At 45.7% G+C, this 72089-nt stretch overlaps 2 protein-coding genes across 2 annotated transcripts; both read left to right on the top strand.

Moving 5' to 3' along the window:
• Positions 1-29194: 29194 nt before the first annotated feature.
• Positions 29195-32063, top strand: LOC310866361 (fibronectin type III domain-containing protein 7-like; the record flags this gene model as incomplete). Its single annotated transcript, XM_083775970.1, has 8 exons — positions 29195-29333; positions 29449-29709; positions 29801-30061; positions 30510-30770; positions 30910-31050; positions 31153-31214; positions 31336-31568; positions 31997-32063. 8 exons carry the CDS (start codon positions 29195-29197, stop codon positions 32022-32024), a joined length of 1386 nt encoding a protein of 461 aa, XP_083632096.1. The 3' UTR covers positions 32025-32063.
• LOC310866360 (H(+)/Cl(-) exchange transporter 4-like) lies at positions 32040-48535 on the top strand (the record flags this gene model as incomplete). Its single annotated transcript, XM_083775969.1, has 12 exons — positions 32040-32063; positions 32785-32865; positions 33370-33441; positions 37226-37348; positions 38382-38442; positions 39406-39476; positions 42284-42420; positions 42511-42630; positions 43178-43409; positions 44629-44816; positions 48189-48346; positions 48498-48535. 12 exons carry the CDS (start codon positions 32040-32042, stop codon positions 48533-48535), a joined length of 1305 nt encoding a protein of 434 aa, XP_083632095.1.
• Between the last annotated feature and the right edge of the window lie 23554 nt (positions 48536-72089).

The raw sequence follows: 72089 nt of genomic DNA, 5'->3' as shown, positions 1-72089 counted from the left end.
CCTCCAGGTAGGATTGCATCCAGCTCACTGATGTGCTATCAAAACCAATAGCTTTAAGCTTGTTAACCAGTATGGAGTGGTTCACGGTGTCAAAAGCCTTTTGGAGGTCCAGCATGACCATGCCGCAGTATTTTCCAGCGTCCACCTCGTGTTTGATGTGGTCGCTCAAATAGAGGAGGCATGTGTCAGTGGAGTGGGATGTTCTGAAACCAGATTGGAACTCGTACAGCAATTTATTAGTGGCAAGATACTTTTCAACCTGTTCATAGACTATTTTTTCCATCACTTTCGAGATGGAGCTTAGAATAGAAATAGGGCGGTAGTTGCCGGGTTCTAATTTACTCCCTTTTTTGAACAAGGGGGTTACTTTGGCCATCAAGTGATGTATGCGGTCTGCAGATTGTGTGTATGGTCCTGAATAATTATGTTACATTTCAGCAATGAGAAATTCAGATCCTTCCTTCTTAGGATATCATCTTAAAGTGTACATTTTATCCTCAATAACAACACTCCCCCCACCTATCTCTCTCCCCAGCCCCGTGTGCCCCAGTGAGTGTTAGTGCCAGTCTGGTTTGTTCCAACTCAGCCAATGTGAACTGGCAAAGAAGTCCCAGTGCCACATCTTACAATGTGACTGCAGTGGGTCAGGATGGACACATACATGGCTGCTCCACCAACAGTACCAGCTGTCAGATACCCAACATGCACTGTGGCCAGAACTATACCATCACAGTGACACCATATGCTGACTCATGTGCTGGGAATCCCAGCATTCCTCTTCACTTCAGTGCAGGTACACAGGGAGAACAAAATATGTACTAACTAGAAAGGTGTAATTTTGGGAAATTGAAAGTGTGGTTGCATTGACACAAGTCACGAGGAATCCACTGGGAACTGAATTCTGTCTTACCATTATATATTTAATACATAATATAATATTATATATTGCGATATCATGTGAAGCATGACAACAGTGACAACAGTCAGTGTGTGAAACATGAAAAAGAATTCCGGACCGAGAACAATAGTGTTTCCTCTAGCAACCACACTAATGCGACTAAAGACTATGTACTAATATGAACAGTCTCCAACAGACTAATTTGATAGACTAATTAAGATGCTCAGCATACGTTTTGTACTTTTGTTTGATCAATTGAAGCACAAATTAAAGAGAATAATCATTCTTTCTCTCCACTTCTTCCCTCCATCTCTCCAGGTCCCTGCGCCCCCAGTAATGTTTCTGTTTCTGCATCATGTGGGGCTAGCACAGTGTCCTGGTCCCCTGTTTCAGGGGCCAACATGCACATAGCAACAGCAACGGACACGAATGATGGACACGAACACACCTGTAACTCAAGCACTGCAAACACCTGCTCTTTCACTGATTTACACTGTGGTGGAAACTACTCTGTCAGTGTTGTAGCTGTTGACAGAGGTTGTCACAGTGAACCAAGTTCAGCTGTGGAACTGAAATCAGGTGAGAAGATGTTCACGAAAAACACTAATGCTGCTTTTGACCTGTTAGGTTTATTCATGTTCTCTTCCGAAAGATTTATTTGGAATGAATGGATTCGAACCTAGGTTGGACTTAGTGACTTGATTGCTAAATGAATAAACAAATACATAATATAGTAGAACATTTTACTTGAAAACGTTTCTGAAAGTGTGTGATTTCCTTTCGAAATTCATTTAATTCCTTGAACATCATTATGATATAACAACATGTCAACATTGTGTTTTGCCTTTGTCTCTTCTCAGTTCCGTGTGCCCCAGTGAATGTTAATGCCAGTCTGGCGTGTCCCAACTCAGCCCATGTGACCTGGGTAGGAAGCTCCAGTGCCACATCTTACAATGTGACGGCAGTGGCTCAGGATGGACACATACATTACTGCTCCACTAACAGTACCGGCTGTCAGATACCCAACAACATGCACTGTGGCCAGAACTATACCATCACAGTGACACCATATACTGACTCATGTGCTGGGAATCCCAGCACTCATCATCACTTCATTGCAGGTATTCAGAGAGAACAAGATTTAAAATCTTAAAGCTATGCATCTGAACAGTCTTCAACAGACTTTTAGAACATTTTTTTTAATCAGTTTTTTCTCTCCACTTCTTCCCTCCATCTCTCCAGGTCCCTGCCCCCCCAGTAATGTTCATGTTTCTACAGAATGTGGGTTTAGCACAGTGTCCTGGTCCAATGTTTCAGGAGCAGATATGTACATAGCAACAGCAGCAGCACATAATGGACACGAACACACCTGTAACTCAAGCGTTGGAACCTCCTGCTCTTTCACTGATCTACACTGTGGTGAAAATTACTCTGTCAGTGTTGTAGCTGTTGACAGAGGTTGTCACACAGAACCAAGTTCAGCTGTGGAACTAAAAACAGGTTAGAAGATGTTCACCACAAAACACTGCAGTGCTGCTTTTTACCTGTTGGGTCGTTTTAATTAGGTGTCGATTACATTATATTAAATGGCTTCAAATCTAGATATAGATGAATGCATGAAATTAAATGATTAAGTGGAGGAAGTCAAAAATAAATTAACTACCACACAATGTAAATTCATTTAAAATTACGTTTCCACTCAGAAAACAATCTTTTATTTTATAACACATTGCCATGTTTCCCTTTAATAATTTGCAGGTTCAAATCTTAATTTACAATTGTCTTAATGGTAGTCTGGAGCCCTGCTACATTTATTTTCTTGTTACTTCATTATTAATGCTGCTGTACAATGTTTAACTCTGTATCCGTCCTCTCTTTGCAGTGCCATGTGTTCCTACCAGCGTCTCAGTAGCACCTGACTGTATCAGGAACACTGCTGTTGTGTCCTGGTCTGCCAGCAAGGGGGCAGTACAGTACTCTGTGTCTGCCTGGAGTAGTCAAGGCCATGCCTCGAATACCACCTGCATGTCCTCTGATCTCAACTGTACTCTTACAAACATCACCTGTGGCTCCAACTACACTGTAGATGTAAAGGCTATTGATGGAAACTGCTCCAGTGACCCGAGTCAGACCCTGACATTCAGCTCAGGTAAGACATGGAGAACATATACTGTATGTATGCACAACAAAGGCCAAAGGCAACGTAATGATGCTTTTGGATAGTCTCCACTTAAGAAAGATTTAAGTCGAATCAATGGAAGTGAATGAATGAATGAATAATTATGTTACATTTCAGCAATGAGAAATTCAGATCCTTCCTCCTTAGGATATCATCTTAAAGTGTACATTTTATCCTCAATAACAACACTCCCCCCACCTATCTCTCTCCCCAGCCCCGTGTGCCCCAGTGAGTGTTAGTGCCAGTCTGGTTTGTTCCAACTCAGCCAATGTGAACTGGCAAAGAAGTCCCAGTGCCACATCTTACAATGTGACTGCAGTGGGTCAGGATGGACACATACATGGCTGCTCCACCAACAGTACCAGCTGTCAGATACCCAACATGCACTGTGGCCAGAATTGACACCATATGCTGACTCATGTGCTGGGAATCCCAGCATTCCTCTTCACTTCAGTGCAGGTACACAGGGAGAACAAAATATGTACTAACTAGAAAGGTGTAATTTTGGGAAATTGAAAGTGTGGTTGCATTGACACAAGTCACGAGGAATCCACTGGGAACTGAATTCTGTCTTACCATTATATATTTAATACATAATATAATATTATATATTGCGATATCATGTGAAGCATGACAACAGTGACAACAGTCAGTGTGTGAAACATGAAAAAGAATTCCGGACCGAGAACAATAGTGTGTTTCCTCTAGCAACCACACTAATGCGACTAAAGACTATGTACTAATATGAACAGTCTCCAACAGACTAATTTGATAGACTAATTAAGATGCTCAGCATACGTTTTGTACTTTTGTTTGATCAATTGAAGCACAAATTAAAGAGAATAATCATTCTTTCTCTCCACTTCTTCCCTCCATCTCTCCAGGTCCCTGCGCCCCCAGTAATGTTTCTGTTTCTGCATCATGTGGGGCTAGCACAGTGTCCTGGTCCCCTGTTTCAGGGGCCAACATGCACATAGCAACAGCAACGGACACGAACACACCTGTAACTCAAGCACTGCAAACACCTGCTCTTTCACTGATTTACACTGTGGTGGAAACTACTCTGTCAGTGTTGTAGCTGTTGACAGAGGTTGTCACAGTGAACCAAGTTCAGCTGTGGAACTGAAATCAGGTGAGAAGATGTTCACGAAAAACACTAATGCTGCTTTTGACCTGTTAGGTTTATTCATGTTCTCTTCCGAAAGATTTATTTGGAATGAATGGATTCGAACCTAGGTTGGACTTAGTGACTTGATTGCTAAATGAATAAACAAATACATAATATAGTAGAACATTTTACTTGAAAACGTTTCTGAAAGTGTGTGATTTCCTTTCGAAATTAATTTAATTCCTTGAACATCATTATGATATAACAACATGTCAACATTGTGTTTTGCCTTTGTCTCTTCTCAGTTCCGTGTGCCCCAGTGAATGTTAATGCCAGTCTGGCGTGTCCCAACTCAGCCCATGTGACCTGGGTAGGAAGCTCCAGTGCCACATCTTACAATGTGACGGCAGTGGCTCAGGATGGACACATACATTACTGCTCCACTAACAGTACCGGCTGTCAGATACCCAACAACATGCACTGTGGCCAGAACTATACCATCACAGTGACACCATATACTGACTCATGTGCTGGGAATCCCAGCACTCATCATCACTTCATTGCAGGTATTCAGAGAGAACAAGATTTAAAATCTTAAAGCTATGCATCTGAACAGTCTTCAACAGACTTTTAGAACATTGTTTTTAATCAGTTTTTTCTCTCCACTTCTTCCCTCCATCTCTCCAGGTCCCTGCCCCCCCAGTAATGTTCATGTTTCTACAGAATGTGGGTTTAGCACAGTGTCCTGGTCCAATGTTTCAGGAGCAGATATGTACATAGCAACAGCAGCAGCACATAATGGACACGAACACACCTGTAACTCAAGCGTTGGAACCTCCTGCTCTTTCACTGATCTACACTGTGGTGAAAATTACTCTGTCAGTGTTGTAGCTGTTGACAGAGGTTGTCACACAGAACCAAGTTCAGCTGTGGAACTAAAAACAGGTTAGAAGATGTTCACCACAAAACACTGCAGTGCTGCTTTTTACCTGTTGGGTCGTTTTAATTAGGTGTCGATTACATTATATTAAATGGCTTCAAATCTAGATATAGATGAATGCATGAAATTAAATGATTAAGTGGAGGAAGTCAAAAATAAATTAACTACCACACAATGTAAATTCATTTAAAATTACGTTTCCACTCAGAAAACAATCTTTTATTTTATAACACATTGCCATGTTTCCCTTTAATAATTTGCAGGTTCAAATCTTAATTTACAATTGTCTTAATGGTAGTCTGGAGCCCTGCTACATTTATTTTCTTGTTACTTCATTATTAATGCTGCTGTACAATGTTTAACTCTGTATCCGTCCTCTCTTTGCAGTGCCATGTGTTCCTACCAGCGTCTCAGTAGCACCTGACTGTATCAGGAACACTGCTGTTGTGTCCTGGTCTGCCAGCAAGGGGGCAGTACAGTACTCTGTGTCTGCCTGGAGTAGTCAAGGCCATGCCTCGAATACCACCTGCATGTCCTCTGATCTCAACTGTACTCTTACAAACATCACCTGTGGCTCCAACTACACTGTAGATGTAAAGGCTATTGATGGAAACTGCTCCAGTGACCCGAGTCAGACCCTGACATTCAGCTCAGGTAAGACATGGAGAACATATACTGTATGTATGCACAACAAAGGCCAAAGGCAACGTAATGCTGCTTTTGGATAGTCTCCACTTAAGAAAGATTTAAGTCGAATCAATGGAAGTGAATGAATGAATGAATACTTATGTTACATTTCAGCAATGAGAAATTCAGATCCTTCCTCCTTAGGATATCATCTTAAAGTGTACATTTTATCCTCAATAACAACACTCCCCCCACCTATCTCTCTCCCCAGCCCTGTGTGCCCCAGTGAGTGTTAGTGCCAGTCTGGTTTGTTCCAACTCAGCCAATGTGAACTGGCAAAGAAGTCCCAGTGCCACATCTTACAATGTGACTGCAGTGGGTCAGGATGGACACATACATGGCTGCTCCACCAACAGTACCAGCTGTCAGATACCCAACATGCACTGTGGCCAGAATTGACACCATATGCTGACTCATGTGCTGGGAATCCCAGCATTCCTCTTCACTTCAGTGCAGGTACACAGGGAGAACAAAATATGTACTAACTAGAAAGGTGTAATTTTGGGAAATTGAAAGTGTGGTTGCATTGACACAAGTCACGAGGAATCCACTGGGAACTGAATTCTGTCTTACCATTATATATTTAATACATAATATAATATTATATATTGCGATATCATGTGAAGCATGACAACAGTGACAACAGTCAGTGTGTGAAACATGAAAAAGAATTCCGGACCGAGAACAATAGTGTTTCCTCTAGCAACCACACTAATGCGACTAAAGACTATGTACTAATATGAACAGTCTCCAACAGACTAATTTGATAGACTAATTAAGATGCTCAGCATACGTTTTGTACTTTTGTTTGATCAATTGAAGCACAAATTAAAGAGAATAATCATTCTTTCTCTCCACTTCTTCCCTCCATCTCTCCAGGTCCCTGCGCCCCCAGTAATGTTTCTGTTTCTGCATCATGTGGGGCTAGCACAGTGTCCTGGTCCCCTGTTTCAGGGGCCAACATGCACATAGCAACAGCAACGGACACGAACACACCTGTAACTCAAGCACTGCAAACACCTGCTCTTTCACTGATTTACACTGTGGTGGAAACTACTCTGTCAGTGTTGTAGCTGTTGACAGAGGTTGTCACAGTGAACCAAGTTCAGCTGTGGAACTGAAATCAGGTGAGAAGATGTTCACGAAAAACACTAATGCTGCTTTTGACCTGTTAGGTTTATTCATGTTCTCTTCCGAAAGATTTATTTGGAATGAATGGATTCGAACCTAGGTTGGACTTAGTGACTTGATTGCTAAATGAATAAACAAATACATAATATAGTAGAACATTTTACTTGAAAACGTTTCTGAAAGTGTGTGATTTCCTTTCGAAATTCATTTAATTCCTTGAACATCATTATGATATAACAACATGTCAACATTGTGTTTTGCCTTTGTCTCTTCTCAGTTCCGTGTGCCCCAGTGAATGTTAATGCCAGTCTGGCGTGTCCCAACTCAGCCCATGTGACCTGGGTAGGAAGCTCCAGTGCCACATCTTACAATGTGACGGCAGTGGCTCAGGATGGACACATACATTACTGCTCCACTAACAGTACCGGCTGTCAGATACCCAACAACATGCACTGTGGCCAGAACTATACCATCACAGTGACACCATATACTGACTCATGTGCTGGGAATCCCAGCACTCATCATCACTTCATTGCAGGTATTCAGAGAGAACAAGATTTAAAATCTTAAAGCTATGCATCTGAACAGTCTTCAACAGACTTTTAGAACATTTTTTTTAATCAGTTTTTTCTCTCCACTTCTTCCCTCCATCTCTCCAGGTCCCTGCCCCCCCAGTAATGTTCATGTTTCTACAGAATGTGGGTTTAGCACAGTGTCCTGGTCCAATGTTTCAGGAGCAGATATGTACATAGCAACAGCAGCAGCACATAATGGACACGAACACACCTGTAACTCAAGCGTTGGAACCTCCTGCTCTTTCACTGATCTACACTGTGGTGAAAATTACTCTGTCAGTGTTGTAGCTGTTGACAGAGGTTGTCACACAGAACCAAGTTCAGCTGTGGAACTAAAAACAGGTTAGAAGATGTTCACCACAAAACACTGCAGTGCTGCTTTTTACCTGTTGGGTCGTTTTAATTAGGTGTCGATTACATTATATTAAATGGCTTCAAATCTAGATATAGATGAATGCATGAAATTAAATGATTAAGTGGAGGAAGTCAAAAATAAATTAACTACCACACAATGTAAATTCATTTAAAATTACGTTTCCACTCAGAAAACAATCTTTTATTTTATAACACATTGCCATGTTTCCCTTTAATAATTTGCAGGTTCAAATCTTAATTTACAATTGTCTTAATGGTAGTCTGGAGCCCTGCTACATTTATTTTCTTGTTACTTCATTATTAATGCTGCTGTACAATGTTTAACTCTGTATCCGTCCTCTCTTTGCAGTGCCATGTGTTCCTACCAGCGTCTCAGTAGCACCTGACTGTATCAGGAACACTGCTGTTGTGTCCTGGTCTGCCAGCAAGGGGGCAGTACAGTACTCTGTGTCTGCCTGGAGTAGTCAAGGCCATGCCTCGAATACCACCTGCATGTCCTCTGATCTCAACTGTACTCTTACAAACATCACCTGTGGCTCCAACTACACTGTAGATGTAAAGGCTATTGATGGAAACTGCTCCAGTGACCCGAGTCAGACCCTGACATTCAGCTCAGGTAAGACATGGAGAACATATACTGTATGTATGCACAACAAAGGCCAAAGGCAACGTAATGATGCTTTTGGATAGTCTCCACTTAAGAAAGATTTAAGTCGAATCAATGGAAGTGAATGAATGAATGAATAATTATGTTACATTTCAGCAATGAGAAATTCAGATCCTTCCTCCTTAGGATATCATCTTAAAGTGTACATTTTATCCTCAATAACAACACTCCCCCCACCTATCTCTCTCCCCAGCCCCGTGTGCCCCAGTGAGTGTTAGTGCCAGTCTGGTTTGTTCCAACTCAGCCAATGTGAACTGGCAAAGAAGTCCCAGTGCCACATCTTACAATGTGACAGCAGTGGGTCAGGATGGACACATACATGGCTGCTCCACCAACAGTACCAGCTGTCAGATACCCAACATGCACTGTGGCCAGAATTGACACCATATGCTGACTCATGTGCTGGGAATCCCAGCATTCCTCTTCACTTCAGTGCAGGTACACAGGGAGAACAAAATATGTACTAACTAGAAAGGTGTAATTTTGGGAAATTGAAAGTGTGGTTGCATTGACACAAGTCACGAGGAATCCACTGGGAACTGAATTCTGTCTTACCATTATATATTTAATACATAATATAATATTATATATTGCGATATCATGTGAAGCATGACAACAGTGACAACAGTCAGTGTGTGAAACATGAAAAAGAATTCCGGACCGAGAACAATAGTGTGTTTCCTCTAGCAACCACACTAATGCGACTAAAGACTATGTACTAATATGAACAGTCTCCAACAGACTAATTTGATAGACTAATTAAGATGCTCAGCATACGTTTTGTACTTTTGTTTGATCAATTGAAGCACAAATTAAAGAGAATAATCATTCTTTCTCTCCACTTCTTCCCTCCATCTCTCCAGGTCCCTGCGCCCCCAGTAATGTTTCTGTTTCTGCATCATGTGGGGCTAGCACAGTGTCCTGGTCCCCTGTTTCAGGGGCCAACATGCACATAGCAACAGCAACGGACACGAACACACCTGTAACTCAAGCACTGCAAACACCTGCTCTTTCACTGATTTACACTGTGGTGGAAACTACTCTGTCAGTGTTGTAGCTGTTGACAGAGGTTGTCACAGTGAACCAAGTTCAGCTGTGGAACTGAAATCAGGTGAGAAGATGTTCACGAAAAACACTAATGCTGCTTTTGACCTGTTAGGTTTATTCATGTTCTCTTCCGAAAGATTTATTTGGAATGAATGGATTCGAACCTAGGTTGGACTTAGTGACTTGATTGCTAAATGAATAAACAAATACATAATATAGTAGAACATTTTACTTGAAAACGTTTCTGAAAGTGTGTGATTTCCTTTCGAAATTCATTTAATTCCTTGAACATCATTATGATATAACAACATGTCAACATTGTGTTTTGCCTTTGTCTCTTCTCAGTTCCGTGTGCCCCAGTGAATGTTAATGCCAGTCTGGCGTGTCCCAACTCAGCCCATGTGACCTGGGTAGGAAGCTCCAGTGCCACATCTTACAATGTGACGGCAGTGGCTCAGGATGGACACATACATTACTGCTCCACTAACAGTACCGGCTGTCAGATACCCAACAACATGCACTGTGGCCAGAACTATACCATCACAGTGACACCATATACTGACTCATGTGCTGGGAATCCCAGCACTCATCATCACTTCATTGCAGGTATTCAGAGAGAACAAGATTTAAAATCTTAAAGCTATGCATCTGAACAGTCTTCAACAGACTTTTAGAACATTTTTTTTAATCAGTTTTTTCTCTCCACTTCTTCCCTCCATCTCTCCAGGTCCCTGCCCCCCCAGTAATGTTCATGTTTCTACAGAATGTGGGTTTAGCACAGTGTCCTGGTCCAATGTTTCAGGAGCAGATATGTACATAGCAACAGCAGCAGCACATAATGGACACGAACACACCTGTAACTCAAGCGTTGGAACCTCCTGCTCTTTCACTGATCTACACTGTGGTGAAAATTACTCTGTCAGTGTTGTAGCTGTTGACAGAGGTTGTCACACAGAACCAAGTTCAGCTGTGGAACTAAAAACAGGTTAGAAGATGTTCACCACAAAACACTGCAGTGCTGCTTTTTACCTGTTGGGTCGTTTTAATTAGGTGTCGATTACATTATATTAAATGGCTTCAAATCTAGATATAGATGAATGCATGAAATTAAATGATTAAGTGGAGGAAGTCAAAAATAAATTAACTACCACACAATGTAAATTCATTTAAAATTACGTTTCCACTCAGAAAACAATCTTTTATTTTATAACACATTGCCATGTTTCCCTTTAATAATTTGCAGGTTCAAATCTTAATTTACAATTGTCTTAATGGTAGTCTGGAGCCCTGCTACATTTATTTTCTTGTTACTTCATTATTAATGCTGCTGTACAATGTTTAACTCTGTATCCGTCCTCTCTTTGCAGTGCCATGTGTTCCTACCAGCGTCTCAGTAGCACCTGACTGTATCAGGAACACTGCTGTTGTGTCCTGGTCTGCCAGCAAGGGGGCAGTACAGTACTCTGTGTCTGCCTGGAGTAGTCAAGGCCATGCCTCGAATACCACCTGCATGTCCTCTGATCTCAACTGTACTCTTACAAACATCACCTGTGGCTCCAACTACACTGTAGATGTAAAGGCTATTGATGGAAACTGCTCCAGTGACCCGAGTCAGACCCTGACATTCAGCTCAGGTAAGACATGGAGAACATATACTGTATGTATGCACAACAAAGGCCAAAGGCAACGTAATGCTGCTTTTGGATAGTCTCCACTTAAGAAAGATTTAAGTCGAATCAATGGAAGTGAATGAATGAATGAATAATTATGTTACATTTCAGCAATGAGAAATTCAGATCCTTCCTCCTTAGGATATCATCTTAAAGTGTACATTTTATCCTCAATAACAACACTCCCCCCACCTATCTCTCTCCCCAGCCCTGTGTGCCCCAGTGAGTGTTAGTGCCAGTCTGGTTTGTTCCAACTCAGCCAATGTGAACTGGCAAAGAAGTCCCAGTGCCACATCTTACAATGTGACTGCAGTGGGTCAGGATGGACACATACATGGCTGCTCCACCCACAGTACCAGCTGTCAGATACCCAACATGCACTGTGGCCAGAATTGACACCATATGCTGACTCATGTGCTGGGAATCCCAGCATTCCTCTTCACTTCAGTGCAGGTACACAGGGAGAACAAAATATGTACTAACTAGAAAGGTGTAATTTTGGGAAATTGAAAGTGTGGTTGCATTGACACAAGTCACGAGGAATCCACTGGGAACTGAATTCTGTCTTACCATTATATATTTAATACATAATATAATATTATATATTGCGATATCATGTGAAGCATGACAACAGTGACAACAGTCAGTGTGTGAAACATGAAAAAGAATTCCGGACCGAGAACAATAGTGTTTCCTCTAGCAACCACACTAATGCGACTAAAGACTATGTACTAATATGAACAGTCTCCAACAGACTAATTTGATAGACTAATTAAGATGCTCAGCATACGTTTTGTACTTTTGTTTGATCAATTGAAGCACAAATTAAAGAGAATAATCATTCTTTCTCTCCACTTCTTCCCTCCATCTCTCCAGGTCCCTGCGCCCCCAGTAATGTTTCTGTTTCTGCATCATGTGGGGCTAGCACAGTGTCCTGGTCCCCTGTTTCAGGGGCCAACATGCACATAGCAACAGCAACGGACACGAACACACCTGTAACTCAAGCACTGCAAACACCTGCTCTTTCACTGATTTACACTGTGGTGGAAACTACTCTGTCAGTGTTGTAGCTGTTGACAGAGGTTGTCACAGTGAACCAAGTTCAGCTGTGGAACTGAAATCAGGTGAGAAGATGTTCACGAAAAACACTAATGCTGCTTTTGACCTGTTAGGTTTATTCATGTTCTCTTCCGAAAGATTTATTTGGAATGAATGGATTCGAACCTAGGTTGGACTTAGTGACTTGATTGCTAAATGAATAAACAAATACATAATATAGTAGAACATTTTACTTGAAAACGTTTCTGAAAGTGTGTGATTTCCTTTCGAAATTCATTTAATTCCTTGAACATCATTATGATATAACAACATGTCAACATTGTGTTTTGCCTTTGTCTCTTCTCAGTTCCGTGTGCCCCAGTGAATGTTAATGCCAGTCTGGCGTGTCCCAACTCAGCCCATGTGACCTGGGTAGGAAGCTCCAGTGCCACATCTTACAATGTGACGGCAGTGGCTCAGGATGGACACATACATTACTGCTCCACTAACAGTACCGGCTGTCAGATACCCAACAACATGCACTGTGGCCAGAACTATACCATCACAGTGACACCATATACTGACTCATGTGCTGGGAATCCCAGCACTCATCATCACTTCATTGCAGGTATTCAGAGAGAACAAGATTTAAAATCTTAAAGCTATGCATCTGAACAGTCTTCAACAGACTTTTAGAACATTTTTTTTAATCAGTTTTTTCTCTCCACTTCTTCCCTCCATCTCTCCAGGTCCCTGCCCCCCCAGTAATGTTCATGTTTCTACAGAATGTGGGTTTAGCACAGTGTCCTGGTCCAATGTTTCAGGAGCAGATATGTACATAGCAACAGCAGCAGCACATAATGGACACGAACACACCTGTAACTCAAGCGTTGGAACCTCCTGCTCTTTCACTGATCTACACTGTGGTGAAAATTACTCTGTCAGTGTTGTAGCTGTTGACAGAGGTTGTCACACAGAACCAAGTTCAGCTGTGGAACTAAAAACAGGTTAGAAGATGTTCACCACAAAACACTGCAGTGCTGCTTTTTACCTGTTGGGTCGTTTTAATTAGGTGTCGATTACATTATATTAAATGGCTTCAAATCTAGATATAGATGAATGCATGAAATTAAATGATTAAGTGGAGGAAGTCAAAAATAAATTAACTACCACACAATGTAAATTCATTTAAAATTACGTTTCCACTCAGAAAACAATCTTTTATTTTATAACACATTGCCATGTTTCCCTTTAATAATTTGCAGGTTCAAATCTTAATTTACAATTGTCTTAATGGTAGTCTGGAGCCCTGCTACATTTATTTTCTTGTTACTTCATTATTAATGCTGCTGTACAATGTTTAACTCTGTATCCGTCCTCTCTTTGCAGTGCCATGTGTTCCTACCAGCGTCTCAGTAGCACCTGACTGTATCAGGAACACTGCTGTTGTGTCCTGGTCTGCCAGCAAGGGGGCAGTACAGTACTCTGTGTCTGCCTGGAGTAGTCAAGGCCATGCCTCGAATACCACCTGCATGTCCTCTGATCTCAACTGTACTCTTACAAACATCACCTGTGGCTCCAACTACACTGTAGATGTAAAGGCTATTGATGGAAACTGCTCCAGTGACCCGAGTCAGACCCTGACATTCAGCTCAGGTAAGACATGGAGAACATATACTGTATGTATGCACAACAAAGGCCAAAGGCAACGTAATGATGCTTTTGGATAGTCTCCACTTAAGAAAGATTTAAGTCGAATCAATGGAAGTGAATGAATGAATGAATAATTATGTTACATTTCAGCAATGAGAAATTCAGATCCTTCCTCCTTAGGATATCATCTTAAAGTGTACATTTTATCCTCAATAACAACACTCCCCCCACCTATCTCTCTCCCCAGCCCCGTGTGCCCCAGTGAGTGTTAGTGCCAGTCTGGTTTGTTCCAACTCAGCCAATGTGAACTGGCAAAGAAGTCCCAGTGCCACATCTTACAATGTGACAGCAGTGGGTCAGGATGGACACATACATGGCTGCTCCACCAACAGTACCAGCTGTCAGATACCCAACATGCACTGTGGCCAGAATTGACACCATATGCTGACTCATGTGCTGGGAATCCCAGCATTCCTCTTCACTTCAGTGCAGGTACACAGGGAGAACAAAATATGTACTAACTAGAAAGGTGTAATTTTGGGAAATTGAAAGTGTGGTTGCATTGACACAAGTCACGAGGAATCCACTGGGAACTGAATTCTGTCTTACCATTATATATTTAATACATAATATAATATTATATATTGCGATATCATGTGAAGCATGACAACAGTGACAACAGTCAGTGTGTGAAACATGAAAAAGAATTCCGGACCGAGAACAATAGTGTTTCCTCTAGCAACCACACTAATGCGACTAAAGACTATGTACTAATATGAACAGTCTCCAACAGACTAATTTGATAGACTAATTAAGATGCTCAGCATACGTTTTGTACTTTTGTTTGATCAATTGAAGCACAAATTAAAGAGAATAATCATTCTTTCTCTCCACTTCTTCCCTCCATCTCTCCAGGTCCCTGCGCCCCCAGTAATGTTTCTGTTTCTGCATCATGTGGGGCTAGCACAGTGTCCTGGTCCCCTGTTTCAGGGGCCAACATGCACATAGCAACAGCAACGGACACGAACACACCTGTAACTCAAGCACTGCAAACACCTGCTCTTTCACTGATTTACACTGTGGTGGAAACTACTCTGTCAGTGTTGTAGCTGTTGACAGAGGTTGTCACAGTGAACCAAGTTCAGCTGTGGAACTGAAATCAGGTGAGAAGATGTTCACGAAAAACACTAATGCTGCTTTTGACCTGTTAGGTTTATTCATGTTCTCTTCCGAAAGATTTATTTGGAATGAATGGATTCGAACCTAGGTTGGACTTAGTGACTTGATTGCTAAATGAATAAACAAATACATAATATAGTAGAACATTTTACTTGAAAACGTTTCTGAAAGTGTGTGATTTCCTTTCGAAATTAATTTAATTCCTTGAACATCATTATGATATAACAACATGTCAACATTGTGTTTTGCCTTTGTCTCTTCTCAGTTCCGTGTGCCCCAGTGAATGTTAATGCCAGTCTGGCGTGTCCCAACTCAGCCCATGTGACCTGGGTAGGAAGCTCCAGTGCCACATCTTACAATGTGACGGCAGTGGCTCAGGATGGACACATACATTACTGCTCCACTAACAGTACCGGCTGTCAGATACCCAACAACATGCACTGTGGCCAGAACTATACCATCACAGTGACACCATATACTGACTCATGTGCTGGGAATCCCAGCACTCATCATCACTTCATTGCAGGTATTCAGAGAGAACAAGATTTAAAATCTTAAAGCTATGCATCTGAACAGTCTTCAACAGACTTTTAGAACATTGTTTTTAATCAGTTTTTTCTCTCCACTTCTTCCCTCCATCTCTCCAGGTCCCTGCCCCCCCAGTAATGTTCATGTTTCTACAGAATGTGGCTTTAGCACAGTGTCCTGGTCCAATGTTTCAGGAGCAGATATGTACATAGCAACAGCAGCAGCACATAATGGACACGAACACACCTGTAACTCAAGCGTTGGAACCTCCTGCTCTTTCACTGATCTACACTGTGGTGAAAATTACTCTGTCAGTGTTGTAGCTGTTGACAGAGGTTGTCACACAGAACCAAGTTCAGCTGTGGAACTAAAAACAGGTTAGAAGATGTTCACCACAAAACACTGCAGTGCTGCTTTTTACCTGTTGGGTCGTTTTAATTAGGTGTCGATTACATTATATTAAATGGCTTCAAATCTAGATATAGATGAATGCATGAAATTAAATGATTAAGTGGAGGAAGTCAAAAATAAATTAACTACCACACAATGTAAATTCATTTAAAATTATGTTTCCACTCAGAAAACAATCTTTTATTTTATAACACATTGCCATGTTTCCCCTTAATAATTTGCAGGTTCAAATCTTAATTTACAATTGTCTTAATGGTAGTCTGGAGCCCTGCTACATTTATTTTCTTGTTACTTCATTATTAATGCTGCTGTACAATGTTTAACTCTGTATCCGTCCTCTCTTTGCAGTGCCATGTGTTCCTAACAACGTCTCAGTAGCACCTGACTGTATCAGGAACACTGCTGTTGTGTCCTGGTCTGCCAGCAAGGGGGCAGTACAGCACTCTGTGTCTGCCTGGAGTAGTCAAGGCCATGCCTCGAATACCACCTGCATGTCCTCTGATCTCAACTGTACTCTTACAAACATCACCTGTGGCTCCAACTACACTGTAGATGTAAAGGCTATTGATGGAAACTGCTCCAGTGACCCGAGTCAGACCCTGACATTCAGCTCAGGTAAGACATGGAGAACATATACTGTATGTATGCACAACAAAGGCCAAAGGCAACGTAATGCTGCTTTTGGATAGTCTCCACTTAAGAAAGATTTAAGTCGAATCAATGGAAGTGAATGAATGAATGAATAATTATGTTACATTTCAGCAATGAGAAATTCAGATCCTTCCTCCTTAGGATATCATCTTAAAGTGTACATTTTATCCTCAATAACAACACTCCCCCCACCTATCTCTCTCCCCAGCCCTGTGTGCCCCAGTGAGTGTTAGTGCCAGTCTGGTTTGTTCCAACTCAGCCAATGTGAACTGGCAAAGAAGTCCCAGTGCCACATCTTACAATGTGACAGCAGTGGGTCAGGATGGACACATACATGGCTACTCCACCAACAGTACCAGCTGTCAGATACCCAACATGCACTGTGGCCAGAACTATACCATCACAGTGACACCATATACTGACTCATGTGCTGGGAATCCCAGCATTCCTCTTCACTTCAGTGCAGGTACACAGGGAGAACAAAATATGTACTAACTAGAAAGGTGTAATTTTGGGAAATTGAAAGTGTGGTTGCATTGACACAAGTCACGAGGAATCCACTGGGAACTGAATTCTGTCTTACCATTATATATTTAATACATAATATAATATTATATATTGTGATATCATGTGAAGCATGACAACAGTGACAACAGTCAGTGTGTGATACATGAAAAATAATTTCGGACCGAGAACAATAGTGTGTTTCCTCTAGCAACCACACTAATGCGACTAAAGACTATGTATGTACTAATATGAACAGTCTCCAACAGACTAATTTGATAGACTAATTAAGATGCTCAGCATACGTTTTGTACTTTTGTTTGATCAATTGAAGCACAAATGAAAGAGAATAATCATTCTTTCTCTCCACTTCTTCCCTCCATCTCTCCAGGTCCCTGCGCCCCCAGTAATGTTTCTGTTTCTGAAGAATGTGGGGCTAGCACAGTGTCCTGGTCCCCTGTTTCAGGGGCCAACATGCACATAGCAACAGCAACGGACACGAATGATGGACACGAACACACCTGTAACTCAAGCACTGCAAACACCTGCTCTTTCACTGATTTACACTGTGGTGGAAACTACTCTGTCAGTGTTGTAGCTGTTGACAGAGGTTGTCACAGTGAACCAAGTTCAGCTGTGGAACTTGAAACAGGTGAGACACTCACCAAAGACACTGATATTTAGCATATATCTCTGGGAGATTACTTGGGCTACAATCTAGACATGGATGAGTGTAAGAAACGAGTAAAGGGGGAGGAATGAATCATTTAGCCACCCCACAATGCAATCTCATGAGAACTAAAAATAAACAACATACTGTACGTATAGCATGTCCACTCATCATAATACTGATTTTAGATCTTAATTGTTACAATTAGTTACATTTCTTTCTTGTTCCGATCAGTTCTAATCATTTACTATACAGAATATCTTTGAGCCCAGTTATATTGTGTAATGTTTAACGCTGTATTCCATCGTCTCTTTGCAGTGCCATGTGTTCCTAACAACGTCTCAGTAGCACCTGACTGTATCAGGAACACTGCTGTTGTGTCCTGGTCTGCCAGCAAGGGGGCAGTACAGTACTCTGTGTCTGCCTGGAGTAGTCAAGGCCATGCCTCGAATACCACCTGCATGTCCTCTGATCTCAACTGTACTCTTACAAACATCACCTGTGGCTCCAACTACACTGTAGATGTAAAGGCTATTGATGGAAACTGCTCCAGTGACCCGAGTCAGACCCTGACATTCAGCTCAGGTAAGACATGGAGAACATATACTGTATGTATGCACAACAAAGGCCAAAGGCAACGTAATGCTGCTTTTGGATAGTCTCCACTTAAGAAAGATTTAAGTCGAATCAATGGAAGTGAATGAATGAATGAATAATTATGTTACATTTCAGCAATGAGAAATTCAGATCCTTCCTCCTTAGGATATCATCTTAAAGTGTACATTTTATCCTCAATAACAACACTCCCCCCACCTATCTCTCTCCCCAGCCCTGTGTGCCCCAGTGAGTGTTAGTGCCAGTCTGGTTTGTTCCAACTCAGCCAATGTGAACTGGCAAAGAAGTCCCAGTGCCACATCTTACAATGTGACAGCAGTGGGTCAGGATGGACACATACATGGCTGCTCCACCAACAGTACCAGCTGTCAGATACCCAACATGCACTGTGGCCAGAATTGACACCATATGCTGACTCATGTGCTGGGAATCCCAGCATTCCTCTTCACTTCAGTGCAGGTACACAGGGAGAACAAAATATGTACTAACTAGAAAGGTGTAATTTTGGGAAATTGAAAGTGTGGTTGCATTGACACAAGTCACGAGGAATCCACTGGGAACTGAATTCTGTCTTACCATTATATATTTAATACATAATATAATATTATATATTGCGATATCATGTGAAGCATGACAACAGTCAGTGTGTGAAACATGAAAAATAATTTCTATGTACTAATATGAACAGTCTCCAACACTAATTTGATAGACTAATTAAGATGCTCAGCATACGTTTTGTACTTTTGTTTGATCAATTGAAGCACAAATTAAAGAGAATAATCGTTCTTTCTCTCCACTTCTTCCCTCCATCTCTCCAGGTCCCTGCGCCCCCAGTAATGTTTCTGTTTCTGCATCATGTGGGGCTAGCACAGTGTCCTGGTCCCCTGTTTCAGGGGCCAACATGCACATAGCAACAGCAACGGACACGAATGATGGACACGAACACACCTGTAACTCAAGCACTGCAAACACCTGCTCTTTCACTGATCTACACTGTGGTGGAAACTACTCTGTCAGTGTTGTAGCTGTTGACAGAGGTTGTCACAGTGAACCAAGTTCAGCTGTGGAACTGAAATCAGGTGAGAAGATGTTCACGAAAAACACTAATGCTGCTTTTGACCTGTTAGGTTCATTCATGTTCTCTTCCGAAAGATTTATTTGGAATGAATGGATTCGAACCTAGGTTGGACTTAGTGACTTGATTGCTAAATTAATAAACAAATACATATTATAGTAGAACATTTGACTTGAAAACGTTTCTGAAAGTGTGTGATTTCCTTTCGAAATTCATTTAATTCCTTGAACATCATTATGATATAACAACATGTCAACATTGTGTTTTGCCTTTGTCTCTTTTCAGTTCCGTGTGCCCCAGTGAGTGTTAGTGCCAGTCTGGTTTGTTCCAACTCAGCCAATGTGAACTGGCAAAGAAGTCCCAGTGCCACATCTTACAATGTGACAGCAGTGGGTCAGGATGGACACATACATGGCTGCTCCACCAACAGTACCAGCTGTCAGATACCCAACATGCACTGTGGCCAGAACTATACCATCACAGTGACACCATATACTGACTCATGTGCTGGGAATCCCAGCATTCCTCTTCACTTCAGTGCAGGTACACAGGGAGAACAAAATATGTACTAACTTGAAAGGTGCAATTTTGGGAAATTGAAAGTGTGGTTGCATTGACACAAGTCACCAGGAATATATAATATTATATATATTATATTATATTATATATTGCAATATCGTGTGAAGCATGAAAAAGAATCTCGGACCGAGAACAATATTGTGTTGCCTATAGCAACCACACTAATGCGACTAAAGACTATGTACTAATATGAACAGTCTCCAACAGACTAATTTGCTAGACTAATTAAGATGCTCAGCATACGTTTTGTACTTTTGTTTGATCAATTGAAGCACAAATGAAAGAGAATAATCATTCTTTCTCTCCACTTCTTCCCTCCATCTCTCCAGGTCCCTGCGCCCCCAGTAATGTTTCTGTTTCTGCATCATGTGGGGCTAGCACAGTGTCCTGGTCCCCTGTTTCAGGGGCCAACATGCACATAGCAACAGCAACGGACACGAATGATGGACACGAACACACCTGTAACTCAAGCACTGCAAACACCTGCTCTTTCACTGATCTACACTGTGGTGGAAACTACTCTGTCAGTGTTGTAGCTGTTGACAGAGGTTGTCACAGTGAACCAAGTTCAGCTGTGGAACTTGAAACAGGTGAGACACTCACCAAAGACACTGATATTTAGCATATATCTCTGGGAGATTACTTGGGCTACAATCTAGACATGGATGAGTGTAAGAAACGAGTAAAGGGGGAGGAATGAATCATTTAGCCACCCCACAATGCAATCTCATGAGAACTAAAAATAAACAACATACTGTACGTATAGCATGTCCACTCATCATAATACTGATTTTAGATCTTAATTGTTACAATTAGTTACATTTCTTTCTTGTTCCGATCAGTTCTAATCATTTACTATACAGAATATCTTTGAGCCCAGTTATATTGTGTAATGTTTAACGCTGTATTCCATCGTCTCTTTGCAGTGCCATGTGTTCCTACCAGCGTCTCAGTAGCTCCTGACTGTATCAGGAACACTGCTGTTGTGTCCTGGTCTGCCAGCAGGGGGGCAGTACAGTACTCTGTGTCTGCCTGGAGTAGTCAAGGCCATGCCTCGAATACCACCTGCATGTCCTCTGATCTCAACTGTACTCTTACAAACATCACCTGTGGCTCCAACTACACTGTAGATGTAAACTGCTCCAGTGACCCGACATTCAGCTCAGGTATGACATGGAGAACATATACTGTATGTATGCACAACAAAGGCCAAAGGCAACGTAATGCTGCTTTTGGATCATCTTCGCTTAAGAAAGATTTAAGTCGAATCAATGGAAGTGAATGAATGAATAATTATGTTACATTTCAGCAATGAGAAATTCAGATCCTTCTTAGGATATCATCTTAAAGTGTACATTTTATCCTCAATAACAACACTCCCCCCCACCTATCTCTCTCCCCAGCCCCGTGTGCCCCAGTGAGTGTTAGTGCCAGTCTGGTTTGTTCCAACTCAGCCAATGTGAACTGGCAAAGAAGTCCCAGTGCCACATCTTACAATGTGACTGCAGTGGGTCAGGATGGACACATACATGTGTCCACCAACAGTACCAGCTGTCAGATACCCAACATGCACTGTGGCCAGAACTATACCATCACAGTGACACCATATGCTGACTCATGTGCTGGGAATCCCAGCATTCCTCTTCACTTCAGTGCAGGTACACAGGGAGAACAAAATATGTACTAACTAGAAAGGTGTAATTTTGGGAAATTGAAAGTGTGGTTGCATTGACACAAGTCACGAGGAATCCACTGGGAACTGAATTCTGTCTTACCATTATATATTTAATACATAATATAATATTATATATTGCGATATCATGTGAAGCATGACAACAGTGACAACAGTCAGTGTGTGAAACATGAAAAAGAATTCCGGACCGAGAACAATAGTGTGTTTCCTCTAGCAACCACACTAATGCGACTAAAGACTATGTACTAATATGAACAGTCTCCAACAGACTAATTTGATAGACTAATTAAGATGCTCAGCATACGTTTTGTACTTTTGTTTGATCAATTGAAGCACAAATTAAAGAGAATAATCATTCTTTCTCTCCACTTCTTCCCTCCATCTCTCCAGGTCCCTGCGCCCCCAGTAATGTTTCTGTTTCTGCATCATGTGGGGCTAGCACAGTGTCCTGGTCCCCTGTTTCAGGGGCCAACATGCACATAGCAACAGCAACGGACACGAACACACCTGTAACTCAAGCACTGCAAACACCTGCTCTTTCACTGATCTACACTGTGGTGGAAACTACTCTGTCAGTGTTGTAGCTGTTGACAGAGGTTGTCACAGTGAACCAAGTTCAGCTGTGGAACTGAAATCAGGTGAGAAGTTGTTCACGAAAAACACAAATGCTGCTTTTGACCTGTTAGGTTTATTCATGTTCTCTTCCGAAAGATTTATTTGGAATGAATGGATTCGAACCTAGGTTGGACTTAGTGACTTGATTGCTAAATGAATAAACAAATACATAATATAGTAGAACATTTTACTTGAAAACGTTTCTGAAAGTGTGTGATTTCCTTTCGAAATTAATTTAATTCCTTGAACATCATTATGATATAACAACATGTCAACATTGTGTTTTGCCTTTGTCTCTTCTCAGTTCCGTGTGCCCCAGTGAATGTTAATGCCATTGCCAGTCTGGCGTGTCCCAACTCAGCCCATGTGACCTGGGTAGGAAGCTCCAGTGCCACATCTTACAATGTGACGGCAGTGGCTCAGGATGGACACATACATTACTGCTCCACTAACAGTAGCGGCTGTCAGATACCCAACAACATGCACTGTGGCCAGAACTATACCATCACAGTGACACCATATACTGACTCATGTGCTGGGAATCCCAGCACTCATCATCACTTCATTGCAGGTATTCAGAGAGAACAAGATTTAAAATCTTAAAGCTATGCATCTGAACAGTCTTCAACAGACTTTTAGAACATTGTTTTTAATCAGTTTTTTCTCTCCACTTCTTCCCTCCATCTCTCCAGGTCCCTGCCCCCCCAGTAATGTTCATGTTTCTACAGAATGTGGGTTTAGCACAGTGTCCTGGTCCAATGTTTCAGGAGCAGATATGTACATAGCAACAGCAGCAGCACATAATGGACACGAACACACCTGTAACTCAAGCGTTGGAACCTCCTGCTCTTTCACTGATCTACACTGTGGTGAAAATTACTCTGTCAGTGTTGTAGCTGTTGACAGAGGTTGTCACACAGAACCAAGTTCAGCTGTGGAACTAAAAACAGGTTAGAAGATGTTCACCACAAAACACTGCAGTGCTGCTTTTTACCTGTTGGGTCGTTTTAATTAGGTGTCGATTACATTATATTAAATGGCTTCAAATCTAGATATAGATGAATGCATGAAATTAAATGATTAAGTGGAGGAAGTCAAAAATAAATTAACTACCACACAATGTAAATTCATTTAAAATTACGTTTCCACTCAGAAAACAATCTTTTATTTTATAACACATTGCCATGTTTCCCCTTAATAATTTGCAGGTTCAAATCTTAATTTACAATTGTCTTAATGGTAGTCTGGAGCCCTGCTACATTTATTTTCTTGTTACTTCATTATTAATGCTGCTGTACAATGTTTAACTCTGTATCCGTCCTCTCTTTGCAGTGCCATGTGTTCCTAACAACGTCTCAGTAGCACCTGACTGTATCAGGAACACTGCTGTTGTGTCCTGGTCTGCCAGCAAGGGGGCAGTACAGTACTCTGTGTCTGCCTGGAGTAGTCAAGGCCATGCCTCGAATACCACCTGCATGTCCTCTGATCTCAACTGTACTCTTACAAACATCACCTGTGGCTCCAACTACACTGTAGATGTAAACTGCTCCAGTGACCCGACATTCAGCTCAGGTAAGACATGGAGAACATATACTGTATGTATGCACAACAAAGGCCAAAGGCAACGTAATGCTGCTTTTGGATCATCTTCGCTTAAGAAAGATTTAAGTCGAATCAATGGAAGTGAATGAATGAATGAATAATTATGTTACATTTCAGCAATGAGAAATTCAGATCCTTCCTCCTTAGGATATCATCTTAAAGTGTACATTTTATCCTCAATAACAACACTCCCCCCACCTATCTCTCTCCCCAGCCCTGTGTGCCCCAGTGAGTGTTAGTGCCAGTCTGGTTTGTTCCAACTCAGCCAATGTGAACTGGCAAAGAAGTCCCAGTGCCACATCTTACAATGTGACAGCAGTGGGTCAGGATGGACACATACATGGCTGCTCCACCAACAGTACCAGCTGTCAGATACCCAACATGCACTGTGGCCAGAATTGACACCATATGCTGACTCATGTGCTGGGAATCCCAGCATTCCTCTTCACTTCAGTGCAGGTACACAGGGAGAACAAAATATGTACTAACTAGAAAGGTGTAATTTTGGGAAATTGAAAGTGTGGTTGCATTGACACAAGTCACGAGGAATCCACTGGGAACTGAATTCTGTCTTACCATTATATATTTAATACATAATATTATATTATATATTGCGATATCATGTGAAGCATGACAACAGTGACAACAGTCAGTGTGTGAAACATGAAAAAGAATTTCTATCTACTAATATGAACAGTCTCCAACACTAATTTGATAGACTAATTAAGATGCTCAGCATACGTTTTGTACTTTTGTTTGATCAATTGAAGCACAAATTAACACAAAAAATGCTGGAAACGTATCCATACGCTTTATTAATATCGAACGCCGTACGCGCGAAGCGTATGTATACGTTTTATACGTTTTTTTTATTGCTTACTGTACATCAACGTCCTATGCTCCAGGACACCGAAGAAAATAACAGCGATCGTCTCCAGGAAGCTCCAATATGTGATCCGGGAGTAAAAAGCCCCTCCCTCCTGAAAAGAGGTCTGTCTGTGGCGAAGACGCTCCCTCCTCCAATGCCTCCATTACACGTATGGGTCTGCACGGCAACGGCATAGACCAACGCAGATGTCAGGGCATCTAAAATGGAGTTACCCATACTCTAGTAGTAGTCTAGTGTCTGTGAATACACTCGATTCCCCCTCCCCTCCTGTTTCTACATGGTTTCTCCCGAGGAATCTTTGTGGGGGGAGTCTCTTCTGCCCGGATCGCATTGCAGTTTGAGTTCCCCCCCCACTGGCCCCAGGCCACACTGCGCCTTGCAATCGCCTTGCACCGCTCTCTCATTCTCGGAAAAAGATATAACGCAGTCGTGTCGATTTGCCCTCTGCCAGTATATAAACCAAGAATAATCTTCAACGATCGCCATTTCATAACGTTTTCAACACGCACACGGCACACGCCATGATCAACTAACTGCCTGGCTACGTCTTCAGTCTTCACCAGCCATCGCTATCCGTTGTGTGTATCGCCATCGCGTCTTCACTTTGTTTGTTTGGGCAAGAAGCACGATCAGCGATGGAAAAGAGCTTTATATCCACGGCAGATAAGTAATGACGTATTATCGAAGGACCGCCATGATCAACTTACTGCCTACGTCTTCGTCAGCCAATGCAGCCATCATCGCTATCCGTTGTGTGATTGTGGATGTAGGCTATATCCACGGTATCGAGAGAGACGCCCGGCTGTGATATAGGTCTTATCACTGCAATTATAATGAATAAAAAGGCTACAATCACACAACGGATAGCGATGGCTGCATTGGCTGGTGACAACGTAGCCTCGGTCCCAGGCAGTTAGTTGATCATGGCGGTCCCTCGATAATACGTCATTACTTATCTGCCGTGGATAAAACTCTTTTCCATCGCTGATCTCTGCTTCTTTGCCCAAACAAAGTGAAGATAGCGTTGTCCAACAAAGCAGCCAGTTATTTGATCATCTCTCTCTCCTGTGCTTCTTTCCTCAAACATGTCCAGACATGTCAACCTCAACCACTAAACTCACCGATCCAGTAACGCATCTCACCGTTATACTATCGTTCTGAAGGCAGATATAAAAATAAACATAAATAAATTATTGTCATATACATACTACACACTGAATGAAAGCCCTAATTGTCTACTTTTAGGAGGAAAACAAATACATAATATTGATCCCATGTACAGTTTGTCAGTAGGCTATTGAATGCAGTTGTTCAGGTCCAACTATTATTCACAAAATAAGGCCTATAGCGACATGTACATATTATATACCGTATGAAACAGAAGACCCTCTGCTTTCATAAGAAAAAAACTAATACTGTAATAATAATAAAAATCACACCCCTGTGAAGTGAGCATTTCCTCATGAAGTTATCATAGCGAGTTATAAAGGTTTAAAGTCACAGAGATTGACAGGCAGATATAAACATAAATAAATTATTATCATATACATACTACACACTGAATGAAAGCCCTGAATGTCTACTTTTAGGAGGAAAACAAATATACAAATATATACAAATATAGTTTGTCATTAATTGGCTATTGAATGCAGCTTGCGCCCACCAGAGAGGATTTCAGAAAATGCATGGACCAGAAGAACTATTATTCACAAAATAAGGCCTATAGCGAAATGTACATACTATATACCGTATGAAACAGAAGACTCTCTGCTTTCATAAGAAAAATACTTCTACTGTAATAATAATGAAAATCACACCCCTGTGAAGTGAGCAGTGCAATGTTGCGCAACATTGCACTGCTCACTTCACAGGGGTGTGATTCATTCAATAGCCAATTACTGACAAACTATACATGGGACCATGTGTATTTGTTTTCCTCCTAAAAGTAGACATTCAGGGCTTTCATTCAGTGTGTAGTATGTATATGATATTATTTGTGTTCATTTTTATATCTGTCTGTCAATGTCTGTCAACTTCAACCTTCCATATCTCTGCTGTTTTTTCAAAAGAGCAGCGTGCTGCGAAAAGCAGGTGTTAGAAAAAGGTCAATATCTCCAGAATGGAAGATGGTAGAATCATAATTTTAAATTGAAGTGGACTAGTTTGGCTTCCTTTTGATTTATGCGGTGTGATTCTCGCTATAAGAGGCCCCTCGCTGTGGGCCCCCGAAAAAGTTCAGAAGTCCCAATGTTAATCGCTCAGCACCACCAAGCCTGAGCAAATAGAAAACTCTAGCAATCAATGTGTTAAAGAGAATAATCGTTCTTTCTCTCCACTTCTTCCCTCCATCTCTCCAGGTCCCTGCGCCCCCAGTAATGTTTCTGTTTCTGCATCATGTGGGGCTAGCACAGTGTCCTGGTCCCCTGTTTCAGGGGCCAACATGCACATAGCAACAGCAACGGACACGAATGATGGACACGAACACACCTGCAACTCAAGCACTGCAAACACCTGCTCTTTCACTGATCTACACTGTGGTGGAAACTACTCTGTCAGTGTTGTAGCTGTTGACAGAGGTTGTCACAGTGAACCAAGTTCAGCTGTGGAACTGAAATCAGGTGAGAAGATGTTCACGAAAAACACTAATGCTGCTTTTGACCTGTTAGGTTTATTCATGTTCTCTTCCGAAAGATTTATTTGGAATGAATGGATTCGAACCTAGGTTGGACTTAGTGACTTGATTGCTAAATTAATAAACAAATACATATTATAGTAGAACATTTGACTTGAAAACGTTTCTGAAAGTGTGTGATTTCCTTTCGAAATTCATTTAATTCCTTGAACATCATTATGATATAACAACATGTCAACATTGTGTTTTGCCTTTGTCTCTTTTCAGTTCCGTGTGCCCCAGTGAGTGTTAGTGCCAGTCTGGTTTGTTCCAACTCAGCCAATGTGAACTGGCAAAGAAGTCCCAGTGCCACATCTTACAATGTGACTGCAGTGGCTCAGGATGGACACATACATGGCTGCTCCACCAACAGTACCAGCTGTCAGATACCCAACATGCACTGTGGCCAGAACTATACCATCACAGTGACACCATATACTGACTCATGTGCTGGGAATCCCAGCATTCCTCTTCACTTCAGTGCAGGTACACAGGGAGAACAAAATATGTACTAACTTGAAAGGTGCAATTTTGGGAAATTGAAAGTGTGGTTGCATTGACACAAGTCACCAGGAATATATAATATTATATATATTATATTATATTATATATTGCAATATCGTGTGAAGCATGACAACAGTGTGTGAAACATGAAAAAGAATCTCGGACCGAGAACAATATTGTGTTGCCTATAGCAACCACACTAATGCGACTAAAGACTATGTACTAATATGAACAGTCTCCAACAGACTAATTTGCTAGACTAATTAAGATGCTCAGCATACGTTTTGTACTTTTGTTTGATCAATTGAAGCACAAATGAAAGAGAATAATCATTCTTTCTCTCCACTTCTTCCCTCCATCTCTCCAGGTCCCTGCGCCCCCAGTAATGTTTCTGTTTCTGCATCATGTGGGGCTAGCACAGTGTCCTGGTCCCCTGTTTCAGGGGCCAACATGCACATAGCAACAGCAACGGACACGAATGATGGACACGAACACACCTGTAACTCAAGCACTGCAAACACCTGCTCTTTCACTGATCTACACTGTGGTGGAAACTACTCTGTCAGTGTTGTAGCTGTTGACAGAGGTTGTCACAGTGAACCAAGTTCAGCTGTGGAACTTGAAACAGGTGAGACACTCACCAAAGACACTGATATTTAGCATATATCTCTGGGAGAGTAAAGGGGGAGGAATGAATCATTTAGCCACCCCACAATGCAATCTCATGAGAACTAAAAATAAACAACATACTGTACGTATAGCATGTCCACTCATCATAATACTGATTTTAGATCTTAATTGTTACAATTAGTTACATTTCTTTCTTGTTCCGATCAGTTCTAATCATTTACTATACAGAATATCTTTGAGCCCAGTTATATTGTGTAATGTTTAACGCTGTATTCCATCGTCTCTTTGCAGTGCCATGTGTTCCTACCAGCGTCTCGGTAGCTCCTGACTGTATCAGGAACACTGCTGTTGTGTCCTGGTCTGCCAGCAGGGGGGCAGTACAGTACTCTGTGTCTGCCTGGAGTAGTCCTATGAATGCCACCTGCCTGTCCTCTGAACTCAACTGTACCCTTAGAAACTTCACGTGTGGCACCAACTACACTGTAGCTGTCAAGGCTATTAACGGCAACTCCTCCAGTGATCCGAGTCAGACCCTGACATTCAGCTCGGGTAAGAGATGGAGAATTTACGTGCACGAGAACACTTTTACTCTATACACTGACTGACTGCATGCTGCCACCTGTAGATTATTCATCTAATTAAAACAATCCATCATTTTCCCCAGTCCCTTGCCCGCCCCAGAATATAAGCGCCAGGGTCAACTGTTCCTCTAACACAGCGGCCATCTCCTGGAATCCCAGCACCGATGCCCTCAACTACACAGCTTTCGTCACTGGTGGTGACGGAACAGTTTTCCCGTGCACGTCTTCCGACAATACGTGTTCCGTCGAGGGTCTGCCCTGCGGAATTACCTTCTCTGTTCAAGTCAGGGCTCACAAAGCATACTGTGACAGCCAGCTCAGTCCACCAGTCAACATCTCATCAGGTACTGTATGGGTGGCCAACAACAACAACTTGCATTTCTTAAACCCTCGATCATCCGACCAACCAAATTCCCTCTCATGTGTATTCTCCAGGTCCATGCGAACCCCAAGGCATCAACGGCTCCTTGGACTGTCTGTCCAATGAAGCAACCATATCGTGGAACGCAACGTTAGGGGCAGAGATGTACACGGTGACGGCGGTGGGTGGAGGCCACGCGACAAACTGCACTGCTTCCACCAGCACCACGTGTATGGTGGATGACCTTGCCTGTGGCGTCCTCTATACGTTCTCTGTCACCGCCGCCAACAGCCTGTGTGACAGTCGTCCCAGCGCCACCATCCAGTTGCAAACAGGTAACGCATGTTTAAAAACGCAGCTCAGAGACACAGAAACACATGTACACGTATTCTTTTCCCCTGTAATGTCTGTGCGAACCCCGGGGTCTGTTGAGGGGTTTCTTTAAAACATAAAAATTTAAGTTGGTCACAAAAATGAAAAACATGTACACATACAAGCACCAATACAATGCTTTCTTTACTATCCTCAACCTACGTTTTAACAGCGGGCGAACAGCGGCGACTCAGGGTGATACAAATCTCCTAGAGGGAGTTCCGTATCACCATTCATGGAGGGTAAACAAAGAAACATTATTTTCATGTTTTCGAATGACGTTCCACCGCCCACTTGGGGCTGTGTCACCTGCTGTTAGAACGTACCGTTAGCTTTATAATGTAGAATGCCCATTTAAGTGCTTCACTCAGAAAAGCATCTTCAAAACTCTGAATCCCCCAACCCCTTAAGCCCCATGCCGACCAGTCGACCTCTCAGTTGAGTACAACTGTGCCAACCAGTCGGCACTGCTGTCCTGGACTCCCGCCAGTGGTGCAGTGGAATACTTCGGCTGCGCCCAGGACGACAGTGGCGCCAGGCTGTGCTGTGACAGCTTGGACACAAACTGCACCATAGAGGGCCTTCGGTGTGGAGTCCAGTACAACGTCACTGTACTGGCCTCAGATGGGACATGCAACAGTTCTGTCAGTGACACAGTACGCATTGGAGCTGGTAAGAAATCTCACAGTTGTTACAAGAAACGGATGTTTTGCGATTATTTAAAACCTATTCTATACGATAGTTTCTGTATTCACGTCGCACCACAATGACAGTTGATGTATTAATGACCAGTCCAACTCTCTCCTTTTAGCTCCCTGTGCTCCAGACAACGTGCAGGTTCGGCTGTTGCCGCAACACACAACACGCAGCACAACACGAACACGCCAGGTGTTGCGTTTCAGCTGGACACAGGTCCCCTGTTCACATGTCCAGTACATGCTGACCATGACGGGTAGTCTCCTCGGGGACAACCAGACCTTGTTCGACCTCTCTCTTGGACAAACTCGACTGCCTACGAGATGCCCCTGCCCTGTGGTTCATCTTACGTCGCCAGTGTGGAAATCAGGAACTGTGGTGGAAGCAGTGGCCAATCAGTGGCTCGCAGTGGAAATACAGGTACACTGAGACTGATACATATTGTTCAAAAGTCACGTTGGTGCATGTATGTGATTGTGCCGTTCGGGCAGTTCTTATCACAATCAATACTAACGATAAACCCTCCCCTCCACCTCCACAGCTCCTTGTCCTCCCAACAGGAGTGACGTACAGCGGTGTCTTCTCCTCGGCCACAGTCTCATGGAATGCTTCCGTACATGCCGTCACGTACACAGTGTATGACGACAGCGTCTCGCCAAAGTCCCAGGTGTGCAGCACAGGCAGCCTGTCCTGCTCCGTAGTCAACGTCCAGTCACCTGGTCGTCACAGCCAGCAACGAAGGAGGGGAGAGTGGAGAAACACGTGTCACATCAGGTACGCGCTTCAGTGCACATTGATGTTAACCCATTCTGGGCGGGGTTCCCTATTTGTACCTTACCCCCTCAGGCCGGGAACCCATATTTGGGTTCTGTACAGTATGTACAGTATTCAAAAATGTAAAAATTTTGATTCTGCTATATCAATATTTGAAGTTTTTCAGAAACCTTAGGTCAGGATTTAGAGGCGTTTTTAGAATCGGCCTTAGGCCTGAATGGGTTAAGAATGCTTCATAGCACTGGCCCTCTAGTCCTGCATGGGGGCCCGGACAATTGCTAGTTTTCTGGTTTGCCATCTAGAGTACCAGGTCTGAATTAGTCCCTGAGCAGACAGAGGAGATCAGCTGCTTCACAACATATAATTTAAACAAAATCATAGATAGCAAATAGCAAAACTTACGTGTTGCTTTTTCCTTTACACTCAAGGATGAAGGAGATGTCACTTGAGAAATGACTGTTGACGTTGGCCATGGACATCACCTGTAAATCTCAGGTACTGACTGTGGAAGGAAAGAGCTTCATCATCACTGACCTGAACCCAGGAACCTACTTCAATACTTTAACGTGTTAGGGGGGGTCTGGAGATCATCTCTGTAGAATAGGAGACCCGCAGACACTAGTTGGACAGGATCATTTCTTTCAGTTTTGCACTGTCTCTGTCAAACATGGCATGGCACTGAACAGCAGGTCTGTAATATGATATAAACTGCTTTTATTTTATATTCTTTGAGAAAACAGATGTCAACGACGCATTTGTTACTCTGAACATTCACTGCGTGTCAGTTGATTTTAATCTTTATCAATGCATAAACGAAAGCACACAACACAATACATCTTCACTTGGTAGTGACTACGTATGTGTTGTGATCTAATTGTTTAAGTATGTATAGGCAGGCCAATTAATTTGTTATTAAAAATGATAAGTCAACAACCTTTTTATGGTTACAAATAAATGCTTCTACATAATATTTCATATTGCCTTTTGAATGCAGACGTGAGCCGATGCTGATTTAAAAAAATGCCAGTTATCTCTCTATTAGTCCATCTCTGTCTTATCTTATCTCTATTAGTCCATCTCTGTCTTATCTTATCTCTCTATTAGTCATCTTAGTATATATATATACATATATCATACATTAGTCTCTATTAGTCCATCTCTGTCTTATATTGAATTAATCTTCTTATGTTGTTTTGTTTGTTTTTCCCCCAATAAGACAGGGAAGACATCAATCAGCGACATGTTTTCTGACCTGAGGGACGGACGCAAGCTGGAGGGACTAACAGGCAGCACCCTGGTAAGAGAGAGTGTGTGTGTGTGTGTGTGTGTGTGTGTGTGTGTGTGTGTGTGTGTGTGGGTGTGTGGGTGTGTGGGTGTGCGCGTGTGCGTGCGTGCGTGCGTGCGTGCGTGTATTATTTCATAATACATTTCGATTTCAGCTCTGACATTACTTTTATATTCAGACATGCTCTAGAATGTGAAGAGTCTGCCTGTGCTATTAACTCATTTTGGCTTAAAAAAAATCATGAAAATGTGTGCAAATCTTTGAATATATATTTTCTTTGACACCGAACGCTTTTAACTTAAATCTTTGCTTCTGGAGGTCCCTGGAATAACATATTTTCGGCGGCCACTAAATCGAAACATAGGTTTCTCAGAAAACTCATGATTTAGAAGGCATTTTGTAAAATCTGGTCTCAGTCCTAAATGGTTTTACCGCCATTTGCTGCTATCCTTCTGCATACAAGTAATTTCCTTCCAAAATGCAAAAGCTAAAATTGTCCTTTCCCTTTCTCCACAGACCAAAGAGCGCGGCTCCACCAGAGTTCACGCTCTGATCAACAAAGTACTTCAAGTCCTGCATCAAAACAACGTGAGTGCACTGATCACATCTCTGGCCTGTTTGTTTCATCTTCTGTCTCATTTCATTCAGTCAACAGATGCTGTAATCTAATTTATATGTTATTAACATATGCTGGATTCAGCACGCACGCACGCACACACACATTTACTTTGTAGATTTTGATTATTATTGCAAAACATACCTTTACCACTTCAGCACTATACACATTTTGGCCATTTGCAAATAGCCGATCTACAAGTTCACAATGCATCGCGATGCGACGCTTTCTCCACCAGCGATATTGGGCTGCTGGTGTTTAAGAGGGAAGAGTATTATTTTGGGTTAGGGTTATTTAGGGTTTTTAAATCACACCCGTGTGAATGATGTATGATGATAAAGAGTGTCCCTCACTTCACCCAGGTGTGATTTTTATTAAGTGGTGCAAACCACTTCTACATCCAGCTTACAATGCCCGGTACGTGTTTGTGTGTGTGTCTGTGTGACGTGTTTGTGTGTGTGTGTCTGTGTGAGCATGGAACGAGAGGAGTATGTGACATGGCTGCCACCTGCTGGACGCACGGGAGTTGCACCACTTGGTTCACACTGGTGTGATTTTTCTTTAATAAAGTGATATGAGGTAGGGACGGGCAATATGGCAAAATATTATATCACAATATCTTTTCAGCAATTATCAAAATATTGATATTCATCAGGATATATTTTTTATGTTTATTTTTATACAATCTATATAACCAATTTGTTTTTATGCTGATAGACTTTTTTTAATGCAGATAGATAGATAGATAGATAGATAGATTAATTTAATTAAATTATTATCTATAGCTATCTATCTATGTTGCTCATGGATGCATGGATGGATAGACAGACTATCCGTTTTTATCCTGCTGTTCTATCATGTGATATTCGATGCTGGGCAAGATGATCGATTGTGAATTAAATTGTAACATTCTCCTTGGCTTTGACTGCTTCAGACAGAACATCTGACACACAGCTACGGTAGACTATTAATTTACTAAGCTGGTAACTTACTCGGCTGCCTACCGCTGCTCGTTAAGCAGGTTACACAATGGATGGACCACTGATATTTATCCAGCCAGGTCGGTGATTACTAATATCATTCATGCTGTGCAACACATGCTTTTGTAAGCGACGCTAAGGATTGTTTTGACCGATAATAATCCGTCATGTGCGTGCGCACGTGCACTCTTTATTTGTGCGTGCAGCCGTGAACAGTGTTTCTCCCGCATTTGGTTAAAAGTTGGCGTTCGAACTTTACAAATAAGTTTAGTATTAAACGTGTCGGGGACGCTATCATGCTGCGTTCACTCTGACGCTCTAGTCTGTGCTGCCTGCGAGGGAACAACAGACACACACGGCATATGAGCACAGAGTGCTAAAAGGGGGAGGGCCGAGGGCGGTGCGGTAGAAGCAAGGGGAACAGATCTTCAAGCTAAAATGCATCGAGCCTCGACACGTTGTTAGCTTGTAGATCTGCTCTTTTTGGCGAACGACACCGCCGTACTACAAATATAAATGTAGGTATAGAACTGAACCAGCTCAGTGGCCTTGTGGTTAGAGTGTCCGTCCTGAGACTGGGAGGTCGGGGTTTAATCCCCGGCCGGGTCATACCAAAGACTCTAAAAATGGGACCCAGTGCCTCCCTGCTTGACACTCAAGGGTCTGATTGGGGGGGGTTAGTCCCTGCTTGACACTCAAGGGTCTGATTGGGGGGGGTTAGTCCCTGCTTGACACTCAAGGGTCTGATTGGGGGGGGTTAGTCCCTGCTTGACGCTCAGCATCAAGGGCTGGATTGGGCGGTCAGTCCCTGCTTGACACTCAGCATCAAGGGTTGGATTGGGGGGGGTTAGTCCCTGCTTGACACTCAAGGGTTGGATTGGGGGGTCAGTCCCTGCTTGACACTCAAGGGTTGGATTGGGGGGTCAGTCCCTGCTTGACGCTCAGCATCAAGGGCTGGATTGGGGGGTCAGTCCCTGCTTGACGCTCAGCATCAAGGGTTGGATTGGGGGGTCAGTCCCTGCTTGACGCTCAGCATCAAGGGTTGGATTGGGGGGTCAGTCCCTGCTTGACGCTCAGCATCAAGGGTTGGATTGGGGGGGGTTAGTCCCTGCGACATACTAGCGTCATGTCCAGAAGGTAAGCAAGAACACCATATACCAACTGTGTGTGTGTGTGTGTGTGTGTGTGTGTGTGTGTGTGTGTGTGTGTGTGTGTGTGTGTTAAGGCTGTACCCTAGCCCTGTTTTTAGGACTCGAACATTTGCAGGAATTTCCGAGCGAACATCCGAACCATTTGGTTAATTGGTTCTAATTAATTAATTTCTCTGAGTGCTTTTAACCAGGCTGCAATTCATAAATAGATCCTCCGGGGCGACGTTGCATAGACGATCAGTGAAATAATGGTTAAGTTCATCAGGGGTTGGTGAGGGTTGCTACCGGGTTGGCCGACCGGGAAGGTGTGCATTTTGAGTGTGGATACAACCGTCTTTACTTTTAATACACTATAATGACAACACGAGATATCCGTCTTGAACATGATCAGAGCGCAGCGTGTAGCGCGTCTCCCCCTCCCTCTCTCTCTCCCAACACGCGCACACACACACACACACCGTCTAGTGGCTCTGATGACATGTGCTCCGCTGCTGGGGCCGTGCCACGAGCGGCCGTGTGTGCATCCTCGCAAACAGCGAAAATAGCCGATCTGCGACTGCAGGAGGAATAGGCTCGCAGCACTCTCGTCGGGAGGGGTGCAGCACAAATATCCTACGAGTAGGGCAACGAAATGGTCAGCTACTCCCTGATGCGAGCTCATCATTCCATAAAAATGAGCCATGAGTTGAATGAGTTGCTGGCAGCCTGGCAGGCAACGAGAGCGTAGCTTGATCGTTAGTTTCATCGTTTCATTAATTTGTTCCACCTGTGTATGTAGGCTACTCTCAGAAGCGCATTGAGTGTGTGTGTGTTACTGTGTTTGTCTCTTCTGCCGTCTGCAGGACTTTCAAATTATTGTAAACACAACATGAACATAGTACTCTTATTATGCATATCGCATTCTCGCCGAGATATATTTCGGAGTAAAAAATATATATATATAATAATAAAAAAATATAATAATAAAAATTAAAAAAACAAATGGTTCAAGGCCATAAATTAAGATTCGAGTGCCAACCTTAACGAGCGAACATTCGAACCCTGAATGTTCGGGGACAGCCTTAGTGTGTGTGTGTGTGTGTGTGTCTGGCGTGACATGTAGGGCAGGCTACCACGATGACTCAGCTGGCTGCTACCAGCCACCTCCACAGTGGAGTGGAGTCAGAGGAGCAGGCTGGATAAACGTGGTCGTAAGTGGTAACTAAGTGGTGGTTTGTTCAAAACCTACAATCCACTAAATGATCACTCCCGTTCAGAACGGCAACGCTGAGTGCAGAAAACCCAGCTCGCAGCAACACAGTCAGCAGCATTCTGTACCCACATGTTTGGGAGTTTAAGCCATTTTGGGGCGGGAACCCCTTTTGGTGTTTATAGCATTATGTTATGCTTTAGCTATTGAAAAAAATAGCAGATCTACAAGCTTGTAGTTCTGCTATTTTTTAAAAATCTTGGAAACGTGGAACAAATCTTTGAATATATATTCTTTCAGGGCGAATGTTTTTAACTCAAATCTTTGCTTCTGGTGGGGGGGGGGGGGGGTCCCCTGGAACTACATGTTTTCAGATGGGGGGTCATAACCATAACCATAACCACATCATTCTGTATTCTGTATCTTCCTCCTCCAGGGAGCCGGGTCGTACCTCCTCAACTACTTCCTGTACATCCTGTGGGCTCTGCTGTTCTCCTTCCTGGCCGTGTCCTTAGTGAGAGTGTTCGCTCCGTACGCCTGTGGCTCCGGGATCCCTGAGGTGAGCAGAGGTCCAGACGGGTCACTGGTGGACTGGGTTTCTGACCTGCCCACAGCCCTCCTATGAGACACACACTGGTTTCTGTCCTGCCCACAGCCCTCCTATGAGACACACACTGGTTTCTGACCTGCCCACAGCCCTCCTATGAGACACACACTGGTTTCTGACCTGCCCACAGCCCTCCTATGAGACACAGACTGGTTTCTGACCTGCCCACAGCCCTCCTATGAGACACAGACTGGTTTCTGACCTGCCCACAGCCCTCCTATGAGACACAGACTGGTTTCTGACCTGCCCACAGCCCTCCTATGAGACACAGACTGGTTTCTGACCTGCCCACAGCCCTCCTATGAGACACAGACTGGTTTCTGACCTGCCCACAGCCCTCCTATGAGACACAGACTGGTTTCTGACCTGCCCACAACCCTCCTATGAGACACAGACTGGTTTCTGTCCTGCCCACAGCCCTCCTATGAGACACAGACTGGTTTCTGACCTGCCCACAGCCCTCCTATGAGACACAGACTGGTTTCTGACCTGCCCACAGCCCTCCTATGAGACACAGACTGGTTTCTGACCTGCCCACAGCCCTCCTATGAGACACAGACTGGTTTCTGACCTGCCCACAGCCCTCCTATGAGACACAGACTGGTTTCTGACCTGCCCACAGCCCTCCTATGAGACACAGACTGGTTTCTGAACTGCCCACAACCCTCCTATGAGACACACACTGGTTTCTGACCTGCCCACAGCCCTCCTATGAGACACAGACTGGTTTCTGACCTGCCCACAGCCCTCCTATGAGACACAGACTGGTTTCTGAACTGCCCACAGCCCTCCTATGAGACACAGACTGGTTTCTGAACTGCCCACAGCCCTCCTATGAGACACAGACTGGTTTCTGAACTGCCCACAGCCCTCCTATGAGACACAGACTGGTTTCTGAACTGCCCACTGTCAGTCAGCCAGTCAGCCAGTTGAACCTGACTGTCATTAACCGAGACGTATTATTCTTCTATGTTCTGCCACACAGATCAAGACCATGACGCGAGCAGGACGCGACGGAAATGCAACGCGCCTGGTGGAGCCCTGGCGTTAGCCTTGTTTGTATTTGTTGACAAAATTGTCAATATATTTAGCCTCAGTTTTAGTCATCATACAATTTACAATTTAGGCATTTAGCAGAGACTCTTAATCCAGAGCGATTTACATTAATGATGGGGAATACAAGCTAATAAAAACTGCAGGCCTTCTAGTCCTGGAAAGTTGCAATGCGAAAATGGAAGCCATCGTTCTCACGATAATGAAAATCTAAACATTTTTGTAAACAAATCTTTAAAAAAAAGCTCAGTTTTGATTCAGCTTTCCTCAGTGAAGAACAGTAGTCAACGTACGTTGACTGCGTTTTATGCAAATGTGTAAAATAGGTGTGATGGAAGGAGGAATGCACATTATTAATAAAAGTGTTCGGGCGAGTTTTGTAACCAAACATGAACGGTGTATGTGTCTCTGACCAGGTCCAATCATTAAGGGTGTATGTGTCTCTGACCAGGTCCAATCATTAAGGGTGTATGTGTCTCTGACCAGGTCCAATCATTAAGGGTGTATGTGTCTCTGACCAGGTCCAATCATTAAGGGTGTATGTGTCTCTGACCAGGTCCAATCATTAAGGGTGTATGTGTCTCTGACCAGGTCCAATCATTAAGGGTGTATGTGTCTCTGACCAGGTCCAATCATTAAGGGTGCATGTTTCTCTGACCAGGTCCAATCATTAAGGGTGTATGTGTCTCTGACCAGGTCCAATCATTAAGGGTGCATGTTTCTCTGACCAGGTCCAATCATTAAGGGTGCATGTTTCTCTGACCAGGTCCAATCATTAAGGGTGCATGTTTCTCTGACCAGGTCCAATCATTAAGGGTGTATGTTTCTCTGACCAGGTCCAATCATTAAGGGTGTATGTGTCTCTGACCAGGTCCAATCATTAAGGGTGCATGTTTCTCTGACCAGGTCCAATCAGAAGCAGCCAAAACGTTAAACCGCTGTATGTGTCCTATCAGCAGCAGCGGCCCCTGGGGTGTCGGTGGCGTTCGGAGCTCCTATTGGAGGAGTTCTCTTCAGTCTGGAAGAGGTGGGTTCAAATTAACAGTTTGACTGCCCTAATTTATCCCAGTCATTCTTCTCATTTGCCGGAAATTGAACTTTGAAGACCCATTGCATATTATTTCATAATGTGACAATATCATCTCAAATGAAAGGGGAATCTTTCCTCTTTACTCAGAATTTTTTTGTTATGTTTGTAGCATGTTGCGTTCTTTAGATACAGGCAGTTTTATACAGCTCGGTTTCACCCTAAACAGGCCTCTCGGAAAATGCTTTGGTATTTCGTTTCATTTGTTTGCAGCACACTTCTATTATGCCCATAACATATTCCCTATTATAGTGACAGAGACATACCATATATCAAATGAAAGCTGTAACACTCTACTTTCACCAGGAACAGACATACAATTTATATCATGTTTACTTTTCAAAATGTAGCCATTTGAATGAGTCTAGCACTTTTCAGTCTAGCACCCTTCAGTATCTCGTTTTTGATCATTCATATTACAAGACACATATCATTATGCTGTGTTATATAATGCAATACCATGTCAGACATCAAATGAAAGCTAGAATCCTCTACTTTCACCAGGAAAAGAGATACATTTTCTATCCTTTTCAGTTTTCAAAATATAGGCTTTTGAATGAGTCCAACACTTTAGAAAAACATCTCAAAGTTTTGACCAGTCACATTTATATACCCATAGCATATTTTTGTAATAATGTGAACATGTCACGGAATATACCAATTGAAAGAGGAGCATTTCCTCTTTACCCAGAAAAAACAATTATGTTTGTAGCATGTTGCATTCTTTAGATACAGGCAGTTTTATACAGCTCGGTTTCACCCTAAACAGGCCTCTAGGAAAATCCTATGGCAATGATGCTCTTATGCTGGCAATTCTGATGAATGAAGTCACATGTGATGTGTAAAAGTTTTAGAAATAAAGCAAAACAAATGTATTTTCTCTTACACTTGCCTTTGCCTTTGGCTTTTCCAGGCCTTGCTGGACTGGATCTGGGGGGTGAGGGTTGAGGCTGGCTGATCTCAGCACCTAGAAACATCAAATAAATAGATATATTTATTTATATGATGTGCAAAAAAATACATTTACACAGTACGCCAACTTGAATGTAACAAGTCTCACCAATTACAACAGGCCTAATGTATTTAGAATAATACAAGTAAATAATACAAGTAAAATAAATAATCTTACCTCCAGACACAACACCTGCACCAGCGTCGTCCTAAATGCAAAAATATGATTTATTGACGTATAATCACACACACACACACACACACACACACACACACACACACACACACACACACACACACACACACACACACACACACACACACAACCACAAAATAAGCTTTATTGACATATAATCGTTCAACATGCGTGTATAGAAACATACTCATTCAATGATTAGCTTTATCACACACACACACACACACACACACTCCCGTTCTCTCTGTGTGGCGGTGGCGAGCGACACGACTTTACGATGATCCTCGTTCCACTGCGTCGTGGTTCCCTCGCTCGAGCAGTTTTGGTTTGGGGGCCGCTAACCCCCAAACGGTGAGAGATCTACCCATTATCACAAATTCCACACGCACTCCAGAGGGCCACTATAGTTCCACACTCACTCCAGAGGGCCACTATAGTTCCACACTCACTCCAGAGGGCCACTATAGTTCCACGCTCACTCCAGAGGGCCACTATAGTTCCACACTCACTCCAGAGGGCCACTATAGTTCCACACTCACTCCAGAGGGCCACTATAGTTCCACGCTCACTCCAGAGGGCCACTATAGTTCCACACTCACTCCAGAGGGCCACTATAGTTCCACACTCACTCCAGAGGGCCACTATAGTTCCACACTCACTCCACACTCACTGTAAATATAGAATGAGTTTATCAAATAACATTTCTTGGAGTGATACTAGACCACAAAATCAGCTGGAAACCCCATATTTCATATGTACGAGCTAAGATGGCAAGAATTGTCTCTATACTGGGGAAATCAAAACTAATTCTAAATCAAGGGGCACTGTACATTCCGTATTATTCCAGGTTTTACCATATCTTAATTATTGTGTGGAGATCTGGGGTAATACCTATAAAAGTAACTTAAAACATTGGTCATATTACAAAAGAGAGCAATAAGGATTGTGAAAAATGTCACATCACGGCCACTATAGTTCCACGCTCACTCCAGAGGGCCACTATAGTTCCACACTCACTCCAGAGGGCCACTATAGTTCCACACTCACTCCGAAGGGCCACTATAGTTCCACACTCACTCCGGAGGGCCACTATAGTTCCACACTCACTCCGGAGGGCCACATTGCATATTACTTTCATAGCAAAAATAGCAGATCTACAAGCTTGTAGATCAGCTATTTTTGGAATCCTGAAAAGTTAAATTTTAATTTAATTTCAAATGCCTTCAATTATAGTTACTCTATGAACTAAATATACATACATCGGACATAAAAAAGGTCAATAACAATTTTATACTATTCATTAAGCTACTAATTTAGACTGAAGTAATTAAACTCCGATATTAACCTGAGGGCCACACAGAGCATATCAACAGTGGGACTACTTACTTAGTAGTTGTCCATCCTCTTAACAGTTTGACGGCCACATTTTCACGGATCTAAAGCACAAATTATTTCCGCGTATGCTGCAAAGGTAATAAAACAATCTTGCCAGCGTAGAATATTTGATTAAAATGTGGGTAAAGCGTTTTATGGAGTCAAACTGTGAAGATGAATATCCTTAAATAAAGATTATTATTAAACCCTGTCTTTTCCTCCTCAGGTGAGCTACTACTTCCCTCTGAAGACGTTGTGGCGGTCCTTCTTCGCCGCCCTGGTGGCGGCGTTCACCCTGCGCTCCATCAACCCGTTCGGGAACAGCCGTCTGGTGCTGTTCTACGTGGAGTACCACACGCCCTGGTAGGAATAATAACGGTTCCATTTGTACCCTCTCAGAGTTAAATTAACATTGACTTTACATGGTTACATGGTTCTGTCCAATATAAACAGGTACATGGCAGAGCTGGTTCCGTTCATCCTGCTGGGCGTGTTCGGCGGGCTGTGGGGGACCCTCTTCATCCGGGCCAACATCGCCTGGTGCCGACGGCGCAAGACCACCCAGCTGGGCAGGTAGGAACCTCTAAGACCACCTCTAAGACCACCTCTAAGACCACCTCTAAACCCACCTCTAAGACCGCCTCTAAGACCGCCTCTAAGACCACCTCTAAGACCACCTCTAAGACCGCCTCTAAGACCGCCTCTAAGACCACCTCTAAGACCACCCAGCTGGGCAGGTAGGAACCTCTAAGACCGCCTCTAAGACCACCTCTAAACCCACCTCTAAGACCACCTCTAAGACCACCTCTAAGACCGCCTCTAAGACCACCTCTAAGACCACCTCTAAACCCACCTCTAAGACCACCTCTAAGACCACCCAGCTGGGCAGGTAACCACCGTTAACCTGTTCAAAACAGGAACCCCTTTTGGTGTTCCAAGCATTATGTTATACTTTAACTGTTGAAAAATAGCAGATCTACAAGCTATTTTTTTAAAGTCGTGAAACTGTGCCTCAAATCTTTGTTATATGTATTTGGTCCGCAACCACCAGGTACCCGGTTCTGGAGGTGGTTCTGGAGGTGGTTCTGGAGGTGACACTAAACCCTGTTCCCTCCCCCAGGTACCCGGTTCTGGAGGTGACTTGCATCACGGCCCTGGTGGCGTTCCCTAACCCGTACACGCGGCGCAGCACGTCGGAGCTGTGCGACTACGTCAACAACCCCAACATGTCGCGGCCCGTGGACGACATCCCCGACAGGCCCGCGGGCTCCGGGGTCTACAGCGCCCTCTGGCAGCTGGCGCTGGCGCTGGTCTTCAAGATCGTCATCACCATCTTCACGTTCGGCATGAAGGTATATTAATAATATTATTATTATTATTATATTATTATTATTATTATTATTCACGTTCGGCATGAAGGTATATTAATAATAAATATTATTATATTATTATTATTATTCACGTTCGGCATGAAGGTATACCGTCTCTTAAACCCCATTTAGGCCTCAGAATTAGACCTCAAAATTAAAAACAAATATTCTAAATCCTCTTCACTATTTTTGAAAGTTCATAGCGCGCCACTCGGTGGCGTGCTATGAGCTTGTAGATCTGCTATTTTTCAATAGCTAAATAATAACATATTTACAATAATAATATTTAAAACACCAAAAGGGGTTCCTGCGGTTAAATTAGGGTTAAATAACTAAGCCCATTTAAAAAGAAAAAAGGCTTCTAAACTGTTTCTACAGCTCCATCTCAATGAATTAGAATATTTTGTAAAAGTTCATTTTCACCTGTAATATAATTAAAAAAGTGAAACTTCCATTCCATTATTCTCAACTCATAAAGTGAAGTATTTAAAACATTTTTTTGTTTTAATCTTGATGAGCTACAGAGTACAGCTCATGAAAATAAAATCATCATCATTCATCTCAATGAATTAGAATATTTTACGAGACCACTAAAAAAATGATTTTTTTAAAACGAGAAATGTCGACCATCTGAAAAGTATATTAATGTATGCAGTTACTACTTGGTCTGGGCTACTTTTGAACACATTATTTCACACATTTTCACCCCCCCCCCTTTTCCCCTCACTGTATATTCTGTTTCTTTTCCCTTTTTGCTTCCTTTATGATGAATTCCTGTTCTGTTCTTTAACTATATAGAAGTGTCTATTTGTACGTCTCTAAATGTTTTGATGAATTGAACATGGACCCTGTTGTATTAGTGTAATGCTTAATTGGGTCGTCCACTCACAGTTAACAGTCTTTGTATTGAGTTTGTGCTTGAAATGTACTGTAATTCTACAAACTGTTAATAAATATTTCAATCAATCAATCAATCAATCAATGGGGCGTGGCATGGAGGTGATCAGCCTGTGGCACTGTTGAGGTGTTCTGGAAGCCCAGGTCTGCTTTGATAACAGCCGTAAATAAATTTTAGTCAGACAGTCAGTGTGTGTCCAGTGGAAACCTCTATGAATCTGATCTCAGGTCAGAATGGGTTAATTGTTCAGTCTCATGTCTCACATGTCTCCCCCTCCCCCATGTGCCCCTCCCCCTCCCCCAGATCCCGTCGGGCCTGTTCATCCCCAGCATGGCGGTGGGCGCCATCGCCGGGCGCATGGTGGGCATCGCCGTGGAGCAGATGGCGTTCCACCACCACGACTGGATCATCTTCAAGAACTGGTGCCGCCCGGGAGCCGACTGCGTCACCCCCGGACTCTACGCCATGGTGGGGGGGGGGGGCCTGTCTGGGTGAGTGTTAGACTCTACACCATGGTGGTGGGGGGGGGGGGGCTGTCTGGGTGAGTGTTAAGGCTCATACATAGTCTGGGTTTTCGGTGGTGAGGTGACCACCGAACTACAACATGACGTCACTGAGCCGCGGTGAAGAGAAAACCACCGCCACCGCTCCAGCCCTTCTCTCTGTTTTTACTCACCACCGCTCAACGTTATTTCAGCTCCGGTGGTCAGCTCACCACCGGAGCGGTGGTCACCTCACCACCGCCGCTCGCCGTGCTCACGCAGGTGAGAGAGAGGGAGACAGACGCCGTCGGTTGGTTTTGGTCGCAGGAAAATTAACCCATTCTGACCTGAGATCAGATTCTAAAATATGTCTTCTACATCCTGACAGTTTCATTATTAACCCATTCTGACCTGAGATCAGATTCTAAAAGTGTCTTCGATTTTTCAAAAATAGCAGACCTACAAGCTCGTAGTGCGCCACTCGGTGTCGCGCTATGAGTTTGTAGATCTGCTATTTTTCAATAGCTAAAGCACGACATGATGCTAACACCAAATGTGGGTCAAAAAATGGGTTAACCCGTTTTGACCTGAGATCAGATTCTAAAAACGTCGTCTACATCCTGACAGTTTTCTGAAAAAGTTATGTTTCTATGTCAGTCGTTCTTCGATTTTTTTCAAAAATAGCAGACCTACAAGCTCATAGCGCGCCACTCGGTGGCGCGCTATGAGCTTGTAGATCTGCTATTTTTCAATAGCTAAAGCATAACATGATGCTGACACCAAAAGGGGTTCCCGCCCCAAAATGGGTTAAATGATTTTTAGTTTTAGACGTTTTTTGTCTCTCGAATGTATAGTTTTCGTTTAGTTTTTAGTCACATTTTAGTCGACCCGGAATGTCTTGGTGTTAAGTCTAGTTTTAGTCGACTAAATGTCATAAGATTTCAGTCGACTAAATCTATGGTTGATTTAGTCGACTAAAATGTATTTTGGCGGGCCTTGATGCCGTCGTAATGGCTGATTTTACACTCAAAAACATTGTTTAATAACTGTCCTCCTGTAGGACAGCGCCACCTAGAGGGTTAGGCTCTTCATCTGGTCAAACTCAAGATGTCAGTGATCCACCCACTTAAATAGACACCCACGGCCACGGGTTTGATTGATTGATTGAAATATTTATTAACAGTTTGTAGAATTACAGTACATTTCAAGTACAAACTCAATACAAAGACTGTTAACTGTGAGTGGACGACCCAATTAAGCATTACACTTGTTTACAACAGGGTCCACATTGTTCAATTCATCAAAACATTAAGAGACATACAAATAGACATTTCTATGTAGTTAAAGAACAGAACAGGAATTCATCATATAGGAAGCAAAAGGGAAAAGATACATATACAGTGAGGGGAAAGGGGGGGGGGGGGGTAGGGGGATTCAGATTTTACAGAGGCCAGTTTCGAATTGCAGCCATCCGTAGGTGCCCTTTGAGAGCGGTTTTGAAGGAGTCAAGAGATTCACATGTCTTAATGACTGTTGGTAGGGCGTTTCACATTTTGGTGGCATAGGAGCGAAAATAATTTAGTCCCTTGTTTGTGCCGAATCTGGGTTGTACATGGTTTGTTGCACTCCCTCTGGTGTTGTGGGTGTGGACTTCGTTTACATTAAGGAAGTATCTAGACAGGTACATGGGTATCTTGGTGGTGTATCGAATCTTGTGGACCAGACCCATTGCAAGATGCTGTACTCACGTTAGTAGTCAGTGGGTGGAACCAACACAACATGGTCATTAGATCAATTAATGAAATATCATTAAATACAGTACAAATACACATTTCTCAAATCCACAACAGTGGAATAAGCAAAAGGACATTGTGAAGTTGCCCGAGGGCCAAGGCTCCAAAAACGTCAGCGATGCTTTTTGTGGATTTTATTTCTCCCAACTTCAGCTCCGGTGCAGATATTCACAATGAAAGAATATCAAACTGCAAAAACAATACTGGCCAAAAGTACAAAATGAAGAACTCAAGAATACCTAATGCAAAACTTAGGACAATGGAAAAATAACCAAACTGCACTAGGCTATGCCCCTGGACTGGGCCCTAGCAGCTCTCTCACTGGGCTGTCAGCATGATGCCTGCCCGAGCATCACTGACTAGCTCTGCCTGCAGTCTCCCCTTTATAGGGGAGGATCCTACCACCCACAGAGAAGCAATTAACCATACACAGCTTACCTTAATCAGTGTGTGTGTGTGTGTATAGGGCACGGGCTGCCCCGTGGAATGCACTTCCCATTGCAGTCAGAACTGCAGCATCACTCCCAGTCTTTGATACAGACTTATAGCATGTTATGTAGACAGCACTATAATTGCATTGTATGTAGTCATAGCACGGCATAGTACATATGTATAGCATAGTAGTATATATGTATAGTTTATATGTATAGTTTCATTATATAGATATTTTACCGTCCCCGGGACGTCGGGACGCCGTTAATCTCGAGCCCTGATATGTATAGTTTATATGTAATGTTTCATTATATAGATATTCCACCGTTACTTTCATAGCTTACGCATGTTTCTTGATAAATGTTTTTATGTGATGTATTCCCATGCTTTTTTTGTTCTTGCTTAATGTAAGTCACTCTGGATTAAGAGAGTCTGCTAAATGCCTAAATTGTAAAATGTGACAGACATCATGATTATTATAGAATCTAAGACCGTGATTCACATAATCAGGTATTATTACTTTGGCAACAATTCAAATATATACAGCATACGATAAATAAATTATTTAAAAAAATGGCTGATGGGGAAGTCCTCGTTCATTCCCTTTGGGGACATTGTATTTAAAGTGTAAATCCAAAAGGATTCACGTTGTAGCAACAATCTATTCAGATCCCCTCCTCGCCTGCATGGGGTGTGTGTGTGTGTGTGTGTGTGTGTGTGTGTGTGTGTGTGTGTGTGTGTGTGTGTGTGTGTGTGTGTGTGAGCGCGCGTGTGCGTGTGCGCGCGTGTGTCGTGCGCCCATGCAACCATTCGGGTGTGATTGACCATGAACATGTTTACTGCACCCCCGGCTTCTAAAGGTCACAGCCTTTGGATACATAATAACCCATGAGTGTGTGTCTCTGGGTGCGCTCAACTGCTCTGAAGAAGATTAGTAGTAAACAGAGAGCAGCCACAGATGTGCAACGCTCGCTCACACACACACACAAACCTGTCCTCTCCTCAGAGGCTCAGGTGTGTAGCCTGAAGCCCAATCTCAAAGACAGTTGATCAACAAGGTTAAATCAGGCTCTCTCATTTTAACCTCCTCTCTCTGTGTCTCTCTCCCCCCATGCAGTCCACGGCTTCGTCGTCCCTGCTCTCCATGAGGCCCCAGACCCCCCCGCGGGGACGACGAGGAGGAGGACGGCGTGGACGTGCCTGACGGACAGGCGGCGTGGAAAAAGGCCCCGCCCCCCCTGCCCACCCCGGAGGAGAAGATGAGGCAGGTGGCCAAGAACGTGCCCACAGACATTGTCCCTATCAACGTCACAGGTAGGACACCACCAACCGCCCTCCTCCAGTCATCTGATTATCTCTTTTGGACATCTAGTTTTCCTTTCGCCCTTTGGACATCTAGTGACCAGACCCTGTGAGCGGTGCCGTCATTCATCATAAAATATATTAGTTCTGTGTCATGTTCTAGCGCCGCCCCACACCACCCACCTAGTCTCATTAGCGTGACCTTCCTATTTGAGGCTGGTTTGGCCTCATCCAATCTAATGTTCTCACCTACTACTACTACATTATTAACCTTTTCACTGTCCGTTGATGTTTCTGTGCTTTGAGTGGATACATTGTATCTGCCCAGCCACAGTGAATGAAGCTGTATGTCTGCCAGCCTCGTCTCCTTTACTATTCCGTTTTTATCTCCCCTCCCACAAACTGACTGTGTGTGTGTGTGTGTGTGTGTGTGTGTGTGTGTGTGTGTGTGTGTGTGTGTGTGTGTGTGTGTGTGTGTGTGTGTGTGTGTGTGTGTGTGTGTGTGTGTGTGTGTGTGTGTGTGTGTGTGTGTGTGTGTGTGTGTGTGTGTGTGTGTGTGTGTGTGTGTGTGTGTGTGTGTGTGTGATGCGGATCCTGAAAAGGTTTCCTCTCAGCCGCCCCCTCCCCGAGGCTCTGAGTCAATCTACCGCTGCGGAATGGATCGAGGGGCAATTGTGTTACGTACGTGACATAATTCAGCCCCAGCTCAGCTCCAGTACAACCCGGGTGCGCCACAAACGTGTGAGTAGGAACAAACTTTCCTTCTTGTGGCAGCACAGACGATCGAAAGCGATTCAGATCATTCTAAATGACAGCGAGTACCCCGACCCGCCTCCCTGCCCCAGTGACGCCACGATGGTTAAAAACCACTATGAAAATAAATGTCGCAGCCAGACAATGATCAGTGATCCACTCCCATTACCACCGTGGGAAAATAGCCTACAACCAGTACGGCCCGCTGCCTTTCCCATCACCTCCCACTTTACACCTGATGAAGTAGGGTCTGTTTTGCACAGCCTACCAAATGACAGGGCTAGTGGCATAGATGGGGTAACCTATGAAAGTCTTAAGACTGCACAGTCATGTGAGAAATTAACATCCATCTTTAATGTCTGCCTGGACAATAAGAGAGTGCCCGAATCCTGGAAAGGAGCCATGATTCACCGTATCCCAAAAAAAGACAATGTACCTGATGATCCATCTACATGGAGAGACATTTCCCTCCTCCCCACCATCTATAAAGTGTTCATGAAATGTATCCTGTCTCGTGTGCTTCCCTGGCTGACAGACAATAGGTGAATCCCAATTGGGAGTGTAGACACTGAGCAGTGCGTATTTCTGGGTATATGACGTCACAGCGCCGCGCCGGAGTGCTTCCCAATCCAAAGGGCTCTAAATACTCGTTCATCCAGTGCACTAGGGCCACGCACTATTTTTCCCCGCCCGAGCCCGCTTCCAAAGACCAGTGGGGATGTACCCAATTTAGAATCAATAAATCTACCTGGGGTATTTATTGACATTATTAGGGATGTGTATGAAACATCATTCATACAAGTCATCTGTGGGAAACAGCTGACAGACCCAATACCTCTCCAAGTAGGCATTACAACAGGCTGCCCATGGAGTGCCATTAACTTTGTTCTTGCCATCAATGGGTGGATTAAGTGGTTGTGTGACTGTGCCCCACCCAATGTGCTGTCCCCAAACCCCATCCAGGGTTATGAGGACCACGTACAGTTAGCCTCTCGGGAAGAGAGTGTTATTAAAAACATGCTCGCTAGAACAGATAGATTTCTGGACTGGTCCGGTCTAGAGGCAAAACACACTAAGTGTGCTGTTCTCTACCAGAGGCCTAGTGGTGGCAACCGCTGGTATAAGTCTGAGGCTGACAAAACCCCTGAGTTCACCATCAACTCAAAGCCCATACGTGTGTATGACCTACATGAGTCATACAACTACCTAGGGCATAGGTTTAATATTGCAGGGGAATGGAAAGAACAGGTTGAGTACATTACATCTGAGTTTACAGCTAGGCTGAACCTGATTGACGCTTCACCACTACCACTGCTGATGAAGTTGGAGGCTATCAGGCAGGTCGCCCTGACTAGAGTACAACACCTCTTCTCCAACGTTCATCTGGCATGTAAAACACTTAGTGATCTAAATGACAGTGTAGTTCACTCTGTGAGGAAGTGGTTCGGGCTCAACACCCACACCACCAGAGACATTATTTTCCAGTCCAAACAGGACGTTGGGTTTGGCGTGCCGAACGTGGAGTGGATATATAACGCCACAAGGCTGGCTCACTTGATAAACATGCTAAACAGTGATGACACGACTGTCAGGGAACTTTCTAGATCTTCTCTGTTTCTAGATATGAAACGGCGTAAAGTGCCGTCCTGGCAGCAGAGGGCGAGCCAAGTTTCCTGGGGCCCAACCTTAAAATGGACTCACATGCTACTGGGTTTGGGGTGTCGTCAGATTGGCCTGACCTCAATGACCTCTGTGTGAGAACTGGAGTATCTCTGTGCTGGGTTTGACCTGACTCTCAATCTGTAGCAGTTTCTGAGGACATTATTACCAGCTGTTCGATCTCAGTAAGGAGTACTGTATACTGTAATTGATACGGAACACCATGTATCACCAGTCAATGCACGGAGGTACCTTATAATGCTACAACAGCAAAAACAACAACAACACTGGACTGGTTTAAAACTACAGGGGAAGCTAGCTTGCCTTCCCGATGCAGACCACACCGTATCTCATACAATATTCAAGAATTATGCAGTCGATGAGGACATAGTCACCTTTACAGTCAAAGCCAGATTACAGGTCCTTCCAACCAGACTCAATCTCTCTCTGTGGTACCCTAACACGTTTCCTCCTCATTGTCTGCACCATGACCACACTCCACTTACAGAAACACTGTCACATATTCTTAATGGCTGCTATGTATATAAGGGGATGTACATTGCTCGGCACGACAGAATTGTTGACCTATTAGCTAAGGACATAAGTTCATATGTTTCATCATCTGCCAAAATGTATAAGCACTCACGTGTCTCAACTGCCATGTTCATGCACAATAATGAAAATGATGCTTTTTCAGATGTCACAGCTAATACACCAGATATTGTTGTTGTTGATGAGGACAGTAGAGAAGTGACCATTTTGGAAGTGGCATCATGTACATTTGACCACAGTCTGGAAGAGGCATTCCTTACCAAGGTGCTTAAGTACCAGCGTATTAAGGATGCTATTATGCAGCTTGGCTACAGATGTAAACTACTTGTGTTCATATTTGGAAGCCTCGGTAATGTCCACAAATCAGTCGTGAGGGGCCTGCAGATTGCAGGCATGCCCAAGCCGAGAGCTAAGGCATCGGCAAAATTCTGTTCAGTGTCTGCAATATTTGGCAGTCGCCATATATGGAGAAGGCGATGCTTTCTGTACCCGTGATCTGTATCTGAAGCACTTGTTATAGAGTTTTCTCAAGTTTGCGCATCCACTACTGTTTGTGTTCAAGACGTTTCTTGTAAAATGTGAATACAAATAAAGATGTTAAGTGTGTGTGTGTGTGTGTGTGTGTGTGTGTGTGTGTGTGTGTGTGTGTGTGTGTGTGTGTGTGTGTGTGTGTGTGTGTGTGTGTGTGTGTGTGTGTGTGTGTGTGTGTGTGTGTGTGTGTGTGTGTGTGTGTGTGTGTGTGTGTGTGTGTGTGTGTGTGTGTGTGCGCGCGCGCGCGCGTGTCTCAGGGAGCAGATCCTGCGTGTGAAGGGGGAGGAGGAGGGAATTCCTCTCCTGCTCGTGGGGAACAAGTCGGACCTGGAGGATCGGCGCCAGGTGTCGGCCGACGAGGTGACGAGCCGAGCCGCCGAATGGGGCGTCCAGTACGTGGAGACGTCGGCCAAGACGCGGAGGCGCGCCCTTTCATATTTACATGTCTATTTCAGCTCTGACACTTATTTCAGACATGCTCTAGTATGTGAAGAGTCTGCCTGTGCTATTAACTCTTTTAAGCTTTTCTCCATTGGTGAAAAGCTGGAGTTTGCGCGATGGCAGCAGGCTCTCAGTCAAATCTGGTCACATATTATATTATAATTATATAATGTATACCATATATTATGATATACATAATGCATATTATGCCAATCACTGTGTTGAGTCAAACTATTTCACCTTTCTATGTTGCCGTATACAGTTCAGCGCTACAATGGCACTGCTTTAAGCACAATCTGTACTTCATAATATATGTATAAAACAGTGGTTCCCAAACTTATTCATGTCCTCAAATTGACACAATTCTTTCCCGTGGACCCCCATTTGAAAAAATATGCCAGGGACCCCCATAAGAGAAGATTATTTAAAAGATATGCCAGAGACCCCCATAAGAGATTTTATTCGCAACCCGTTTAATGTCAAGGACTCCCAGTTTGACATGCATTAGTCTACGGACCCCCGTTTAATGGGGTTTCTCTCTCTGGGACCCCCAATTTATATTGTAAAATCAATGTTAATTTAACTCTGAGAGTGTACAAATTTGATGATGTGTCGAGTTGCTTTGCACAATTAGAGAGTACCATTTAGTTCCATGTGTTACACTCTCAGAGTTACAGACCCATAAGGGTTCCATTTGGTTCCTAACTATCATTTAGCTGGGGACCCCCTGGAACTCCCCCAAGGACCCCTGGGGGTCCCCGGACCCCACTTTGGGAACCACAGATTTAAAAGATGGATTTTTGGACGAAACAAAAGTATTTATTGTAAACCAAAAAGTGTAAAGCTTTACATTGCAATGATAGTAATGATTGCTATAGATGTTCAGTTAAAATCTATAGGCTATGTAGTCGGCCACCAACCAACCCCCCATCTGAACATCTGAACCCCCCCCCCCCCCCCCCCAGAAGCAAAGATATGAGTTAAAAACATTCGCTCTGAAAGGATATATATTCAAAGATTTGCACCACATTTTCTCGATTTATTTTTTCTCCAAAAATAGCAGATCTACAAGCACCGAGTGCCTATGAGCTTGTAGATCTGCTATTTTTCAATAGCTAAAGTGTAACATGATGCTTAAAACACCAAAAGGGGTTCCCGCCCAGAATGGGCCAACCTTAAGTCCAAAGTGTGTAATGAAAAGTGAAGTGTGAGTGAACATCTGTCCACTCTTTGTTGGTGTTAATTTAACCAAAATTGGACCCATCAGGGTTCATTTGGTTCCATTACTACACTCTTCAGAGTTCAAGTATTTGACTGTGAATGTACTGGTGTTTTATTTTTGTATTAGTTGCCGGTGTTTAAATTTCAAAGAAAAGGTTGAACATAAAATGTGTCGTATTGAGTTGTAATTCTGCATAGAATTGGTCTCGACCCAGGATTGTACTTTTTGCTCACGTTGTGCAATATTTATCGTATTGTATTGATGAGAAATCTACCCTGACCATGTTTAGGTCTAATATTGTAATAATAATAATAATATAGAGTGTATAATGAAAGATGTTCCATAATCATTCATAGCATTAAGGGCCCTTAATGCGTCTAAAGGTGTTTTCAAACGAGCAGTGATTTAAGGCGCCTATACTTCATTTTCAATGAGAACTGTGTTTTTTTGCTTTTTCCTGTACACGCGGAGAAGTCAACGACAAGCGCATTGACGCGGCCGCGGTCCCTACACTTTTTACATGAGGGTCCACCATGTTCAATTCATCATAACATTTAGAGGAGGTAAAAAGGAAAAAACATACTCTAGTCTATAGTGAGGGGAAAAAGGGGGTGGGTGGGTCAGGGTCCATTTTGTTCAACAAATAGCAGATCTACAAACCCCCCAATGCGTTGCATTCGCGACGCCTTGTGGGCTTGTAGATCTGCTATTTTCTACACCGTCATACCACGGTTCATAAATGTACCGATGGAAAGCGTGAAATAATATTATTAAATGTATAAATAAATAATGAATAATATTTTTAATTAGTTGGTTTATAGTTATTTGTTTTCGTTAATTCGTTATTTTTAGTTAGTCAGTTATTTTGCATGTGTTTAATATTATATATAGATAAAACTAATAGGGGAGATAACAGATAATGTATGATGAGACATCTAGATATGTGATATAATGCTCCCGGACTAATAAGAGAGATAACAGATCTACATCTAGATGGATGCTATGTATGTAAATCTAGATAAAATGTGTAGAATGTGATAAAGCTCAAGGACCAATAAGATAATAGAGGGTATATATGCACGTGACATCATCATCATCATAACTGTAAGTTATACAGGAATGCCCACTGCCCCACTGAGTGGCAAAAAACTACTTTCTGGCCTTGACAGCCCATACATCCAAACAGAAAAGTCCTATTTGATTGCATTAAATTACTTTAAACAACATTAAATTAACTTTGTCACTCAGTCTTCCACTCGATTTGCCATTCACTTTATGCATGTGCTGATGTGCATACCCTCTATAAGAGATAACGAGCAAACTTTGATCAATACAATATGGGTCCATTTGGACACACACACACACACACACGTTGCTTCGTCACAACAATGACTGTAACATTTAGAACATACACGCAAAATATTTGCCGCCTTGTGGTGACCACGGACACATGCAGAATACACAACTATGCATTCTAGCTGCTGGTGTTTATAACGATACTAATTATATAGCCTAACTATGAAGTTTATAACGATAATAATTATAAAACTATGAATTCTACTGGTGTTTATTTGGGGGTCCTTGACATGAAAAGGTTTGGGAACCACTGCTTTATGGTGTCGTCCACAGTTAACAGTTTTGTTTTGAGTTGTGCTTGAAATGTAGGCTACTGTAATTCTGCAATATGTCAATGTCAAACAATCAATCAGACAGGTCCATTTGGTTCCATTTGTACACTCTCAGAGTTAAATGAACATTGATATTACAATGTAAATGGGGGTCTCAGAGATATAAATGCCATTAAATGGGGGTCCGTAGACTAACGCATGTAAAACCGGGGGTCCTTGAAATGAAACGGGTTGAGAATCACTGCTATAGAGCCGTAAATATGGAACCAGTGCTTTGAGCTGCGTGTGTTGCAGAATGCATGGAAAAGTGGGTATTAACGCCATCTGGTGGTGGAATTTTACTGACAGATGTAGAACTATACTTCTTCCGTACAACAGTGTTTTACAGTCAGTCCGTCAAGTATGTGTTTAGTCAATTTATCTATCTTCATGGGTATTAATACGTGTTTAAGTGTTTTATTGTTGTTCTAAAAAATAGAAGATTATTTAACATAAACTGTCGATTCAAATAAAGCAAGTTTTACAACAAATAAAGTGTCTTTTTTACGTCATGAAGAGACACAGCTACTAGCTAGCTGCTCAGCTAGCGGCTAGCTGGCTAGCTAGTCTTCTGTGACTCGGCACTGCGGCTGCGCAGTCGTCGAAAACAGCCGATGTGTATTTCATCCGTACGACAGTGGCGCGCGTCGAAAACGGCATGTGTATTTCATCCGTAGGACGGTGACGCGCGTCGAAAACAGCATGTGTATTTCATCCGTACGACGGTGACGCGCGTCAAACAGCCGATGTGTATTTCATCCGTACGACGGTGACGCGCGTCGAAAACAGCATGTGTATTTCATCCGTACGACGGTGACGCGCGTCGAAAACAGCATGTGTATTTCATCCGTACGACGGTGACGCGCGTCAAACAGCCGATGTGTATTTCATCCGTACGACGGTGACGCGCGTCGAAAACAGCATGTGTATTTCATCCGTACGACGGTGACGCGCGTCGAAAACAGCATGTGTATTTCATCCGTACGACGGTGACGCGCGTCAAACAGCCGATGTGTATTTCATCCGTACGACGGTGACGCGCGTCAAACAGCCGATGTGTATTTCATCCGTACGACGGTGACGCGCGTCGAAAACAGCATGTGTATTTCATCCGTACGACGGTGACGCGCGTCGAAAACAGCTGATGTTTAGGGTTCGTACTTCGGCTGTTTTCGACGACTGCGCAGCCGCAGTGCCGACCCACATATGGTGTATGGGAAATGTAGTGTTTGAATGTAGTTCTATGGTCCATCCACATGTTTTACAGATCTAATTGGTCAATCCACATGTTTTACAGATCTATTGGTATTCATATGGGAAATGTAGTCCTGAAATGTAGTTCTTCCATCCACCCACATATGGTGTATGGGAAATGTAGTGTTTGAATGTAGTTCTATGGTCCATCCACATGTTTTACAGATCTAATTGGTCAATCCACATGTTTTACAGATCTATTGGTATTCATATGGGAAATGTAGTCCTGAAATGTAGTTCTTCCATCCACCCACATATGGTGTATGGGAAATGTAGTGTTTGAATGTAGTTCTATGGTCCATCCACATGTTTTACAGATCTAATTGGTCAATCCACATGTTTTACAGATCTATTGGTATTCATATAGGAAATGTAGTCCTGAAATGTAGTTCTTCCATCCACCCACATATGGTGTGGCGGGAGGGGTGCCGGACGCCATCCCATTGGCGGGAGGGGTGCCGGACGCCATCCCATTGGCAGGAGGGGTGCCGGATGCCATCCCATTGGTGGGAGGGGTGCCGGACGCCATCCCATTGGCGGGAGGGGTGCCGGATGCCATCCCATTGGGGGGAGGGGTGCCGGACGCCATCCCATTGGCGGGAGGGGTGCCGGACGCCATCCCATTGGCGGGAGGGGTGCCGGACGCCATCCCATTGGTGGGAGGGCTGCAGGACGCCATCCCATTGGCGGGAGGGGTGCAGGATGCCATCCCATTGGCGGCAGGGGTGCAGGATGCCATCCCATTGGGGGGAGGGGTGCCGGACGCCATCCCATTGGCGGGAGGGGTACAGGATGCCATCCCATTGGCGGGAGGGCTGCAGGATGCCATCCCATTGGCGGGAGGGGTGCCGGACGCCATCCCATTGGCGGGAGGGGTGCCGGACGCCATCCCATTGGCGGGAGGGGTGCCGGACGCCATCCCATTGGCGGGAGGGGTGCCGGACGCCATCCCATTGGCGGGAGGGGTGCCGGATGCCATCCCATTGGGGGGAGGGGTGCCGGACGCCATCCCATTGGCGGGAGGGCTGCAGGATGCCATCCCATTGGCGGCAGGGGTGCAGGATGCCATCCCATTGGCGGCAGGGGTGCAGGATGCCATCCCATTGGCGGGAGGGGTGCCGGACGCCATCCCATTGGTGGGAGGGCTGCAGGACGCCATCCCATTGGCGGGAGGGGTGCCGGATGCCATCCCATTGCCGGAGGGGTGCAGGATGCCATCCCATTGGCGGCAGGGGTGCAGGATGCCATCCCATTGGCGGGAGGGGTGCCGGACGCCATCCCATTGGTGGGAGGGCTGCAGGACGCCATCCCATTGGCGGGAGGGGTGCCGGATGCCATCCCATTGCCGGAGGGGTGCAGGATGCCATCCCATTGGGGGGAGGGGTGCCGGACGCCATCCCATTGGCGGGAGGGCTGCAGGATGCCATCCCATTGGGGGGAGGGGTGCCGCACGCCATCCCATTGGCGGGAGGGCTGCAGGATGCCATCCCATTGGGGGGAGGGGTGCCGCACGCCATCCCATTGGCGGGAGGGGTGCCGGATGCCATCCCATTGGCGGGAGGGGTGCCGGATGCCATCCCATTGGCGGGAGGGGTGCAGGATGCCATCCCATTGGCGGGAGGGGTGCCGGACGCCATCCCATTGGCGGGAGGGGTGCAGGATGCCATCCCATTGGCGGCAGGGGTGCAGGATGCCATCCCATTGGGGGGAGGGGTGCCGGACGCCATCCCATTGGCGGCAGGGGTGCAGGATGCCATCCCATTGGGGGGAGGGGTGCCGGACGCCATCCCATTGGCGGGAGGGGTGCCGGACGCCATCCCATTGGCGGGAGGGGTGCCGGACGCCATCCCATTGGTGGGAGGGCTGCAGGACGCCATCCCATTGGCGGGAGGGGTGCAGGATGCCATCCCATTGGCGGCAGGGGTGCAGGATGCCATCCCATTGGGGGGAGGGGTGCCGGATGCCATCCCATTGGGGGGAGGGGTGCCGGACGCCATCCCATTGGCGGGAGGGGTGCAGGATGCCATCCCATTGGCGGCAGGGGTGCAGGATGCCATCCCATTGGGGGGAGGGGTGCAGGATGCCATCCCATTGGCGGCAGGGGTGCAGGATGCCATCCCATTGGGGGGAGGGGTGCCGGACGCCATCCCATTGGCGGGAGGGGTGCCGGACGCCATCCCATTGGTGGGAGGGCTGCAGGACGCCATCCCATTGGCGGGAGGGGTGCAGGATGCCATCCCATTGGCGGCAGGGGTGCAGGATGCCATCCCATTGGGGGGAGGGGTGCCGGACGCCATCCCATTGGCGGGAGGGGTGCAGGATGCCATCCCATTGGCGGGAGGGCTGCAGGATGCCATCCCATTGGCGGGAGGGGTGCCGGATGCCATCCCATTGGGGGGAGGGGTGCCGGACGCCATCCCATTGGCGGGAGGGGTGCCGGACGCCATCCCATTGGCGGGAGGGGTGCCGGACGCCATCCCATTGGCGGGAGGGGTGCCGGATGCCATCCCATTGGCGGGAGGGGTGCAGGATGCCATCCCATTGGCGGGAGGGCTGCAGGATGCCATCCCATTGGCGGGAGGGGTGCCGGATGCCATCCCATTGGGGGGAGGGGTGCCGGACGCCATCCCATTGGCGGGAGGGGTGCCGGACGCCATCCCATTGGCGGGAGGGGTGCAGGATGCCATCCCATTGGCGGGAGGGCTGCAGGATGCCATCCCATTGGCGGGAGGGGTGCCGGATGCCATCCCATTGGGGGGAGGGGTGCCGGACGCCATCCCATTGGCGGGAGGGGTGCCGGACGCCATCCCATTGGCGGGAGGGGTGCCGGATGCCATCCCATTGGGGGGAGGGGTGCCGGACGCCATCCCATTGGCGGGAGGGCTGCAGGATGCCATCCCATTGGCGGCAGGGGTGCAGGATGCCATCCCATTGGCGGCAGGGGTGCAGGATGCCATCCCATTGGCGGGAGGGGTGCCGGACGCCATCCCATTGGTGGGAGGGCTGCAGGACGCCATCCCATTGGCGGGAGGGGTGCCGGATGCCATCCCATTGCCGGAGGGGTGCAGGATGCCATCCCATTGGCGGCAGGGGTGCAGGATGCCATCCCATTGGCGGGAGGGGTGCCGGACGCCATCCCATTGGTGGGAGGGCTGCAGGACGCCATCCCATTGGCGGGAGGGGTGCCGGATGCCATCCCATTGCCGGAGGGGTGCAGGATGCCATCCCATTGGGGGGAGGGGTGCCGGACGCCATCCCATTGGCGGGAGGGCTGCAGGATGCCATCCCATTGGGGGGAGGGGTGCCGCACGCCATCCCATTGGGGGGAGGGGTGCCGCACGCCATCCCATTGGCGGGAGGGGTGCCGGATGCCATCCCATTGGCGGGAGGGGTGCCGGATGCCATCCCATTGGCGGGAGGGGTGCAGGATGCCATCCCATTGGCGGGAGGGGTGCCGGACGCCATCCCATTGGCGGGAGGGGTGCAGGATGCCATCCCATTGGCGGCAGGGGTGCAGGATGCCATCCCATTGGGGGGAGGGGTGCCGGACGCCATCCCATTGGCGGCAGGGGTGCAGGATTCCATCCCATTGGGGGGAGGGGTGCCGGACGCCATCCCATTGGCGGGAGGGGTGCCGGACGCCATCCCATTGGCGGGAGGGGTGCCGGACGCCATCCCATTGGTGGGAGGGCTGCAGGACGCCATCCCATTGGCGGGAGGGGTGCAGGATGCCATCCCATTGGCGGCAGGGGTGCAGGATGCCATCCCATTGGGGGGAGGGGTGCCGGATGCCATCCCATTGGGGGGAGGGGTGCCGGACGCCATCCCATTGGCGGGAGGGGTGCAGGATGCCATCCCATTGGCGGCAGGGGTGCAGGATGCCATCCCATTGGGGGGAGGGGTGCAGGATGCCATCCCATTGGCGGCAGGGGTGCAGGATGCCATCCCATTGGGGGGAGGGGTGCCGGACGCCATCCCATTGGCGGGAGGGGTGCCGGACGCCATCCCATTGGTGGGAGGGCTGCAGGACGCCATCCCATTGGCGGGAGGGGTGCAGGATGCCATCCCATTGGCGGCAGGGGTGCAGGATGCCATCCCATTGGGGGGAGGGGTGCCGGACGCCATCCCATTGGCGGGAGGGGTGCAGGATGCCATCCCATTGGCGGGAGGGCTGCAGGATGCCATCCCATTGGCGGGAGGGGTGCCGGATGCCATCCCATTGGGGGGAGGGGTGCCGGACGCCATCCCATTGGCGGGAGGGGTGCCGGACGCCATCCCATTGGCGGGAGGGGTGCCGGACGCCATCCCATTGGCGGGAGGGGTGCCGGATGCCATCCCATTGGCGGGAGGGGTGCAGGATGCCATCCCATTGGCGGCAGGGGTGCAGGATGCCATCCCATTGGGGGGAGGGGTGCCGGACGCCATCCCATTGGCGGGAGGGGTGCCGGACGCCATCCCATTGGCGGGAGGGGTGCCGGACGCCATCCCATTGGCGGGAGGGGTGCAGGGTGCCATCCCATTGGCGGCAGGGGTGCAGGATGCCATCCCATTGGGGGGAGGGGTGCCGGACGCCATCCCATTGGCGGGAGGGGTGCCGGACGCCATCCCATTGGCGGGAGGGGTGCAGGATGCCATCCCATTGGCGGCAGGGGTGCAGGATGCCATCCCATTGGGGGGAGGGGTGCCGGACGCCATCCCATTTGCGGGAGGGGTGCCGGACGCCAGGGGTGCAGGATGCCATCCCATTGCCGGAGGGGTGCAGGATGCCATCCCATTGGCGGCAGGGCTATGCCATCCCATTGGCGGGAGGGGTGCAGGATGCCATCCCATTGGCGGGAGGGGTGCCGGACGCCATCCCATTGGCGGGAGGGGTGCAGGATGCCATCCCATTGGCGGCAGGGCTGCAGGATGCCATCCCATTGGCGGGAGGGGTGCAGGATGCCATCCCATTGGCGGGAGGGCTGCAGGATGCCATCCCATTGGCGGGAGGGGTGCCGGATGCCATCCCATTGGGGGGAGGGGTGCCGGACGCCATCCCATTGGCGGGAGGGGTGCCGGACGCCATCCCATTGGCGGGAGGGGTGCCGGATGCCATCCCATTGGGGGGAGGGGTGCCGGACGCCATCCCATTGGCGGGAGGGCTGCAGGATGCCATCCCATTGGCGGGAGGGGTGCCGGACGCCATCCCATTGGTGGGAGGGCTGCAGGACGCCATCCCATTGGCGGGAGGGGTGCCGGATGCCATCCCATTGCCGGAGGGGTGCAGGATGCCATCCCATTGGCGGCAGGGCTGCAGGATGCCATCCCATTGGCGGGAGGGGTGCAGGATGCCATCCCATTGGCGGGAGGGGTGCCGGACGCCATCCCATTGGCAGGAGGGGTGCAGGATGCCATCCCATTGGCGGCAGGGGTGCAGGATGCCATCCCATTGGGGGGAGGGGTGCCGGACGCCATCCCATTGGCGGGAGGGGTGCAGGATGCCATCCCATTGGCGGGAGGGGTGCCGGACGCCATCCCATTGGCGGGAGGGGTGCAGGATGCCATCCCATTGGCGGCAGGGGTGCAGGATGCCATCCCATTGGGGGGAGGGGTGCCGGACGCCATCCCATTGGCGGGAGGGGTGCAGGATGCCATCCCATTGGCGGGAGGGGTGCAGGATGCCGTCCCATTGGCGGCAGGGGTGCAGGATGCCATCCCATTGGGGGGAGGGGTGCCGGACGCCATCCCATTGGCGGGAGGGGTGCCGGACGCCATCCCATTGGCGGGAGGGGTGCCGGATGCCATCCCATTGGCGGGAGGGCTGCAGGATGCCATCCCATTGGCGGGAGGGGTGCAGGATGCCATCCCATTGGCGGCAGGGGTGCAGGATGCCATCCCATTGGGGGGAGGGGTGCCGGACGCCATCCCATTGGCGGGAGGGGTGCCGGACGCCATCCCATTGGCGGGAGGGGTGCCGGACGCCATCCCATTGGCGGGAGGGCTGCAGGATGCCATCCCATTGGGGGGAGGGGTGCCGGACGCCATCCCATTGGCGGGAGGGCTGCAGGATGCCATCCCATTGGCGGGAGGGGTGCCGGACGCCATCCCATTGGCCATCCCATTGGCATCCTGCACCCCTGCCGCCAATGGGATGGCGTCCGGCACCCCTCCCCCCAATGGGATGGCATCCTGCACCCCTGCCGCCAATGGGATGGCATCCTGCACCCCTCCCGCCAATGGGATGGCGTCCGGCACCCCTCCCGCCAATGGGATGGCATCCTGCACCCCTCCCGCCAATGGGATGGCGTCCGGCACCCCTCCCCCCAATGGGATGGCATCCTGCACCCCTGCCGCCAATGGGATGGCATCCTGCACCCCTCCCGCCAATGGGATGGCGTCCGGCACCCCTCCCGCCAATGGGATGGCATCCTGCACCCCCTCCCGCCAATGGGATGGCATCCTGCACCCCCTGCCGCCAATGGGATGGTATCCTGCACCCCTCCCGCCAATGGGATGGCATCCTGCACCCCTCCCGCCAATGGGATGGCATCCTTTAGCCCTCCCGCCAATGGGATGGCATCCTGCACCCCTCCCGCCAATGGGATGGCATCCTGCACCCCTCCCGCCAATGGGATGGCGTCCGGCACCCCTCCCACCAATGGGATGGCATCCTGCACCCCCTGCCGCCAATGGGATGGTATCCTGCACCCCTCCCGCCAATGGGATGGCATCCTGCACCCCTCCCGCCAATGGGATGGCATCCTTTAGCCCTCCCGCCAATGGGATGGCATCCTGCACCCCCTGCCGCCAATGGGATGGTATCCTGCACCCCTCCCGCCAATGGGATGGCGTCCGGCACCCCTCCCGCCAATGGGATGGCATCCTGCACCCCTCCCGCCAATGGGATGGCGTCCGGCACCCCTCCCCCCAATGGGATGGCATCCTGCACCCCTGCCGCCAATGGGATGGCATCCTGCACCCCTCCCGCCAATGGGATGGCGTCCGGCACCCCTCCCCCCAATGGGATGGCATCCTGCACCCCTGCCGCCAATGGGATGGCATCCTGCACCCCTCCCGCCAATGGGATGGCGTCCGGCACCCCTCCCGCCAATGGGATGGCATCCTGCACCCCCTGCCGCCAATGGGATGGTATCCTGCACCCCTCCCGCCAATGGGATGGCATCCTGCACCCCTCCCGCCAATGGGATGGCATCCTTTAGCCCTCCCGCCAATGGGATGGCATCCTGCACCCCTCCCGCAGAGTCTCACACCTCCATGAAGAGTCCAGAACCTCCTCCTGGAGCCCACACCTCCATGAAGACCCCAGAACCTCCAGAACCGTGTAAACCTGGAGCTCTCCCAAACCCCCTCCCTCCCCATATTTGAACCAGAGACGGGTGGAAACCTTTTTCTGCGGTAACACTTTTCTGTGTAGCTTTCCGTTTTTTTAAACAGCTTTTGTCCCCCCTCAAGATTTGACATTGACAATGAACGGAGAAATGACGTCAGAATTCCTCTAAATATGACGTAAATTAAACATTAAACGCCGTTGACGTTGAAGGGAAAATGTACGTCATGTGTAAAAGCAAATCAGCAAACCAATCACAGGCAACAGGCATTTTGATTGGCCAGTATGAGATGATGCATCATGATGTACGATGATAAGAGCGCCCCTCACTTCACACGGGTGTGATTTTTTTTTTTTTTAACCAGAGACTGTAAGAACAATACGTCACTGAGGGGCGTGGCTTCTCTCAGCACAGCCAATAGGAGCCCTAGAGAGGGGCGGTGCTTCTCTCACTACAGCCAATAGGAGCCCTAGAACTTTATCATCAATTTAAACATTTGTGGGACCATAATTTACAAAACCACATATCCTAACCCTTTACATATTAAAACACATTCATCGCCTGGGGGGTATTAAGGACTACAAAATCAGAGGAGGTAGGGTTAAGGACTACTAAATCAGAGCACCCAGCGATTTACAGAACGGAGCACATTTAGCGACGCACCAGGCGCTATCCCAGATGAAGCTGAAGTAGCTAGATGTAGCCAAAATACACCCGGGGCGATCGACAACAACGGGAGATATGAATCATTGTACTGCGACTAGCAACTGGACCGCGGTGGGCCACATAATCTTTGCTTAGAATTGGACGGAATGATTTAGATCAAGAGTTATTCACGTTTTAAGATTTTCGATCTCGTCGGCTAAAATGGGTGGAACATTTGCGATGATGTCCCAACTGGAAAATAACATTGAATGTTGTGCAACAGACACTCCCAGCCTGTGGAACGATGCGATCGGTTTTGATATCAATAAATCTTCGTCCTTTTATTAATCTCCGTCCTGAGCACTGGGCGTTACTAATTGATAGAACGGAGAACTCCGTCCTTGCGACCATGAGACCAGTTTCTGAAACGGTCTATACTGATATGGTATTTCTAGGGTTAAGGTTTCATACAGGGTTACATTTCTACGACATTCTGAACACACCGCTGGGCAAAATGCTAGCATTCTGAACACATCGCTGGGCAAAACGCTAGCATTCCGCATGTGTAGCTTTTTTCGTACTTTTCACACATTTATACGTGAAACATGTCAGTTGTATATTTACATGTGAATATCAGGCATTGTATTGTGCATTGTTTGCATAACTTTTCAGAATGAAAATTGGATAAAGCCAGAAGTCATCATTCTTTATCTATAGTACAGATATATTATAGATACAATAATCATTCTTATTTCATTTTGTTCATGTTTAAAACGAGGAAATATTCAATATCTATAGGCTATGTGAACACGTTTTAAATGCCAAATTCTGGTTTTATTTTTTATTTGTTGTACCTTTTGTTGGGGGTCCCCCAGGTCAAATATGATCATTTTGGGGGTCCCCAGGTCAAATATGATCATTTTGAGCCATAGAGTCAATGTGGGGGTCCATATGCTGATTAGAGTCGATGTGGGGGTCCATATGCTGATTAGAGTCAATGTGGGGGTCCATATGCTGATTAGAGTCAATGTGGGGGTCCATAGAGCTGATTAGAGTCGATGTGGGGGTCCATAGAGCTGATTAGAGTCAATGTGGGGGTCCATATGCTGATTAGAGTCAATGTGGGGGTCCATAGGGCTGATTAGAGTCGATGTGGGGGTCCATATGCTGATTAGAGTCAATGTGGGGGTCCATATGCTGATTAGAGTCGATGTGGGGGTCCATAGGGCTGATTAGAGTCAATGTGGGGGTCCATATGCTGATTAGAGTCGATGTGGGGGTCCATATGCTGATTAGAGTCAATGTGGGGGTCCATAGGGCTGATTAGAGTCAATGTGGGGGTCCATATGCTGATTAGAGTCAATGTGGGGGTCCATAGAGCCGATTAGAGTCAATGTGGGGGTCCATAGAGCTGATTAGAGTCAATGTGGGGGTCCATATGCTGATTAGAGTCAATGTGGGGGTCCATATGCTGATTAGAGTCAATGTGGGGGTCCATAGGGCTGATTAGAGTCAATGTGGGGGTCCATAGAGCTGATTAGAGTCGATGTGGGGGTCCATAGAGCTGATTAGAGTCGATGTGGGGGTCCATATGCTGATTAGAGTCAATGTGGGGGTCCATATGCTGATTAGAGTCGATGTGGGGGTCCATATGCTGATTAGAGTCGATGTGGGGGTCCATATGCTGATTAGAGTCGATGTGGGGGTCCATAGGGCTGATTAGAGTCGATGTGGGGGTCCATAGAGCCGATTAGAGTCAATGTGGGGGTCCTTAGAGCCGATTAGAGTCAATGTGGGGGTCCATATGCTGATTAGAGTCGATGTGGGGGTCCATAGAGCCGATTAGAGTCAATGTGGGGGTCCATAGAGCCGATTAGAGTCAATGTGGGGGTCCATATGCTGATTAGAGTCGATGTGGGGGTCCATATGCTGATTAGAGTCGATGTGGGGGTCCATAGGGCTGATTAGAGTCAATGTGGGGGTCCATATGCTGATTAGAGTCAATGTGGGGGTCCATATGCTGATTAGAGTCGATGTGGGGGTCCATATGCTGATTAGAGTCGATGTGGGGGTCCATAGGGCTGATTAGAGTCAATGTGGGGGTCCATATGCTGATTAGAGTCAATGTGGGGGTCCATAGGGCTGATTAGAGTCGATGTGGGGGTCCATATGCTGATTAGAGTCAATGTGGGGGTCCATAGGGCTGATTAGAGTCAATGTGGGGGTCCATAGGGCTGATTAGAGTCAATGTGGGGGTCCATAGAGCCGATTAGAGTCAATGTGGGGGTCCATAGAGCCGATTAGAGTCAATGTGGGGGTCCATATGCTGATTAGAGTCAATGTGGGGGTCCATATGCTGATTAGAGTCAATGTGGGGGTCCATATGCTGATTAGAGTCAATGTGGGGGTCCATAGAGCCGATTAGAGTCGATGTGGGGGTCCATAGAGCCGATTAGAGTCAATGTGGGGGTCCATAGAGCTGATTAGAGTCGATGTGGGGGTCCATATGCTGATTAGAGTCAATGTGGGGGTCCATAGAGCTGATTAGAGTCGATGTGGGGGTCCATAGGGCTGATTAGAGTCGATGTGGGGGTCCATAGAGCTGATTAGAGTCGATGTGGGGGTCCATATGCTGATTAGAGTCAATGTGGGGGTCCATAGGGCTGATTAGAGTCGATGTGGGGGTCCATAGAGCTGATTAGAGTCAATGTGGGGGTCCATATGCTGATTAGAGTCAATGTGGGGGTCCATAGGGCTGATTAGAGTCAATGTGGGGGTCCATAGGGCTGATTAGAGTCAATGTGGGGGTCCATAGAGCTGATTAGAGTCGATGTGGGGGTCCATAGGGCTGATTAGAGTCAATGTGGGGGTCCATATGCTGATTAGAGTCAATGTGGGGGTCCATAGAGCTGATTAGAGTCGATGTGGGGGTCCATAGGGCTGATTAGAGTCGATGTGGGGGTCCATAGAGCTGATTAGAGTCGATGTGGGGGTCCATAGAGCTGATTAGAGTCGATGTGGGGGTCCATAGGGCTGATTAGAGTCGATGTGGGGGTCCATAGAGCTGATTAGAGTCGATGTGGGGGTCCATATGCTGATTAGAGTCAATGTGGGGGTCCATAGAGCTGATTAGAGTCAATGTGGGGGTCCATAGGGCTGATTAGAGTCGATGTGGGGGTCCATAGAGCTGATTAGAGTCAATGTGGGGGTCCATATGCTGATTAGAGTCAATGTGGGGGTCCATAGAGCTGATTAGAGTCGATGTGGGGGTCCATAGAGCTGATTAGAGTCAATGTGGGGGTCCATAGGGCTGATTAGAGTCAATGTGGGGGTCCATATGCTGATTAGAGTCAATGTGGGGGTCCATAGAGCCGATTAGAGTCAATGTGGGGGTCCATAGGGCTGATTAGAGTCGATGTGGGGGTCCATATGCTGATTAGAGTCAATGTGGGGGTCCATAGGGCTGATTAGAGTCAATGTGGGGGTCCATAGGGCTGATTAGAGTCAATGTGGGGGTCCATAGAGCCGATTAGAGTCAATGTGGGGGTCCATAGAGCTGATTAGAGTCGATGTGGGGGTCCTTGACATGAAACAGTTTGAGCAACCGAGTCTAACTAACATAAATTACATAATGTCATGTAATGTAAGAGCTGGGACTCGATTAAAAAAATTTATCTAATTAATCAGAGGCTTTGTAGTTAATTAATCTAGATTAATCGCATTTTAATCGCATATCAATATTTAACCCGAGAACAGTGAGAAACCTTTTTTTTTCAAATGTTTTGTGTATCCCAGTGAATAGTGACTACGGGATTCCACAAATTTTCAACATTTTACTGTCATTAATATACCTTAGAGTTGTTGTGTGGACATAATAAGAAAGTCCCCCCATTCTGTGTTGCCTAGAACTGGAGGTCTGAAATAGAATCAGTAACATTATGAAGTACATCTCAGTGACATCACAAAAATGTACTTCATAATGTTACTGTTTTTTTCAGACCTCCAGTTCTAGGCAACACAGAATGGGGGGACTTTTTTATTATTTCCAGTGCACACAACTCCATAGAAAAATGCGTTTTATCCAACAGTGATAGGCAGGTGATATATATAGGCAGCAAGGGCCTTATATATAAAGTGTCTTCAGTGTGTATATGAATACTCAAATGTGCTTTACATGGCTGGGCATGAGAAAACAAATACAAACAACTTTATTATGGGGAAAACAAAAAGGTGCGATTAATTTATCTGTAGTTAATCGCGATTATTTTTTCTGTAGTTAATTAATCTCGATTAACGCGTTAAAGTCCTGGCCCTTGCATGGTGGTGTAATGAGCACATGCACCCACAGGGCGTCGCTGTTGTACCGTAAACCTCCTCAGAACACTGTCCCCTCCCCTCCCAGTGAGCTGTGGCGTCCCACAAGGAAGCATACTAGGGCCTTTACTGTTCCTAATATATGTTAATGACATGACTTCAGCTTGTGACTGCAACTTGTTCCTGTTCGCAGATGACTCAGCACTGCTGGTCTCGGACAGGAACAAACTGCAGGTTGAAAAGACCCTCAGCTCTGAACTCGGTAGAATCTGCACCTGGCTCGCTGATAACAAACTATCCTTACACCTGGGAAAAACTGAATCCATCCTCTTCGGATCAAATAGTAATCTCAGCAAGGCAGATGGCTTCTTGGTTAGAGTGGGTGACAATATTATCACACGAAAAGATCAAATTACCTACCTAGGTTCCATCCTGGAGGCCAATCTTTCCGGTGATAAGATGGCCACCAACGTAATCAAAAAAGTCAATCAAAGAACAAGATTCCTTTACAGGATCTCCTCACTGGTCAGCAAAAACACCTTGAAGACCTTAACAGGAGCCCTCGTACAAGGTTTCTTTGACTATGCATCCACCTCTTGGTACCACAGCACCTCAAAGGCCCTTAAAACAAGGCTCCAGACCTCCCAAAACAAACTGGTCAGGCTCCTACTTGGCCTCACCCCCCGAACCCACCTCACCCCTGCCCACTTTGACAGGCTGGGATGGCTTAGGGTCGTCGACAGAGTACAGCATCTTGCAATGGGTCTGGTCCACAAGATTCGATACACCACCAAGATACCCATGTACCTGTCTAAATACTTCCTTAATGTAAACGAAGTCCACACCCACAACACCAGAGGGAGTGCAACAAACCATGTACAACCCAGATTCGGCACAAACAAGGGACTAAATTCTTTTCGCTCCTATGCCACCAAAATGTGGAACGCCCTACCAACAGTCATTAAGACATGTGAATCCCTTGACTCCTTCAAAACCGCTCTCAAAGGGCACCTACGGATGGCTGCAATTCGAAACTGGCCTCTGTAAAATCTGAATCCCCCCCACCCCCCCCACCCCATTTTCCCTCACTGTATATTGTATCTTTTCCCTTTTTTTGCTTCCCATATGATGAATTTAGCTACATAGAAATGTCTATTTGTATGTCTCTAAATGTTTGTATGTCTTTAAATGTTTTGATGAATTGAACAATGTGGACCCTGTTGTAAACAAGTGTAATGCTTAATTGGGTCGTCCACTCACAGTTGACAGTCTTTGTATTGAGTTTGTGCTTAAAATGTACTGTAAATTCTACAAACTGTTAATAAATATTTCAATCAATCAAAACTACATGGTACATTTTACAATCATATGCACACTGACACTGCTGCCGTTTGTCCACCAGGTGGTGCCCAAGGAGAGCGTCTGACTAAGGCCTGACTAATGATATACAATCAGGTGCTGATGAAGGCTTATTGTGTCCAGTGGTCTGGGGACCACCAGTGGTCCTCGAGGGGGTTCCAGGTGGTCCCCAGCTATTAAATTATGTAAAGTTGGAAACCAAATGGACCCATTGAGTGTAAAATGATTAGATTTTATTGTACACTCTCAAGAGTAACATTTGTTAAACATCTGCATTAATTAAGGTAGTTTTAAACATAAACATCTGCATTAATTAAGGTAGTGTTAAACATCTGCATTCATTAAGGTAGTGTAGGTGATTTTCTTTGTTTAAAATAAGTATTAAAAACCTCTATATTGTGATATATAATAGTTAAGTAACGGGAGTCTCCATGTCTCTCCAGCTTTTTATTAAACAGAATATGCATTTTAAGAACCTGAAACTTGGATACCAATTGCATCCAATCGAGACATAGAACGCAGTCAGGATAAACATTAAACTAGTGGAACTGTAATAAGTGATGACACAAAGAAATGAGCAGACAAAATTGGAACTGGAACACTGTAAAAAAATAAAGCTAGCGAGGAGCTAGTTTCAAAAAGGGGGTTTAGGATCACAAACCAAAAAACGAATTGTCAGATGTGGATGTAGAGAGCAAACAATTTCCTAAATTGTGCAAATAATATTTTCCACAAAAGTTGTAGGAGGCTTCAATCTCCAGCAAGGATGCACCGATGAGTTTTTAATGATCTATAGGCTACCGAGAGAAGCACTTTCCACATTTATCACACCCAAAAGGCTTCTCTCCAGTGTGCATTCTCTTGTGTGTCTGCAGGTTAGACATGTCAGCAAAGCTTTTCCCACATTGATCACAGCTGTAAGGCCTCTCTCCAGTGTGCATTCTCTTGTGTCTTTTCAGGTTAGACATTCTAGCAAAGCTTTCCCACATTGATCACAGCTGTAAGGCCTCTCTCCAGTGTGAATTCTTTGGTGGATTTTGAGATTGTAAACTGAAGTGAAGCCTCTTCCATATTGGTCACAGCAGCGTCTTGGTTTAGGTAGGTCCTGGTGGTCTAGACGGGTATCTGAGGTCACAGCAGCGTCTTGGTTTAGGTAGGTCCTGGTGGTCTGGTGGTCCTGGTCTTGGTTTAGGTAGGTCCTGGTGGTCTGGTGGTCCTGGTCTTGGTTTAGGTAGGTCCTGGTCTGGACGGGTATCTGAGGTAGAAAACATAGATCTGATAAGAGATGGATTCGTGCATCAAGTTCAGACCCAACTTTATACACTTCTGTATAGTTATTATTATTACTGTATAGTTGACCAGGGTCCCCCAGGAGTCTATACTTTATACACTTCACACTACTGTATAGTAGTTATTATTATTACTGTGTAGTTGACCAGGGTCCCCCAGGAGTCTATACACACTACTGTATAGTTGACCAGGGTCTACGGCAAGTCTCTTGGCCAAAAATAGCCGATCTACAAGCTCAAATCGTGTGAGCATTGTGAGCTTGTAGATCTGCTATATGTTAGTCGAATGTTCACCTCAGAATAATCTACGAGCTCACATCGCGTCACTGCACTGAGAGCTTGTACAGCTATTTAACATTATTGGAAAAATATAAAAAAACGTTACATTATTTTGAATTATTTTAACAAATCTGCTCTCCTGGGGGTCCCTGGCACCAGATTTGTGCCAAATACATGTAATTTTGATGGTCCAAGAGCGGCCAGAATGAGCTGATCTGTAAGGCTCAAATCGTGTGAGCTTGTAGATCTGCTATGTTAGTCAACTAATTCACGCCAGAATAAGGACGCTAGGGTTCATGTGGTTAAAACAAATTAACAGAGAGATCATGAAACTCTGGTGGTTTTCAGGTTTGTTGCCCAGCGTGTAGTGCAAAGTCTTAAGCAATCAAAATGTATTACTATTCTGAAATGTCATCATGTCGTGATAAATGACGTGGTATCGGATCGGGATAGAGTAGACCA

This window comes from Protomyctophum parallelum (genome assembly GCF_964188405.1).
Source record: "Protomyctophum parallelum genome assembly, chromosome: 11".
Taxonomy (NCBI): domain Eukaryota; kingdom Metazoa; phylum Chordata; class Actinopteri; order Myctophiformes; family Myctophidae; genus Protomyctophum; species Protomyctophum parallelum.
This window is presented reverse-complemented; position numbering and strand designations above follow the sequence as displayed.